The sequence below is a fragment of the Leucopleurus acutus genome (assembly GCF_964270905.1).
Source record: "Leucopleurus acutus genome assembly, chromosome: 3".
NCBI classification, from domain to species: domain Eukaryota; kingdom Metazoa; phylum Chordata; class Mammalia; order Artiodactyla; family Delphinidae; genus Leucopleurus; species Leucopleurus acutus.
The window spans coordinates 259,804-328,508 of record NC_139145.1 but is presented as its reverse complement, the minus strand read 5'-3'; the positions used below and the strand labels follow the sequence as shown (position 1 = coordinate 328,508).

At 60.1% G+C, this 68,705-nt stretch overlaps 4 protein-coding genes across 8 annotated transcripts in view; 3 read left to right on the top strand and 1 right to left on the bottom strand.

The window, feature by feature from the left end:
- Positions 1–1,296, bottom strand: part of MADCAM1 (mucosal vascular addressin cell adhesion molecule 1) — a gene marked incomplete at both ends in the record, with an annotated part of 4,464 nt that extends 3,168 nt beyond the window's left edge. Inside the window, 3 exons of the mRNA XM_082835149.1 lie at positions 170–490; positions 850–1,122; positions 1,236–1,296. Coding sequence (XP_082691275.1) covers positions 170–490; positions 850–1,122; positions 1,236–1,296 — 655 coding nt within the window. The remainder of the gene's footprint in view (positions 1–169; positions 491–849; positions 1,123–1,235) is intronic.
- An 11,757-nt stretch (positions 1,297–13,053) lies between these two features.
- On the top strand, positions 13,054–18,634 carry CIMAP1D (CIMAP1 family member D; the record flags this gene model as incomplete). 2 transcript variants are annotated; one of them, XM_082836226.1, is made up of 4 exons in its annotated part: positions 13,054–13,180; positions 14,082–14,189; positions 16,757–16,870; positions 18,150–18,634. In XM_082836226.1, 4 exons carry the CDS (start codon positions 13,054–13,056, stop codon positions 18,632–18,634), a joined length of 834 nt encoding a protein of 277 aa, XP_082692352.1. The 2 variants fall into 2 exon arrangements, with proteins under 2 accessions (XP_082692352.1, XP_082692351.1); XM_082836225.1 differs by having other exon boundaries at positions 14,040–14,189.
- Positions 18,635–21,260: 2,626 nt separating this feature from the next.
- On the top strand, positions 21,261–49,123 carry SHC2 (SHC adaptor protein 2; the record flags this gene model as incomplete). Of its 4 annotated transcripts, none has more annotated exons than XM_082837297.1 (12): positions 21,261–21,749; positions 35,864–35,934; positions 37,636–37,696; positions 37,811–37,930; positions 38,429–38,482; positions 38,611–38,662; positions 38,750–38,876; positions 40,075–40,231; positions 40,879–40,960; positions 43,830–43,973; positions 45,798–46,108; positions 48,995–49,123. In XM_082837297.1, 12 exons carry the CDS (start codon positions 21,276–21,278, stop codon positions 49,121–49,123), a joined length of 1,782 nt encoding a protein of 593 aa, XP_082693423.1. The 4 variants fall into 4 exon arrangements, with proteins under 4 accessions (XP_082693423.1, XP_082693425.1, XP_082693424.1 ...); XM_082837299.1 differs by having other exon boundaries at positions 21,276–21,749; positions 40,879–40,936; XM_082837298.1 differs by having other exon boundaries at positions 21,276–21,749; positions 40,075–40,258; positions 40,879–40,936.
- Positions 49,124–57,326: 8,203 nt separating this feature from the next.
- C2CD4C (C2 calcium dependent domain containing 4C) lies at positions 57,327–58,598 on the top strand (the record flags this gene model as incomplete). The annotated part of the gene is made up of 1 exon (XM_082835362.1): positions 57,327–58,598. Exon 1 carries the CDS (start codon positions 57,336–57,338, stop codon positions 58,596–58,598), a length of 1,263 nt encoding a protein of 420 aa, XP_082691488.1. The 5' UTR covers positions 57,327–57,335.
- Between the last annotated feature and the right edge of the window lie 10,107 nt (positions 58,599–68,705).

Sequence of the window (68,705 nt, the reverse complement as noted above, 5' to 3'; positions counted from 1 at the left end):
GCAATTTTTCCTCGTCTGTGGTACTGTGACCTGCCCAGGTGGCGACACAGCAGGGGAGGGGCTTAACCAGGATTCCATAAGAGCCGCTGGGCACCGCTCATCAAGGCTCACAGGCGCTGGGTGGTGTGACCTCACCCACTTCCTGGGGGACACTGAGGCACAGGCTCACCTGGAATGGGCCGGCGGCGGCTCAGCTCCAAGCCGGGCAGCCTCATGGTCGCCTGGCAGTGGAGGGAGGGTGGGGCGGGTGTCCCCAAGGTGGGCAGCAGCCAGCGCTGTGTCACTTGGAACAGCGGGTCCTCGCCCTCCTGGGGCTCCTCCATCACATCCCGGAGGGCCTCCACCCCCTCCAGTTCCTGATCTCCCAGGAGCAGGGACATGGAGAGGGTGTCAGGGCCAGCAGGCGTGACGCTGTGGGCTGTGCAGGACACCTCCTTGTCCGGCCCAGCCACCAGGGCCTCTGGGGCCACAGTCAGTTGGTCCGGGAAGGCTGTGAAGGGAGTGGAGGAAGGGGGTGGGCAGAGCTCCGAGGGTCAGGGCTGGGCCCTGAGGAGGGGGCGTGGGGACTGCTGGTGCCTGGGGACAGGGAAGACCCAGTGCCCCACCCGCAGAAAGGGCAAGGGGGTCAGGTACAGGAGGTTTGGGGGTGGATTGGGGGAGAGGGGATGCGGGGAGGAGGGAGCGGACTGCAGATGGACCCAGCAGGACCTGCGAGGCCGGCTTTGAGCTGGGGCGGGCTGGGCAATCCGGGAAGCCTCCCAGGCAGAGGTGGCACAAGGTTGGAGGGAAAGCAGGGCCGCTGGCTGGGCCCCCACGTGTGCCACGACGGCGGGAGGGGCGGGGGCTCACCGAACACCAGGAGCCGCACGATGTGCTGGAAGGCGACGTCCCCGCAGGAGCCCACGCACACGCGGGGCCCCGCAGCCGACAGCGAGGCGTTGAGCACGGAGAGGACGCTGCTACCCGCGCCCGACTGCACGGCGCCCAGGCTGGTGTCCAGGCCCCGCCACCGCACAGAGGCCGCCCTGCCGTCCTCGCAGGCCAGGCGGCAGGTGAACTGTAGCGACTCGCCCACGGCCACCGCCACCTCGGGCTCGGGGGGCTCCACCTCCAGCGGCCCACCTGCGGGCGACGGCGCTCTCAGCCCCGCCCCGCGCCCCCAGCCCCAGCCCCCTCCTCCGAGCCCCTCCTCTCTCCCAACCCCTTCCCGGCTCGGAGACCCCTGCCCCGCTCACCGCGGCCCAGCTGCAGCAGCCCCAGAAAGAGGGGAAGCAGGAGGGCGAGGCCCTGCTCCATGCTCGGTCCCCGGCTCTGTCCCCTGCCCGCGGGGTAGGCGGCTTAAATACTGGAGCCCCGGGCTCCTTCTCCCCCCGCCCCCGGCCCCGCGACCCCGCTTCCCCTCCCCCTCCTCCAGCTGCTCCCCGGGGGTTTCCCGAGGGGGTTTCCCACCCTGACCCCCGACCCTGGAGGCGACAGAGAGGCAGGGACTGGGGGCCAGAGATGGGGGCGGGGGAGGCCGAGGTCAGAACCCGCGGGCGGAGGGTCTGGGCCGATTCCAGGTTTCACTTTTAGAGACTGAAGATCGGAAGATGGAGGCGGGAGAGGGCTGACTGTCGAGGTTAATTGAATGGAAATCGGAGCCAGGCCCAGGGCTGGCGCCAGGCTCGCCCAGTCGCGGGAGTCTCAGCCCTCGCTGCCCGGAGCGGCCGCGCGGGGGCGGTGGGGAGCAGTCTCCCCCGATAGCTTGGGCGGCCGCGCAGCAGGTCTCCTGCGGTGGACCGCCCCGAGCAATCCGCTTGGAAGATGGGTCCCGTCAGGGGTGAGGATGCTGTAGGGTGTGGAGCCGAGGCCCACCCACCCCTGAGCTTGTCTCCTGTCCGCCAAACGGGCAGGCGTGATGGGACCCTGGGACACCGGACATGGGGCCTCAGTGCTCTGTTCCACACAGCGACTTGGGTCTGGGCTCCCCACGAGAAGCCTGGGGGAGGGGACCCACAGCGGGCATCGGCGAGGCCTGAGAACCTCATCTTCCCAACGCTGGAATCCATCCACGCTTTCCTCTGGGCCCCTCAGCCTGGCCCCAGTTTCCTTCACAGCCGTTCACCACCCTGCACCCAGAGTGGACTTAGAAACACCCTCTCAGCACGTGGACACCCCACGGCTTCCCCTGGCAGAGGGAAAAATGCCAACTCCTGGCCGTGGCTGGAGCCTATGAGACCGAGCAGCCTCCGGACCAGGCAGCCTCAGGACCTTAGCATGAGCCTCCCCTGCTCCGTCTCTGCCCAGATGCCGCCTCCTGAGTGGGAAGCTCCCCAGCCAGCTTCCCCCCAACCTGACTTCCTCGCAGTCCTTAACGAGGTCAAGTGGCTGATGTCACATCCCCCTTGTACTGGGAATGGGGGGATCTCGTCCGCTGTGACCCCAGACCCCGTGTGCAGCGGGCATGCAGGAGGAAAAGGATGGAGAGTCCTGGTTGTCCCCCCACCCCCGCCTGACTCTGCCTCAGTTTCCCTGACTTCAGTGTAAGAGAGGAGTCGCCAGGCCATGCTGTTTCTAAGCACCACCAGCCCCGCCCGTCTGTCTTCTCAACATCTTAATTGTCCGAGGTAGAAACTGGGGCCTAAGAGCAGGGGCCGGTGGGCAGGGGAGGGGAGCTGAGTGGGGGCTGGGGTGCCGCTGGGGGCAGGGGAGGGGAGTGGAGACTCAGGGGACCCCAAGTGTGTGAACCCAGCGTCTAACTTCCTTGGTCCCATCCCCCTCCTACCTCGGTGCCGGGAAAGGCCGCACAGGAAGGCAGCTCCAAGGTGCCGCCCCTCCCCAGGCCGGAGGTGTGGGTCCTTCTCGGGAAGCTGGGCCCTTAACCCGGGTGGGGGGCAGCAGGCCTGGTGAATGGGTCTCTTCCCAGGCCCTGACCCGGCTTCCTGGCACCCTGGCAGCCGAGGCCCTTGCAGGGTGTGGACTTGCCCCTCCCCCGCCATCGCTGGCCCCTCCAGCTCCAAGCCTCTGCTTGCGTGAACGAGGAGGGTTAATGACACCCGCGGCTTAAGAGGACAGTGCTAAGGGGAACACGATGACCGCAGCATCAGCAGAGGCCACCCGAGGAAGGGACAGGTGGGCTCAACAGAGGAAGAAGGTTCCGGGCAGAGGTGGAAGAAGAAAAGGGGGGTGGGGAGACAGAGAGAGACAGAGGAAGGGGTGGGGGGAGAAGAGAGGGATGGGGCAGGTGACTGGAGGGGGTCTGGATGGACGCCAGGAGGGGCAGGGCCAGCACCAGCGGGGTAGGGGGGGCGGGGGGGACTGAACTGCACTTCCCAGCTGCCTCAGGGACATCTGCTCTTGTTCCTATGTGACTGAGCCCACGGGAGCCGCCTGGGTGGGGGCTGAGGTCCTGGCTGTATCCCCCCAGCCTGGGCTTCCTGCTCTTGGTCCCCGCTTCCCAGCATCGGTCCCCCACCCCACCGGGAGGAAGTCCTCAGTGGCCTGTGTAGGAAGCCTCCTTCCCATGGAGGTCCCGGCTGCCACCCAAGCCCAACATCCTGGCTTCCTCCCCACCTTCCCAGAATGGCATTGGGGCTCTGCAGGGCACTCGGGGCCAAGGAGGGTGTCCAGAGAGGCCAGCACCCCAGCCTTGGGAGATTCCCATTCCCCCAGGACCCCTGCACCGCGGCTGGCCAGCTCCCCTCGCTAACATCACTGGTCACTTGGGGGCCTCACGGATTTCCTTTGGGGTGAGCTGGAGCCCTGAGGGCAGGGCTGGGTCATTTGGGGCCCCTGTCAGGTGCCCCACCCAGCTCTGGCGTTGAAGCACCCCAGACTTTAGCCTGAGCCCCCTCACTGGGTGGCTCCCTGCCTCGGTGGTCTCAGGGAGGCTGGGGGAGGGGAGAGAGGCTCCTCAGCGAGGGGTCGCCTGTTACACAGCCAGCTCTAGGGCTGGACAGGAGCTGTCCCAGCAGGCCTTCGACGTCCCTGCTGGCCCCTGAAGTCCCCTGGCCGAGCTGGGCTGAGGGGGTGAGGATGGCTGACTGGTGGACGACTTGGGAGCCTCGGGGCGCCCTGCCTGTAGAGGGGGAGGGGTTGGGCTGGGGTCACCGTCAGCGCCCAGAGCAGACCCCTCAGGACAGGCCCAGACTGACTTTAGCAGGTGTGGGCAGACCAGGGTGGAGCTCAGATCAGAGGTCTGCTCGCCCACCACCCACCCACCTGTCCCTCTGGCCACTTGTCGGCCAGCTGTCCACCCACCCATGTATCCATCCACCCCCAGCTGAACACCCTCCCCCCTCTACACCACCCCACGCATCCACTTTGGCAGTCCTGGTGTGGGGACCAGCTCTGTCTGAGGAGGAAGCCGACCCAGTGCTGTGATGGCGGTATGGGTGTTCCCTGAGGAGCGGAAGGGCCACCCCCAGGGCAGAAGTGCTGCAGTGAAGGCAAACAGTTGACGAGGAACTGCCGTGGGTCACTAGGGCCAGCGCTGGGCCAGCTGTGTGAAATTCCAACCTTGCCGTAGGCCAGCTGGCTGCAGCCCAGCTGATCCATTCCAGGGCCCGGCTGGGGAGGTGACAAGGTTGGGGCACAGGACAAACTCAGGCCTGGGCAGAGCTGCCAGCCAGGCACGGCTACTCACCCCCTGAAATGTAATTTTTAATTTAAATACCAACCTAAAAACAGACGTTTGATCCACTTATTGGAAAACTTTTAAGTACATTTGGGACAATTTGGGTTTATGAATCTCCTTTTTCATCTACGATTTTATTATTTTTTATTGTTTTGGGCTGTGCCGCGGGGCTCGCGGGATCTTAGTTCCCTGACCAGGGATCGAACCTGTGCTCCCTGCGGTGTAAGCGCAGAGTCCTAACTACTGGACCGCCAGGGAAGTCCCTCATCTACAGTTTTAGGAAATCTTATATACAGATAAAATACTTCCAATGAAAATTAAGCAGAAAATACAGGTAAGGGTAAAATACACGCTGGACTTAGAGAATTTAGTATGAGTGCAGAATGTAAAAATCTCAGTATTTATTGAGTATTTCATGTTGAAATGATAATATTTTGGATATACCTGGTTAAATAAAGCATTTTTAAAAATAATTTATTTATTTACTTTTTGGCTGTGTTGGCTCTTCATTGCTGCGTGCGAGCTTTCTCTAGTTGCGGCAAGCCGGGTGGGGGGGGGCGGCTACTGTTTGTTGCGGTGCGCGGGCTTCTCATTGCGGTGGCTTCTCTTCGTTGCGGAGCACGAGCTCTGGGCGCACAGGATTCAGGAGTTGTGGTATGTGGGCTCAGTAGCTGTGGCTCATGGGTTCTAGAGCACAGGCTCAGTAGTTGTGGTGCACGGGCTCAGTTGCTCCATGGCATGTGGGATCTTCTTGGACCAGGGCTTGAACCCGTGTCCCCTGCATTGGCAGGCAGATTCTTAACCACTGTGCCACAGGGAAGTCCTTTTTTTTTTTTTTAATTTATTGATTTTTGGCTGCGTTGGGTCTTCGTTGCTGCGCGCGGGCTTTCTCTAGTTGCCGTGAGCGGGGACTACTCTTCGTTGCGGTGCGCACGCTTCTCATTGACGTGGCTTCTCTTGTTGTGCAGCACGGGATCTAGGCTCGTGGGCTTCAGTAGTTGTGGCACGTGGGCTCAGTAGTTGCGGCTCACGGGCTCTAGAGCGCAGGCTCAGTAGCTGTGGAACACGGGCTTAGCTGCTCCGCGGCATATGGGATCTTCCCCAACCAGGGTTCGAACCTGTGTCCCCTGCATTGGCAGGTGGCTTCTTAACCACTGCGCCACCAGGGAAGCCCTAAAGCACCTTTTAAAAACTAATTTTCTGTTTACTGATGGCACCAGTTTCTCTTTCCGTTTTTTCTGTGTGGCCATTGGGACTCTCTCCAGTGTTGGCGGCGGGGGGGGGGGGGGCTTGCATTGGCTTTGTGTCTGTGAGCACAGAATGGAAATCTCGGGGTCCTCCACCGGACCCCAGGCTGAGCCCTGGGACCCCTACTGTGCTGAGGGGTTAGGACAGTGGTTGTCACACTGTGGAGGCTCCCCGCATTGAGAGGCTGGGGCCAGGGAGCCACTCCACCCTCCACAGCGCCCGGAGAACCATTGCACCCCAGTGCCAGCGGTGCTGGGAACCTCAGAGGTTGGGAAAACCTGGGTGGCAGGCTGCTGATGGACGACTTGGGAGCCTCGGGGCGCCCTGCCTGGAGAGGGGGAGTGGTTGGGCTGGGGTCACCGTCGGCGTCCAGAGCAGACCCCTCAGGAAAGTTCTCTGCCCAAGGGGCCTGTTTCAAGCGCAGGGTCTGTACCTGTGACATGAGTGGGACCAGGAAGATCCGAGCCTTGCAGCGAGGTCTGGGTGATGGGGGGGTGCAAGTTCAGAGCCCAGTCAAGGTGGGGTTGGGGGTGGTTCTGCAGGGAGGGTGGGGAACTGGGGTGGCAGGGCTGCGCCCGGGTGTCTGGGGCAGGGCTCTGTGGGTGCTGGGTAGGGAATGGGGCCAAGGTCCAACATCCAAGGCTGAGACCGATCCAGGTAAGCTGGGTGCCCAGCAGGGTGAGGGTCAGGGTGGAGGCTGAGATCAAGGTCCTGCTGGGGCCAGGGGTCAGGGTCCTGCCGGGGCTGAGGGTCAGGGGTCGGGGCTGAGGTTCAGGGATCGGGGCTGAGGGTCAGGATCCTTCCGGGGCTGAGGATCAGAGTCCTGCCGGGGCCGAAGGTTACGGGTCGGGGCTGAAGGTCAGGGTCGGGCCGGGGTTGAGGGTCAGTGTCGGGCCGGACTGGTGCACCCACCGCGCCGCCGTCCTTGATGACGAGCTCCTCGGCCAGCAGGCCGCGGCGGTTCAGCTCGGCTCGGCCCCGGCAGGCGCCGCATCCTGCAGCCACTAAGGCAGGAGCGCCCGGGTCCCGGCTCCCGCCACCCGCGCGTACCGGCGTCTTCTGCGGCCGCCACGCGCTGCCGGACTACAAGTTCGGCCATGCCCCGGGCGCCAGGGTGGCGGTCCGGGGCGCGTTTCCCATAAGGCCGCGCGCAGCGCAGGGGCTCTCTAGCCCCGACTGGCCAACGAGGTGGCGCGGCCCTCGGGCCCGACTTGGCGGCTGGGGAGGGGGTGTCAGTCTGCGCGTAATTTAGGGCGAATGGCAGCGGCGTTGTGCCTCTTAAAGGTCCCGCCCCCAGTGCCCCTGCTGCGCCGGCATCGCCCGGGACCTGGACGGGGAGGTACGGGACGGAAGCCCCTGAGGCGGTTTGGGGTGGGTTCGGGGAAGCGGCGAGGCCGGGGGTCCTGTCCTCCACCCCGAACCGGAAGGCGCCGGCCCCGAGGAACGCACAGAGGAGCGTGGCCGGGCCTGGCGCCGCCCCTGCACCGCCGCGGCTGGGCCGTGGCGTCGGGGCTGCGGGGGCGTCTCAGCGGCCGGGGTGGGGTCGTGACGAGGGTCGTGTGTTGTGATGGAGTCCGTGCCAGGCGGCCAGAGTCCTGTTGCCCGGCCCAGGGTCGCGGTGCTGGGGCCCTGAGTGTGTTCTCTAGCGCTGGGAGGATGGCTGAGGGTGGTTTTGTCTCAGGGGCCCTGATGAGGGTCACTCACTAAGACACAAATAGTTATTGAGCGCCCACCAGTTGCCAAATACTGTTCTCGGTGCCCGGGTGACAGCAGAGAGCAAAGTGGGCCGACCCTGCCCCGAGGGGCTTCCATTCTTATGGATGCGGGGCGGGGGCGGGAGCCAGGAGGCGTAAACATTAAGTATGATAAACAGGCGCAGTGTGCCTATAAATGTTGGACAGCTGGCACTTTAGGGCAAAAAGTCCTGCTCTGTAGCTTTTTTCATGCTGATTCCTGGGTGTAAATACTCCCACCGTGGCTGATGGGAGCTGCCAGCATGACATCAACTTGCTAAGTCAGCTCTCATGAGCTCCAGCCCATCACTGTGCTCGGGACAAATGCTACGCTATGTTAGTGGGTGATAAATGCTGTGGGAAAAAGAAAAAGATGGAAGGGGGATTGGCAGTGTGGACATGAGGCAAGTTGTAGGATGAAGTTGGGTGGGCAGATGCGGAGGTTTGAGCAAAGACTTGGGGGAAGTGAAGAGAATTAGGAAGCATCTGTGTGGGAAGGAGTGTACCAGGTAGAAGGTACAGTGAGTGCAAAGGCCCTGCAGCTGGGAGGCCAGAGGGGCGGCCCTGGAGGGATGGATAAAGCCAGAGAGGGGAGAAAGGACCTGGTCGTGGTCGGGTAGGACTTTGTGGGCTCCAGGAAAGCCTGCTGAGACGCTCTCCAGCCCCCCCCCCCCCGATTCGAGCCCTTCCTTCCTCTGGACCTCGTGTGCTCATCCTCATAATGGGGACTCGGGCGGGCATGCAGCGGGGTACCCAGCAGAACAGGAGAGCTGCTGCCTCCCTGCTTGGCCTGGTCCCACGTGGAGAGCCGCTGCCGGCTCTTTCCCGGATGGAGGCAGGAGGGAAGCTGGCAGGTTCTCTGAGTCCTGATCCCTGGAAGAACAAGTCTTCCTTGTTAGCACCCCCGCCCCCGGAACAAAGGGGCAGGCGGCCACCGAGGCACGTGAGTCTGAGTCAGGCCCGGATAAGGGACAATTGCGGATAAGGGACAATTGCGAGGGCCCTGGGAGGTGGGAAGGGACAGATCTCAGGCCAGGAGGGCAGGGGGAAAGCTGGCACTGCATGAGGTGGTGGCCCCGCAAACACCTGGCCTGTGGCCCCCCCATGCCAGGGACAGAACAGCAGGCCATCCAGTAACCCAGCTTCCTGGGGTGCAAACTCACTTTTAGCTCCCGGATGGTTTTAGAGACGGGTGGGAGACCTCGGCTCAGCGCAGCAGTGTCAACAACCCCTCACCCCTTTCTTTTAAGGGTATTTGTGAGCCTGCTTTAGACTGGTGATGTGCTGGACCCCAGGACAGGACACGCACAGCCTCCGCCTCTTCCTCTGCGCGTGTGTGTCAGGAGGGAGCAGGGCAGAATCGGACAGTAAACAACTAAGGAAAGCAACTGGAGCCCTCTTCTCAGTTGAGGTCAACTTCCTTCAGGAGACTCAGGTCGAAGCCATTCTTGACACCTCCCTTTCTCTTAATCCTGACCACTGCTTCAAACCCTGCGGGGCTCCCACCTCCCTCGGGGTAAAAGGCAAGGTGCCTCTGAACCCACAGGGCCCATAGATAACCAACAACCCACCCTGTCAGCTGGCTGACCAGGTGTCTCTGTGCATGTCCCACGGAGTCCCAAGCCCACAATCCCAAGACTGAACTCATGGTCTTGTAAACCCTGCCCCCCCCCGCCTCTGCGACCTCCCAGGTACCTGCAGCTCCGTTCTCTGAGGTGAGCAGACCAAATCCTGGAGGCTCGTGGCTCCCTCCCTGCCTCCATCAAATCTGCCTGCAAACCCTGTTGGTTCTAGTTTTAAAGTAGACCCAGGGCTTCCCTGGTGGCGCAGCGGTTAAGAATCTGCCTGCCAATGCAGGGGACACGGATTCGAGCCCTGGTCTGGGAAGATCCCACATGCTGTGGAGCAGCTAAGCCCGTGCGCCACAACTATTGAAGCCCGCGCGCCTAGAGCCCGTGCTCTGCAACAAGAGAAGCCACCGCAATGAGAAGCCCGACCACCGCAACAAAGAGTAGCTCCCACTCGCTGCAACGAGGACCCAAGGCGGCCACACACACGCACACAAAAGTAGACCCAGAACTCACCTGCTTCTCGCTCCCTCCTGCTCCATCCCAGCTAAGCTGGCCCCACAGTTCCTCGGCCCGCAATTCCCCACTATCCTCCCTGACAACCCCCGTCCCTCCCCCGCATCTCCCCCACCCCACCCTTCCCAGACCCCCGCAGTCCCCTCCGCCCCGGCTCCCGGTGCCGCCCACGGCCTGTTCCCCCCGAAGCCGCCAGAGGGCGCCTGTGAGCAGCGAGTCCGCGTCCCTGCTCTGCCCGCCGCCCTGGGAGGGGGGGGTCCCGCGTCCCTCCGGGTGAGAGCCGAGCTCTCCGCGCCCCCGGGTCCTGCACCACCCGACCCACCCCGTTCCCTCCTGCCCTCACCTCCTTCCTCTCCCCCTCGCTCATTCCATTCCAACCGCCACGGGCCTCCCCGCGGTCCCTCCCACACGCCGGGCGCAATGCTGTCCCAGGGCCTTTGTTCCGGCGGTGCACCTGCCAGGTGCGCCCTCTCCCCAGGTCTCCCCTGCTCTCTCCTCCAGTGACACCTGCTCAGTGAGGCTTCCCCAGCTGCACTCCCCACACCTCCGGCCCCTCCTTGCTATTTGCCGTTAACACCTGCAGACTTACTTGCCTGCCTCTCTCCATAAAAAGGGGAGGAAAGGAGTTTATGGTTTTTGTTCACCCCTGTTTCCCCAGTACCTGAAAGTGCCTGACGCACAGCTGAATCCTGGTTGAAGCAGTAACTGTGATAAGGGCTGAAACTGGTGGAGCGCCGGCTGTATCCAGGCATCGGCTCGGCTCTGCAGTCTTCCCCAGACACTGCCCGCACCTCGGCCTTGTGGCTGGGCCTGAGCCCTGCTCTCACGCCCAGCTAGGCTTCCTTCTACTAGTTCTGTGATTTGCCCTCTGCTGCCCCTGTGTCAGTTCGGATTAAAACACGGCTCTTTGCATCTGCTTTGAGCTAACTGGCATCTCAGCTCACCTGGTGGAGTGAAGATTTCTGGGCTGGAGTTGCAGAGACAAGTGAGCCAGTAGTGGGGGGGCCGGTGGGCTGGGGTTGCCGAGTTCAGGCGGGGAGGGGGCTGGGCCTGGAGGTCCCCAGAGCACCCTTCCCAGCTCAGGTTGCTGGTCCAGTCTATCCCTCCCACCCCGCACTCCGTGTTAGCCCCTGGTTCTTTCCTAGGGCACAGAGGGGAAATGGAATCTGAATGTAGGGTCTCATCTCTGGGACTGTAACACAGAGAGGAAACAGTGGGGGCCGAATCCTGACTGGAACCAGTGTCTCTAGCTGTCTTCACTCCAGGGCTGGCTGATGGAGCCTGGGCTGGGGGCCCCAGGCATGGGGAGGGCTGGGGTCCTTCCTCTGCCTGCCCTGGGCCCCAGAGGCTGACCTCAGTGGGGTGTCCCCGGGCTCCTGCAAGTCTGGCCAGTGTGGGTCAATGGGAGGCGCTAACAGGCAGAAGGAGAGGGAGGTGGGGTATTTATCCCCCATCTCCCTCCTCAGCGCCCGCTTCTGTCCATGGCTCTGGAGTTTGTGAGCTTCTGGAAAGAAGCGCGTAGCTTGTCCAGTGTTGGGGCCCACAGGTGACTGAGGATGGAGCTGGCTGTGGGCTGATCTGCAGAACGTGCATCCCAGGGGGAGGGTGGGCAGGTAGAGTCCCAGAGGTTCCCACCCAAGGAGCAGGAAGCCGGCTGATGTGGCCACAGGGGTGTGGACCAGGGCTGAGTAGTAGGAGTCCGGGGCAGGTGGAAGTGGGGGTGAGACCGTGCGGGGCCTTGTGTGACAGGGAGGGCTTGGATTTTATCCTTAGGGCGACGGGAATCCAGAGGATTTCAGCACTTCCAGAAAGCTGAGCGGGAATTAGAACCTGGGAGAAGCCCTTGACCCTAAGCTTTGCTCTAAAACCCGAGTCAAGGGTCCGTGCCTGTCGCTCTCCCTGCCGAGCGTCATCTCCCCTCCTGTGACCACAGAGGGGTCAGCATCAGTACCTCTTACGAGATGCTGGGTTAATTAAACACGATGATGCCGGCGCAGAAAGCGCCTCAGGTGCCTCTCAGCAAAGGGCCTTTTTCTGGCTTCACACGGACCGCGTTACCCCTGCCCGTCCTCCGTTCCCAATGTTGGGATTGGTTCACCTCGTTGGTTTCTTGATCAGTCCAGCTGGAGCCTTATCAAATTTGTTGATCCTTTCAAAGAGCCAGCTTTTTTGGTAGGGGGCTTTGTGAATTCTTTCTACAGTTTTCTAGGTCATTGGTTTTAAGATCTTCTTTTCCAATATACGTTTTATGACCTTTGACACAGACTATGACTTTTTGATTAAAAAGTTAAAAAATTACAGAATGCATGAAAAATACGTTGTGGAATGAATGGTACGGTATGTGAATTGTAACTCAATACAGCTGGTAACACATGGCAGTGCTAAAGGGGCTGACAACACAACAACAAACCAGGATGCCAGGAAGAGACAGGAATGTGAATTCTCTTCAGACAGGTTTCCCCGAGCCCCGTCTTGGAGCCTGACACAGTGGTAGCCCTCGGTGCCGCCAAGGAAATAAACTCTGCATTAGGATGGAGTAAATCCCTGTTGGCTTCTGGAAGGCAGGGGCCTGTCCCGGAGGACCACTGCCGCCTCCTTGCCGTCCTAGCTCCTGCCCGGGGCCTCGGCACAGCCCTTCCCTATCCTGAAATGCTGTTCCCTCACCTTCTCACCGCAGTGACCTCTCATCCTGCCCCTGCCCTGCTGTATGTTTGCAGGACATTTAGCCTTCGAACATACGGTGTGCTCATTTATACATTTATCGCTTATTTCCTCTCTCCCCTCGCGAAAACATCAACTCCTCGTCTGCCTGTTTCCATCGTGTCCCACCAACCCAAACAGAAGCTAGTACACAGTAGGCGCCCAATAAGTCCTTCCTGGATGAAGGAAGGAGAGGAGGAAGCAGCTCCCAGAGTGGCGACCTTGGACCGTGCCTCAGTTTCCTTAGCTGTAGAAATGGGGCCAGGCCGCCCATGACCTCACCTGTCCCTCCTGCCACCAGGCTGTGGGTGTCCTGTTTGCAGCTCCGGCTCCCCAGGGCCTGCTCTGGCCTGGGCTGCCCAGCTCAGCTGGCTCCCGGGGGACTGGCTCTGCTGACACCGGATTCTTTCCTGGACCATCCAGCTACCTGGCCGACACTCGATCCTGGCCCCACTTCCAGGCCAGTGACCGCTGGCCAGCCTGCTCGGGCCAGGGCCCCAGACTCCCTGCCGACAGACAAGGGGCCGTCTGTGCCGTCTGGAGGGTGTGGTTGCCCGGGGCTCTGCGAACCCCGCAGAAGCCGCCAGGATCCGGGAAGGTGTCGGCACCTGTAGCCCAGAGCTGCGTGGCCAAGAAGCTGACACCAGGAGCCCCGGACCCGCCCCTGCCCACCATGGGGACCCTCCCCTGCGACCCTGCTCCACGGCTGACTCCGGTGGCCCTGGGCCGGCGGACCACCGACTGCCAAATCCCGGAGACTGGTCTGAGGAGGACCTGCGGGGTAGCCCCCTTGGAGAACGGTAGGTGGGCGAGGGGGCCGTGGTGGTGGGACCCTTCCCTGCTCCAGTGCCCCCCACTGGGGTGTCTGGAATGTGTGGGAGCCTGGCTGGAGCAGGCAGTCTCTAGGCCCCTGTGCTTCCCCGAACCTCAGTTTTCCTTCCCGCAGTATGGGTGTGAATGTGGCATTCCTGAGGGCCCGTGAGTTGAGTGTCTTAAAGGCCAGGCACCTTTCCCGGTGCTGAGGGTACAGTGGTCAAGAGAGCAGCAGAGGCCCCGTGGGGGGACGGACACGAGGAAAAACAAGCAAAAAGCCTTTGCAGTGTATTCACTGGTGATAATTGTCTCAGAGAGAGCAGCAGAACCTGGGAGCCTGTGCAGCGGTCCGTGGGGGAGCTGAGCCTCCCTAACTCTGACACTGACCCTGGGATCTCCGTTCCGCCTCAGCCCTGCCACAGTTTCTCCATCTGTAGCAAAGCCGCTGGAGTCAGATTCCGTGGCCTATGTAGCACGGACATTCTTGCAGAGGCCACCAAACGTTGCAACTGTGACAGTGTATCTCTGTGTCCAGGGGTCAGTTTCCCAGCTGTGACAGTGTATCTCTGTGTCCAGGGGTCAGTTTCCCCACCAGTGACTGCGTATCTCTGCGTCTGGGGCTCAGTTTCCCACCTGTGACTGTGTATCTGTGTGTCTGGGCCTCAGCGGTCCCAGGGTGCCCCAGCCCTGCAGCCCCGCCCTCCTGTAACTCCTGTGACTCACAAAGCCCCTGCCACTCCCCCCACCACCCCGGCAACTGCTACTCCCACACCCCTGCTGTGGAGACTGGCTGGGAGGCCAGGTGGGGGCTCAGGGGCTGGTCCCCTGTCTCCTCCCATCTCTTAGGGTGCATGGCCCCAGGCCGTGATCCTCAGGCTTTGGTCGCAGGCTCCGGGCCAGGCTTGTACGCCCTGCCGTCCACCGTCGGCTACATCAACCACGACTGCACCAGGGTGGCTGGTCCTGCCTACTCGCTCTTCCGGAGGCCCAGCGAGGGTAAGGCCGGTGTGGGAGAGGTGGGCCTCCAATCTCCCACCCAGAGTATTTCCTCACCCCCTTAGATCCAAGCTCTCATTCAGTCAGGCAGGAAGCCGGGACAGTGTGCAACGTAACCCCCGCTGTGTGTCCTCAGGAAACCTGCTGTGCTTCTCTGGTCCCTTGTTTCCTTATGGAAGGGGAGTAGTGTGTGGTTTTGCAGGGCATTTGCAAATTCCTTGCTGCTTGACTTGGGCAAGCTGTGTCTGTTTCCCCCTCTGTAAACAATGACGGTACAGTCCTTACCGAGTTGCGGTCAGGATTAAATACACCTTGGATGTCTGGAGACGTTCATTAAGTGAGGATTGGATGCCTTCAAAGTGGCTACAGCAGTGCCTGGTCTCCAGTCAGAGCTCCACAAAGAAGGGTTGTGGGTGTGAGTGCCGCCTCAGGTCCTCAGTTAGCGGGATGGGGGTTCCTGGGCCGTGATGTCCCACGGGGCGCGGGGAGGGTGGAAGGAGAATCCTTCGTGTTTGGACAGGAAAGGTTGGCGAGACAGCAGGCTGTGTGGCTGGCCTGGTCCATGGGCCACCCCGCCTGTGTGATGTCCACTTTCCTCCTGGCCAGAAGGAGTGCGACAGGGTGTCAGTGAGCATTGGATGCAGTGATGGGGCGGACACAGGGCCCCAGCTATAGCCAGCGGCCCATTGTGTGGATGGCGTCACTGCCATGTACCCACAAGTCTGTGCCTTCATGGCGTTGCCCACCCGCTCCTTCACCCACTTGCTAGAGCGCTCGGGGTCCCGAGTGGGCTGGGCTGGGGGCTGGAAGGGTCCTTGCTCTGTGGGGACTTTGCTTCCTGTGGACAGAGGCTTGTTGGGAGGTGCGGCGCCAGCAGCCTCTTCTCAGCCTTCAGAATCAGCAACAATCCCAAACCAAAGTGAGAGAAAACTCAGGAAGCTGCGAGTGGCCCCAGAAGGCAAAGGAGGGAATCAGCGTGACATCTGTCACTAGGAAGGATCAAGAACCGAGCCTATGGCCCAGAGCAACCTGGGTTGCCAGGTTCTAATCCCAGTTACAGGACCCATCCTGGGACAGAGAGACAGATAGGCTGGGGAGTTGGGGGTAGTGGTGGTTACTGTAGACTTTGCCGAGTGCCCAGGGAAGACTTCTGGGAGGTGGAGGCATGGGATCTGGGCTTTGTAGGATGAGTAGGAGTTTGGTGGAGTCCGCTGGAGAAGAAGGGGACGCCAGGCAGAGCCTGCAGCATAGGCATCGAGGTGGGAAATGCCATGAGTTGGACTGTGCTCATTTGTCATGAACATGCTTCATGTGTGTGTACTGTGTCATGTGTGCACACATACTATGGTACTTAAACCAGTTGATCCTTGTCAGACCTACTGCTCTTAGATGCATGTGCATTTATCCTGGAGTGGGCTTACAGACAGTAACAATGGCAATCATAGTAACTGGTCCCAATTTTTTTTTTTTTTTTGAATGCGTTGGGTGTTCATTGCTGTGCGCGGGCTTTCTCTAGTTGCAGCGAGCGGGGGCTACTCTTCATTGCGGTGCGTGGGCTTCTCATTGCAGTGGCTTCTCTTGTTGCAGAGCACGGGCTCTAGGCACGCAGGCTTCAGTAGTTGTGGCACGAGGGCTCAGTAGTTGTGGCTCGCGGGCTCTAGAGCACAGGCTGAGTAGTTGTGGCACACGGACTTAGTTGCTCCGCGGCATGTGGGATCTTCCCGGATGAGGGATCGAACCCATGTCCCCTGCATTGGCAGGTGGATTCTTAACCACTGCACCACCAGGGAAGTCCCATTTTTTTTTTTTTTAAATCGGTGCATGTTTTCCACTTTCTTTTTTTTAAAAAAAAATCTATTTATTTATTTATTTATTTATTACTTATTTGGCTGTGCCGGGTCTTAGTTGCAGCACTTGGGATCTCTGTTGTGGCATGCAGGATCCTTTAGTTGTGGTGTGCGGGATCTAGTTCCCTGACCAGGGGTGGAACCCGGGCCCCCTGCATTGGGAGTGTGGAGTCTTAGCCACTGGACCACCACGGAAGTCCCGTGCCAATTATTAAGCACCCGGCGCCGGACCACCCCCTTCCGTGGACCATCTCAGTGTCCATCTTCACATCCTGCTAGTGTGAAGAGGAGGCTGACCTGGGCGAAGAGCTTCCCCAGGACCTGGCTCTCAGAGCCCGACACAAGCCCCTCCCTCAGGTTGGCCACCCGCAGGCTAAGCCCAGGCTCTGGAAGGGCTCTCCTTGGACCCTTACTCGGGCCTGGTTCTCTCACTCTACACAGAATTCTAATGGTCCAGGAGCTGGTCCCCTAGCCCCTGGCAGAGGACAGGTCAGGGGTGGGGCACAGCAAACGGGACAGCTTTGATTACAGGCACACAGACGGTCAGCAAGACCCAGGCCCCCCAGGTCAGGGCAACCATACCTCAGTGGACTGAGTCCCTGCCCTCCAAGATGGGGCCAGGGGCCTCGGGGGGTGGGAGTGCCTCAGGGTTAAGCAGGGCACCGAGTAGGCGGTGGGGTCATTGGAGGCGCCCTTAGGACCCTGGGCTCCTCTCCCCAGCATCTCCACAGGAGACCAGCCCCGGGCCGGTCTACTTCCTGGACCCGAAAGTCACCCGTTTTGGCCGCAGCTGCACCCCTGCCTACTCCATGCAGGGCCGGGGCAAGTCTCGGGGTGAGTATCTGACCTGTGCTGCCCTACCAGGACCCTGCCCCTTCAGGCCCTCAGTGAATCTCGTGCCTCCATACTCTTCTCCCCTCCCACCCCCGAGTTCTCAGACCTTCAGTGTCTTTGGAATGACAAAATCCAGTGGACTCAGAAGAGGGGCCAGGGGCTCTGAGAGAACCTGAATGGGTGAAGTGGCCCAGGGTGATGTGATCTTGGGCACATATGGCCAAGGGTGCCACAAGGGCAGCTGGAGCTCACCCTCGGCATCAGGAGACAATAGGGTACAGTGGGGACTGTGGCAAATGCAACCATCCCCTTCGCGGGCTCCAGACAGCTCCCTCTCACCTAGAGCGCATCTCCCATCCACCCACCCTTTCATCTTTGACCTACCACACAGCTACTTGTCCACCACTGATCCATCGATCCATCCATTCATACATTCGCCCATCTATCTACTCACCAACCTACCCACCCATCCACCTATTCATCATCTAATCCACCCACCCACCCACCCACCCATGATCCACCCATCCACGACCCACTCGTCCGTCCACCCACCCATCCACCCATCCACGACCCACTCGTCCGTCCACCCACCCATCCACGATCCACTCATCCAACCACCCATCCACCCTCCCACCCACCCACCCACCCACCCATCCACATCCACTAATTCATCCACCCACCCGCCCACCCATCCACCCATGATCCACTCGTCCATCCACCCATCCATCCACAAGCTATCGATCCAGCTACAACTCCCTGAATCCATCATCTACTCATTCACCCCTCATCCACCCACTCACTACCCACCCTTCTACTCACCCATCCACTCCAACATGTACTAAGCGCATTGCTGAGAGCTGAAGTAGATTTGACACGTCCTCGCTTTTTGTGAGACCCCAGCCTGGTGTGGTTAGATCCAGGTGGGGACCATCTCACCTCAGTGTGGCCATGTCTGGAGAGGCGGAGAGACCCACCCCAGGGGGATCTCAGGAAGGGCTGTGAGGGCTCTGCTTAGGAGGGTGCGGGGAAGGCAGCAGGGAGGAGGGGCCTTTCGCACTGTCTTGGAGGAGGGAAAGCAACTCCTGGGCGGTGGGAATGGGGAATGGGAGGCATTCCCGGCAGAGGGTTGAGCTTGGGCAAAGGCCAGAGGCTTGAAAGAGAACAGAGGGAGGTTGGGCTCTGTGAGCTCCATGACGCATGTGGCGACGGGGAGCCACGCCAGGTCCTTGAGGAGCTGAGGACCCTGTCCATTGCCAACCTTCCTGCCCCATTCTTACAGATCTGGAGGTGACGCCCGGCCCTGGGGCCTACAGCCCAGAGAAGGTGGCCCCCACGCGCCAGCGGACACCCCCAGCTTTCACCCTGGGCTCCCGCATCCGCCCGCGGCCCCTGGACACCTCAGTCCCTGCCCCCAACACCTACACCCTGCCTTCCCTCTGGGGCTCCCAGATCTTCACCAAGCCCAGCAGCCCAAGCTACACGGCAGCAGGCCGCACGCCCCCCGTCCGACCCCCGCAGGACCCCACTGAGATACCGGGTCCAGGCCAGTATGATAGCCCGGACCCCAACGCCTACCGTCAGCGCCGGCCGGCCTTCACCATGCTGGGGCGGCCCCGAGCCCCGCGCCCCCCGGATGAGACGCCTGGCCCCGGCACCCACAGCCCCGAGCAGGTCACCATGACCAAGGCCAGGGCCCCGGCATTCACCATGGGCATCCGCCACTCCAAACGGGCCACCACCATGGCCGTGGACACCGCACCCTGATGCCCTTGGGGGACAGGACGCCTGGCCTGGGCTGAGCCTCAGTTTCCCATGCTGTGAAGTGGGGTGTGGGCAGGTGGTGGGCATGCCTAGAAGCCAGGGTGGGGGGAAGGTGCCTCCTTTCTTCCTGTTCTCTGAACCGTCTGAGGTCCTTCTAGGCCACCTGCTTTCTCCAGTCCCGGGGGGGCTGTGACCCCGTGGTCCCGACAGGGAGAGCCTCCTTCCAGCGTCCCAGTTTCTTCTCTCCGGGTCACACCAGGCCAGGTCAGGCCAGGCCAGGTGGAAAAAGGGACACTCTGGTCCTCTCGAGCTGTTGGCTGGAGGCACGGCTTCCTGTGTCCTAGAACTCAGTGTCTGCCCGCTAGGGCCTGGGTCCCCAGCACAGCTTGGGTTTCTGCCAAACTTGGGCTCATTCCTGCTACTCATGGAAGCACTGAATTCAGCCCCGAATCAGGCTGGAAACAGCCCTGCTGCCCCTTCACACCCTCTAGCTGCTTGCCAATAAATCCCCGTGGCACCAGGAGCTGTCCGCATCACACACACGTTGTCTGTTCATGTCACGGGAAGGAAACCCAAACACTGCTCTCGAGATCCAGACCCCCAACTCTGCAGCCCCTGGGGATCTGGATGGGACCAGAGACAGGATCCAGGGGTACAGGAAGCGAGAGGTGGGGCCATGGCTTTGAGTGGGGGGAGCTAGCCAGGTAGGCTTCTTGGAAGAAGGGACACTGAAGCTGGGCTTTGAAGGATGCATAGGAATTTGATGGAGTCTAACATTTGCCATCAGTAGGTTCCTACCGTGTTCCGGATATCGATAAGATCATCTCACAGTGACTCAGGAGGCAGGTCATGTTTACCAAGGGGAAACAGGGCTTCAGGGAGTTTGGACACTTGTCTGAGGGCACTGAGAGTGTGTGTCCTTCTGATGCCAGGATGTAAATCCTGCCCTTTGGGCTCTGTTCCTGCCGCTCTTTCCCAGGGACGGGAAGGAAACACGTGGATGGAGTCCTATAACCGAACCCTCCATGGGATGACACGTTATAAACCCCAGCCCAGAAAGACCCTAACCCAGGAGCTTGGGAGGGACACAGACTGCATGCACCTCGACTCCCTGGAGGAGAAGACACGGAGCGGGGGGTGGGGTGGGGTGGGGGTGGGCGCAGTAGGCAGGACCTAGAGGGCTCCTGGAGTGGGGGTCAGCTCTCTCCCCACTGCCTGGGGTGCCAAACTTGAACACACACCCTTCACCCAACTAGGTGGACACATACCAGGACCCCCTACACACACACCTGGGCGGGAACCCAGACTCCCTCCTCTCTCTCCCTCTCCCCGCCCCCCACACCTGGACACACACACGGTCACATCCGCACACAATATACATACAACCCAACCCTCACACAGCCCACAAGTTTGTGGTCCACAACAGACACAGAGCGCACAGAGTCCAGGTGGGGGCTCCAGACCCCGCCAAACGTCACCCCCCGACACCGACCCAAGGCCACACTGTCCCCGCCCGCTCCTCGCGGACCGCAGGCGCACAATGGCTCCCTAGGCGAGAGGCTCGGGCCTCGGGCATCGCAGCCCCCGGTCCAGCCCGCCGGCCAATGACGGCCGCGCGCGCCCCTCCCGCCAGCCCCCATCGCCGCCTCCTCCCCAGCCCGCGGGAGGCGGCCGCGCGGTGATCTCACCGCTCTGATTTATCGATCCGACCCCTAGCGGCCGCGCCCCTCCTTCCCTTCCATTGACACCTGCCCCGGCCCCGGCCCCTCCCTTTGTTTCCCGGCAAACGGCCCTGCCTGGGGCGGGGTTGGAGGGGGAGGGGAGGGGATCGGCCAGCCCCGGGCTGGGAGGCTGGGTCCTGGGGTGACCGAGACCGTCCGCTCCCCGGTGCAGAGGCGGCAACCCTTGAGGCCTTGGCGGACGGACAAGCCGGCAGGCCTAGGAGGCTCAGGCCCTGGAGTTCAGTTGAGTTGATGCCGGACGGGGCCCCCCAGAAATGGAGGAGGAGCCCGTGACCCTCCGGCCCGCGCCCCTGGCTTACAGCCGGGGAAAGTGAGGCCCAGGGCAAGGCAGCGTAGGGCCCGAGTCTGCGCTGCGTGTCTTCGGGCGCACACCCCTTCCCCTCTCGGAGCCTCAGTTCCCCTGTCAGGATATAAAGCAGGGCCTGATTTTCAAGTACTTCCGGCAGGAACAGAGGAGCGAAGCTTAGGGGCTGGGGCGCTCTCCTTCCTTGACCGCGCCTCCGCCCCTCTCCAGACCTCAGTTTCCCGACGGCGAGAAGGGAAGACAGGAAGTGATTTATAAGTCTCTCCCGCCTCTGTGCTTCTAGGAACTCGGGCGACGGGTGGGGGGCGAAGTGAGGGGTCGCTGCCCCGGCCCTGGGTTCGAAACTTCGCTCCCTCCCTGGCTGCCGGACCCGAGTCAGCGCTCGTGCCCTCGGCGGGCCTCAGTTTCCCCAGCCTCCCCGCCGGGCACCGGGGCGCCAAGGGCCGGGGGTCCCAGGGGCGCAGCCCCCCGCGGCTGCGCGCTGGGCCGGACGGATGACATCACCGGGCCGGGGGCGGGGAGCGAGCGGGAGGGAGCGGGAGGGCTTCCTCCGCGCCAGGCTCAGCGCCCGGTCGGGCTCGGTCGGGCGGCCGCGGCCATGACGCAGGGTCCGGGCGGGCGCACGGCCCCCCCGCCCCCCGCACCCCCGGAGCCTGAGGCGCCCACCACCTTCTGCGCGCTGCTGCCGCGCATGCCGCAGTGGAAGTTCGCGGCCCCAGCCGGCTTCCTGGGCCGCGGCCCGGCGGCGGCGCGGGCTGCGGGGGGCGCGGGGGCGGCGGGGGGAGCCGAGCCCGAGCCCGAGCCGGCCGGCTCGGCCGGCGTCCCGGCGCTGGCGGCGGCGGTCCTGGGCGCCTGCGAGGCGCGCTGCACCGCGCCCTGTCCCCTGCCTGCGCTCAGCCGCTGCCGGGCTGCCGGGGCGCGGGGGTCGCGGGGCGCGCGGGGGGCAGCCGGGCCCCCGGACTCCGCCGCCGACGAGTGGATCCGCAAAGGCAGCTTCATCCACAAGCCGGCGCACGGCTGGCTACACCCGGACGCCAGGGTCCTGGGGCCCGGGGTCTCCTACATCGTTCGGGTGAGTGGGCCGGCGCGACCCTGAGATCCTATCCTCCCCGGAGCCCCAGCCTGGGCACAGGGGCTCCCATCCCCCACTTCTTTCTCTGGGACACTCTGGACCCGGAGAGCCAGGTCTCTTTCCGTCCCTCCTTCTCTCCCCATCACCCTAGACCCCCATCGCCAGCCCGCGCTCAGCGGGCCGCCCCCACTCGGGAGGCGCTGGGGTCCAGGTTCCCACGGCGTCACGTGGGGAGGGGCGGGGAGAGGGCGGCTGGTGGGAGGGGGGCACGCATGCGCGGGTTAAGCGGAGCCCCCGTTCCGTTGGCCACCGTCTGCGGGGGGGGGGAGGATGCGGGTGGGGGCGTCCTGATACCCAGACCCCCACTGAAACCTCCTTCCCAGACTACAGAACCGGAGACCTTGGCCTGAGGTGGGGCGCAGAAAGGCCGGGCCCCGCTAGGCCCCAGGATTCGAGATGTGAGACTCCCGGGAACTTGGAAGGTGCTGTAAGGGAACAGGTCTTCATTTGTCCTGGTTTTATTATGAATCTTTTGGACGTACGGAGACGTGGGCCGTTGGCCGGCCCGTACTAGCACCCACGCCTGTGAACGTTGCACGCTCCCCGCTCAGCCTGTCTGCCCCTGTGTGTAGTTTTTGATGAACCGTCAGGAGGCAAGCGGCCCAGGGGAAGACGCTCCGTAAAATGCTTCCGTGCGGCCCCCTGGCCCACCGGGGCCCTGCCCGTCCACAGTTCATTGTCACATCCAGGGTCCGGCAGTATTCACAGCACTTCAGTCTGGTTTTTGGGGCCAGGATCCTGGAGGTCTGTGTCTTTGCAGTTGGTTGTTTTGTCTTTGGTTCTTTTACAACCTCTCCCCGCCTCGCCCCCCACCCCCGTACTGCGTTGAATAGTATCCCCCCAGATTCATGACCTTCGGAACCTGTGAATATGGTTTTTATTTGGAAATCGAGTCTTTGTCGACATAATCAAGTTAAGATGAGATCACACTGGATTAGGGCGGCGTATTGGATAAGAAGAGGGAGATTTGGACACAAACGCACCGGGAGGGCCCACGTGACAATAGGGGAGAAATGGAGCGATGCATCCACAAGCCAAGGGACACCGAGGGTGGCCGCTCACCACCACCAGACGCTGGAAGAGGCGGGAAGGGCCCTCCCCTGAGCCCATCACCTCCAGGGAGCAGGGCCCTGTCACACCTTGATTCCCAACTTCCAGCTTCCAGAACAGTAGGGTCAGGGTTAGATTTCTGTTGTTTTAAGCCCCCAGTTTGTGGTGCTTTGTTGTGGCGGCCCCCAGTGGCCTTGACTCTTGTCCATGTGTGGTCCAGGCAGGGTCCACTGCATCCCGGAAGCCTGTTAGACATGCCGGGCCTCAGGCTGCCCCAAACGCTGGGTCTGCCTGTTCTCTCCTGGCGTCTTCTAACTTGGCTGTGGCCCCTTCTTTCGCTGAATCTCAGCTTCACTGGATTCAAGACTGATTTTGTAGTGAGATGTTTTGTGGGTGATGTTTTGTGTTTCTTGGGCTTCAAACCACATCCCCTCAGGGGCGAGCTGTGTCTGCCCACCGGCCACGGCCACGGGGATTAGGAGTGTTCAGAATTCAGATACTCGTGTTGTTGAAGTGCAGGCTGTTGGATTATTCCAATGATCTTGACGGTTTTTTTTTTTTTTTTTTTTTTTTTGCGGTACGCGGGCCTCTCACTGTTGTGGCCTCTCCCATTGCGGAGCACAGGCTCCGGATGCACAGGCTCAGCGGCCATGGCTCACGGGCCCAGCCGCTCCGCGGCATGTGGGATCTTCCCGGACCCGGGCACGAACCCATGTCCCCTGCATCAGCAGGCGGACTCTCAACCACTACGCCACCTGGGAAGCCCAATCTCGACGTTTTCATCGATGCAGCAAATATTTAATGCATGCCTCGCCCTGCCAGGTGCTGATGGTATCGTAGGAAATGGGAAAGATCTGATCCCTGCTCTTACGGGGCTCAGATTTCTAGAGAGAGAGGCTGACAGTAAATAAATAAGAGACAAACAGGGAAATGGCAGACACTGGTAGATGCTGTGCAGAAATTACAATCGAGTGATGTCAGAGCAAGAGACTGGTGGCTGCCTTTAGCCGGGCTGGTGGGCGAGGCGCCTCTCAGGAGATGCCATTTAAGCTGAGACCTGAAGCCACTGCGGCCCCAGACGTGAAACGATTGGGGAGAGAGAGTCCGAGGCAGGGGCTCAGCGGGCACATTCGGGGAGTCGCCGGAGACCCACGTGGTGGGGCTGATGGAGGGAGACAAGAGCAGGAATAAGATTTGGGGGCTGTGGGGAGAAGCTGGGCTTTGGATGGCTCTAGGCAGGGTCGCAGGGCAGCGTTGGAGCTGAAAGGATCTTTCCTGTGGAAATGGGCTGGAGGTGGGGCTGGAAGGGCAGCAGAGAGACCTCGGAGGTGGCTGGGGAGCAGTCGGCTTAGCGGATGCAATGGACCAGGGCAGCGTGGGGCTGGGGAGAGAGGGCCCACAGCATCCGTGTTGGAGACAAGCCAGCGGGAGTCGCTGGCTGATGGGTGTGGTGTCCTGACGCAGGCTCCCTGGAGAGGCGCGGCCCCGCGGGGCCTGAACCAGCCTCCGTGGCCTGCTCCTCCCCTGGGAGCCGCTTGTCTCCCTGCACCTGCATCCACCAGGTGTCCTGGGAGCCACGGAGTCCCCTCCCGGTTCACAGAGAAGTGTGAAGTGAAGGCAGGAGCAGCCGTATCCCAGCTTACGCAGGGACAGGCAGGTCCGACCCTGGGTCCTCAAGAGGGGATGTGTGTCTCCACTTATGTAAGGTGGGGAAACGGAGGCACAGGGAGGCAGGGCAGTTACATGGTGAGAATCCAGGACCAGACCCAGAGCTGAGGCTCCTCTCGGAGCCTGAACTCGTTGCCATGTGGCAACTACCAGGGTGGTTGGCAGACTAACGGCCCCAAAGACGTCCCCGTCCTGGTCCCGGGCCCCGAGGATGTGTCACCTCACAAGGCAGAGAGGACTTTGCAGGAGGGATTAAGTTAAGAACCCCGAGATGGGGAGGACCCTCGATTCCCCGGGCGGCCCAGCGTCATCCCAGGGTCCTTATAAGAGGGAGGCGGGAGGGTCAGAGGCAGAGAGAGACGGGAGATGCTGTGCTGCTGGCTGTGAGGATGCAGTAGGGGCCACGAGCCAGGGGTGCGGTCCCTCTAGAAGCTGGAGAAGGCGGGAACCGGTGCTGCCCTGGAGCCTCCGGAAGGACCAGCTCTGCCCACGCCTGGATTTAGCCCCGTGAGGCCCCAGTCGGACTTCTGACTTCTAGACCTGTAAGGGAATACATTTATGTTAAATTTGTGGTAATTCGTTACAGCAGCAAGAGGAAACTAATACAGCAGCTGACTCACCTACCTGATGTCACAGAACCCTCACAAAACCCTGGAATGGTCCCTGTTTTGAGACAAGAAAAGGGAGACTCAGCGAGCAGTGATGCATGCAATCAGGGCACCTGGGTTTCTAGACGCTAGTGTGGCGCCTCCAACCCTGAGATTTCCTACCCAGTTTCTAGGGGAGGAAACGGAGGCACAGCCGCGTCAAGGAGTCCGGCGAGGGTGGTAGCAGATGTGGTGCCCTTAGCGGCATCGCGGCAGTCCTCACCCAGAGCAGTTTAGACCCACGACGACATCGATCATCTCACGGGAGAAGCAGCCCCGGGCGGGTGGCGGCTGTGGGGTTGGTTAATTTCACAGCTTGGGGACCCTGTCATGGATTCACGTTCTTTTCATCTGTGTTGGGGGTGAATAGTGTCCCCAACCTGATTTGGAAATAGGGTCTTTGCAGATGTCATTGGGTAAGAAGAGGTCCTCCTGCATTAGGGTGGCCCTGGACCGAGTGACTGGCGGCCTTGAGAGAGAGCCATGTGAGGACACGCGTGCAGACGCTGGCCACGCAGCTCGAGGCCAGGGAGGCAGGAGGGCAGCTACAGCGGAGGCCGGAAGGGGCGGGCGGGAGGGAGCCTCCCCTGTAGCCTCCGGGAGGACCCGGCCCTGTGACACCTGGGTGAGGGGTGTCTGGCCTCCAGGACTGGGAGACAGGAAACGTCTGCTGTTTTGAGCCGTCCGGCCTGTGGGGCTTTGGCACAGCCATCCCCAGAAACGTATGCAGCACCCTTGCCTGCTCTTCCTTTCTCAGATCAGTTCCTCTGTCCCCTCAGCCTCCAGAAAAGAGCCCTCTCCTGCCAGGTCCTTCTGTGAATAAGGATGCCTTTCCGGAAAGCCCCAGACAGTGTCCTGTGACGTTCCCTAAACTGCCCGTGGGACTAGCCGAGACCAGTGCCGCCCAGAGGCGGACGTGGAATGTTCCAGGTCCGTGCCGTCCCATTGGTAGCCACGTGTGGCCACGAGCACTCGAATGGGGCTGGGGCAGCTGAAGAACCCAACTTTCAGTTTGCTTCATTTTAAGCTAAGTTCAAGTGGTCGCCTGGCACTCCGCGCCCCTGTTGGACGGCTCTGGTCCAGATGGATACTTGCCCCGTCTGTGGATCCATCCCGTTTCCTTCCATCGGGGCTGTTTCCACGCCGGGCACTTCTCCTTTTGTTCCCGAGTCCAAGCTTGTACTGGTCTATGCAGGACAGGCCAGTAAATCGAGAGCCGAGTCGTTGGGGCAAGGAATAGCGACTTGATCTGGAGAAGACAGTGGACGTGCGTCCCAAAGAGCCATCTTCCCTGAGAGAGCGTGCACGCTTCTTCCATACTGAAAGGGGCGGGACTAAAGCCAAGCACTTCCTGGTTCCCGTCAGCCTCCGGAGGGCAGGTGTTAATTTCTTCCTCCTGCAGGAGGCAGGATTCCCGGAGATGGGCCACTGTGTTTAATTTAAGCTTTTAGGCAACATCCCCATAGCGATTAGTTTGTAATAGAATACAAGGTTTCTTCCCTATTACACTTTTACGAAAATTCTACTAACAAGCCCTTTCTGCTTTTCGAGGTGCCCTCACCGTGCGCTCTCTCGAGTTTCTCACGAGGAAGGCTTTGAATGGGGCACAGAGAGACTGAGAGCTGCCCCAGGGGCCCAGGCCTGGCTGTCTCCACCGCCCAGTCTTTCCTGAAGGCTGGTCTCGTAGGTGGTGGTGTGTGGGGAACCTTGGGAGGTTAGCTGTGCTCAGGTGTTTTTAGCTGCAAATGCAGCTGATTCCTTGAAGGCAAGGGGTAGGATGGCTCCAGGGTGGATTACTTCAATGACTTGAGCATATCCCTGAAGCCCCAGGTCTGCCGTCTAGAGCATGCTGGCTTAGCCGTCCTCATGGTCACAAAAGAGCAGCCACAGCACCAGGTATCGCATGCAGATCCAACCATGTCCACTGGAAGAAAAGGCCATCCCTTTCGTTCTTCTCGCCACACCTCGCTGGCCGGAGGTGTCAAGCTCCATTCGTGGCAGGGGAGGTGGGCCACCAAATTGGCTTGAACCAATGGTGAGCAGAGTGTGGTGCCCAGACCTCGGGGAACTTGTTATAAATGCACATTCTTGGGCTCCACCCCAGACCTGCTGCGTCAGAAACTCTGGGGTGGGCCTGGTGAACGATGTTTTACCAGCCTGCCGGCTGATTCCAACACCCACTCGTGTTTGAGAACCACCAGCCTTAGCCAGCTGCTTGCAATACTGTTGAATTAACCACTGCTCATTTATAACTAGTGTTTGGTAACCTCCACCCTGAAATGAACATCACATATATAACGCCTACCTGCACATTTATCCCCCCCCCCAAAATCAAAAACAAAACAGCAATAAAAAGGAGAAACACAGAGGCAGCAATTCACAGTAACATAGAATATGTTTCAGTGTGTAAACGCGTAAGCTTCTCTAGGCGCACAGCGACAGAGACAGGAGCCACCGTTCACACGACAGCTACAAACAGCTCTAGGGTTACTCTGGCAGCTCCAGTACCACCATTAGAGTTGCTGCAGGCCGTGTGATTCTCAAAATAGCGGACAACTCTTGGTAAAGCCTGAACGACACACAATGAAGCCTTCTGTCAACATACAAGATAGTTTCAAGTTTCATTACATTCGATGCGTATTAAAACCATACCAGAAAGTTAAGCATGGAATTACTATGTGATCCAGAAATTCTACTCCTTGGTATACACCCGAAAGAGCCGGAAGATTATAAGTATATGACTGGCTATATGGGTGAGGTTGAGTGTGTGTGTGTGTGTGTGTGTGTGTGTGTGCATCTAGGGAGGAGATAAGTATTTTTCTCTTATGGGAATTGAGCAGGGACTCAGATATTTGCACACCCATGTTCATAGCAACACTATTGACAACAGCCAAAAGGCAGAAACACCCAGCTGTCCGTTGATGGATGAATGAATAAAACGTGATCCAGCCACACAGTGGAACATCACTCAGCCTTAAAAAGGAAGACGGTTCTGACACCTGCTACACCATGGATGAAACTTGAGGACGTGACGCTCAGTGAGAGAAGCCAGCCACAGCACAGATACTGTGTGATTCCAGGCACAGGGCGTCTCTGCGGGAGTCACATCCACAGAGACAGGAAGTAGACGGTGGGGGCCAGGGGCTGGGGGAGGGGTGGGGAGTCGGCGTTTCACGGGGACAGAGCTTCAGTTTGGGGAGATGGGAAAGTTCTAGAGATGGATGGTGGGGATGGTTGCACGACAATGTGAAGGTGCTTAGTGCCACCGAGCCGTGCACTTACAGACGGTTAAAATGTTAAATTGAACGTTACGTGTATTTTGCCACGGTAGAAAAGAAAGCAAACAAAAAATGCCCTTAGGTGCTTCGAGTTCTGTGTAAAATGGTGTTAGGTGGGAGTCGTGGTGAATGTTGAGGGCTTTTCACAAACGCGAACGCCCAGGAGGACGCTCTGAAGTCCTTGGGGACCCAGGACCAGCGTCAGTGCAGGGCTCCCCAGATTTTGCAGGAGTGCACCCCACGATTTTGCAGGCTGCCCCTGAGTTTGTGTCGGCCCTCAGCTGGGCTCGTGATGCTCGCGGCGGGCTCACCTTGTGCGTTTTTGGCAGGGAGCATGGAGGCCGGCTCTGCCAGCCTCTGTGCGTCTGGTCGGGAGGCAGGGGTGCCCGTGCATCCCGACGCGGCTGCTGGAAACTTTGATCGCTTGGTGTACGGGGGAGAGTGGCGTCCCCCCAGGTTCATGTCCGCCGGGCCTCAGAATGTGACTTCATTTGGAAATAGGGTCCTTGCTGATGCAATGAGGTTAAGGTGAGGTCCTCCTAGAGCAGGATGGACCCTAGATCTAGTGTGACTGATGTTCTTCTCAGAAGAGGGAAATCTGGACACAGACACACAGGGAGAGGCCACGTGACCACAGAGGAAGGGGCCGGAGGGATGTGTCTGCAAGCCCAGGCCTGCTGGCCACCGCCAGTAGCTGGAAGAGGCAGGAAGGGCCTCCCTCGGGCCTCCAGCTGGGGCGCGGCCCTGCTTCACCTGGATGCTGGGCGTCCGAGCCCCAGGACTGGGAGACACGGAGTCTCTGTTGTTCGAGGCCGCCCCCCAGGAGACTAACGCACTCAGTTAAGGCGATGTTTCTCCCTGGTCAAGGCCCCATTTGTTTCCGTTATAATCACATATCTGTGGGGATGCACTTTTTTTTGGTCAGACCTTTAAAAGGGAAGGGTAACATAGGTGTGTCCAAGTGTGCAAAGGCAGTCCGCTGCTGCCCGGGGCCCCCTCGCCGGCCCCACCAAGTCCCCACCATCCGGGCCCCTCCGCCCAGAGCCTTGTGTGTCTGTTCCTCAACTGCATCTGTGGAGGGGGGACTCTGACCCTCTGCAAGCAGCCTGATGCCCAACAAACGTTCACTAACTCGTCTTAGCAAAAATGGACAGTTCTGCCTGGATGGACACTTTTCATTGATAATTACGTGTTTATTTTAATGGTTATTAGGAAACACTGCTAGGCATCAAACCCAAGTTTTATGGTAGCAATATGCAGTTTCCTCTTTTCTTCATGTACATTTTTTCTTTCTTTCTTTCTTTTTTTTTTGGTCGCACCATGCGGCTTGTGGGAATTTTAGTTCCCCGACCTGGGGTTGAACCCGGGCCCTCGGCCATGAGGGCTCAGAGTCCTGAACATGGAATGCCAGGGAATTCCCACTCATGTGCATTTTCTTTTCTTTTCTTTTTTTGCTTTCTCCTTTTTTTGTTTCCCCATGCACATTTTTTTAAAAACTGAGATGTAATTCAGTGTCATAAAACTTACTCATTTAAGCTGTACGATTTAGTGGTTCTTAGTGCCCTTGCAGATTTGTGAAACACTCATTATGATCTAGTTCCAGAACATTCTCATGACCCCAGAGGAAGCCCCGTCCCCATGAAGTCACTCTGCACCCCCTCCCTGTCCCCTGACAACCAGGAACCCACTCCCTGTGTCTGTGGATTGGCCTGTCCTGGACGTTTCCCATCAGTGGAATCACACGCCGTGTGTCCTTCTGTGTCTGGCTTCTCTCACTGAGCGTCGTGTCCTCAGGGTCCATCCACGTGGTAGCGAGTGGCGGGGCTTCTCTCCTTTTCATGGCCAAGTAATGTTCCAGTGTGTGGACGGATGACATTTTGTTTATCCATTCACCAGTTTATGGACTTTGGGGGGGTTTCCTACAGTTGCCTTCAGAAATAAACTCAGTTATGCTTATAAATGGAGTTTATTTAAAACGAAAACGCTAAGTAGTAACGGTACAGGACCTATTGCACCGTGAGGGGTGGCGCGTCCTGCGGGGAGTGTGGTGAGCTGGGTGCTTGTCCTGTGTCCGCCCTGGTGTGCTGTGTGAACTCGGCTGGGTCCCTTTCCTGCTCTGAGCCTCATTTTTCCCACTTGTAACTCAGTTTTCCCCTTACATCCTAGGGCCAGCTCTGGGTGGCCTCTGTTTCTGCGTTGGCGAAGGGGAAGGTGGGCTGCAAATCCGCCGTTTGGGGTCCCCTCCCGGCCTTCTCTGTCGGTCTCCCGGGCGCAGCTGTAACAAATGACCACACACTGGGCGGTTAAAGCTACAGAAATGTATTCTCTCCCGGTTCTGGAGGCCAGACGTCCGAAATCAAGGTGTCGGCAGGCTGGTTCCTTCTGAGGCTCTGAAGGAGAGTCTGTCTCCAAGCTTCTGGGGCCGCAGCCCTGCCTCCAGCTCCACATGCTTCTCCCTGCATGTCTGTCCCTCAGCCCCCCTCTGCCTTTCTCCGGTGAGGACGTGTGGCATCGGATTTAGGGCCGATCCTAAATCCAGGACCGTCTGACCCTGACATCCTTAACCTGGTTGTATCAGCAGAGGTTCCCTTCCACTAAGGTCCCTCTCACAGGCTGTGAGGCTGGGCATGTGGACAGAGCCTTGGGGCTGTCACCCACACACCACGGCTGGCCTTCCGAGACGTTGGGATCCTTGGTCAGAGGTTGTGCTCCCTGGCAGGCCCGAGGCTGAATTTGACCTCTGCCTTTTTTTTTTCTTCTATTTAAAAATAAAAATGCCTTGTCATTGTTTACAAATTGGGGTGTTGCAGGCAAAGGCCCTGGATTTCAGGTGGTCTGGCAGCACTGGGCCCCTCTGGCCCCTGAGCGTGTTGTTTGCTGCCGTCTTCACCGCCTCCTGCAGGGCCGGGGCACGCTCCAGAGCCCAGGCTGTGGGTTCAGATCCTATTTCTGCCGCCCACGACCTGTGACTGCCAACGGGTTACAGAGCCCTCGGGGCTGTTTCCTGAGGGGTCATGTTGCCGCGCAGTGCGGGCTTTGGGTGGAGCGGGTTGACAGGTCATGTGCGCAGCACACTTGGAACAGGGCCCGGCGTGCGACAAGCGGCTTATCAGTGTCATCGCTGCCGGCACATGCTTCAGCCACCTGCTTACCTTCCCTGCCTTCGTAGTGTGTTCTCCACCCTCCGGGAAGGGGACCCGTGTTGCATCTCCTCTCCCGTGCAGTTGTGTCATGCACCCACTTCACCCGGGGGGGGGCTGGGGGTACTGGGAGGATTTCAGTCACACAACCAGAATGAACTGTACACTAGTTAGGGTGAATTAGACCCCTCAGACCGTGGGGCCCTGATGCCCCATGCAGACGCATGCTCTGTTAGAGGGAGGGTACCTTTTGAGCCGCCAGCACCCAGCAAAGCTGTCCACTAAGTGTGAGAGTCTGCTTTGGGGGCCGGGGCCACAGCTAATTCTCTTCGAGGTTCTACGTGTCTAACGCACGCCTGGCACATAGTCCCTGCGGACCTGTCTATCCGTCCCTCCATCTACCTGTCCATCCATCACCTATCCATCATCCATCATCCTTGCATCATCTGTCATCCATCCATCCATCTACCCATCCATCCATCCATCCATCATCCATCATCCATCCATCATCCATCATTCACCCATCCTCCATCATTCATCCATCATCCATCCATCCATCGTCCATCATCCATCCATCCATCCATCCATCCATCCATCATCCATCCATCATCCATCATTCACCCATCCTCCATCCATCATTCATCCATCGTCCATCCATCCATCGTCCATCATCCATCCATCCATCCATCCATCATCCATCATCCATCCATCCTCCATCATTCACCCATCCTCCATCCATCCTCCATCCATCGTCCATCCATCCATCGTCCATCCTCCATCCATCATCCATCATCCATCTTCAATCCATCCATCCATCGTCCATCATCCATCAATCACCCATCCTCCATCCATTGTCCATCCATCCATCGTCCATCCATCCATCCTCCATCCATCGTTCATCCGTCCATCCTCCAGCCATCCATCATCCACTCATCCTCCATCCATCCATCATCCATCCTCCATCCATCCATCATCCACCCATCCTCCATCCATCCATTCTCCATCCATCCATACATCGTCTATCATCCATGCAATGAAGGTGAGACACATCAGTTCACCTCCCTGCTTAAAGCTGTCCCACGGCCCCCCAAGTTGGTCACGATGAAACCCAGCCCCTCATCACAGCTCCAGGGTCCCACATCCTCTCATCTCTCATCACTCCAGCCACACTGGAGTGAGTCTGGTCTCTCCAAGCTGGTTCCCGCTTCTGGCCTGTACTTGCTGTTCCCTTTGGCCTGGATCTTCACTTGCCTTACTCCCTCTCTTCTCCTGGTCACTGTCTAGGGAGCTTCTGCTGTGTAACGAACCATCGCACAACCTAGTGCATGGAAACAACACACACTTTTTATTTCCTGTGGTGCTGTGGGTCGGCTGGGGCTGAATGGTCTCCTCCTTCACATGGCGATTGGCTCCATGTCAGCTGGGGAGATGGGGGTGGGCCATGTGTCTCGTCATCAGGCAGGGTACCCCGGCAGGGTTGCAGGGTCCCAAGAGCAGCAGGGAAGCAAGCTCCGGTGACGGGTGACCGCGCCTGTCCGTGTGCTGCTTGCATTACGGCCAACCCAGGGCCTGGATGGGGGAGGGGGGGAACTGGTGGCCACTTGTACAGTCAGCCAACGGCATCTGTAGAAGCAGCTACTGTGTCCTGCTAGAGCTTGTCACCGACACATGTGCATGCGCACACACAAACACACAGTGTCCGCACATGCTGTGTGCACGTGTGTCCTCCTCGGCCCCCTTGTCCACACAAAAGGCACTGTGGCTTCTAGTCGGCACCTTGCTCTTTTTACAGCTGCAGACTTCCATTCCCAGCACCGCGATTTACTTCGGTTCAGCAAAGATACAGGCTGCCCGGTTAAATGTAAAGTTCCCATGAACACGAACAATTGTCAGTATAAGTATGTTTTGTGCGTTATTTGGGACATACACTAAGAAGATATTAATCGTTTATGGGAAATGCCAACCTAACTGGCGTCCTGGGTTGGACCTCAAAACCCTAGATGTGTCAAGTTTTGGGGTGTCTGCAATTTCTTGTTTATTCCTCCAGTGCTGCAAGTCCCGCAGGAAGGGAGGGGCAGGCGGCCGGGGGCAGGGCACCCCCGGGGCCAGCATAGGAAGGCATACTCCGCACCGGGCTGTGGTGGCAGTAAATACCCGCGCACCTGCCCCAGCACCAGTCCTGCGGGGGTGGGGGTGGGGTGGGGGCGGAGCCCTGGGGGGAAGGTGGAGTATGGCTCCCAACAGCCACCTGTGCACACATAGGGAGCCTGCAGACTGGTGTGTCTGTGGGATAAAGTCCTCAAAATGGAGTTTCAGGGTCAAAGCATGTGTGCGTGTATCATTTTTTAAAAGCCGAGGGGACTTCCCCGAGGCACAGTGGCTACGACTCCATGCTCCCAGTGCGGGAGGCCAGTTCGATCCCTGGTCAGGGAACTAGATTCCACATGCATGCCGCAACTAAAGACCCCGCATTCCGCAACTAAAGATCCCGCATGCCGCAACTAAAGAAAAATGATCCCACATGCTGCAACTAAAAAATCCTGTGTGCTGCGACTAAGACCCGGCACAGCCAAATAAGTAAGTAAATAAATATTTTTAAAATTTGAGGTAAAATTCACATAACTAAGTTAACCATTCACCATTATTTATTTATTTTCTTTCCTTCTTTCTTTTTTTTTTTTGGACTGTGTCAGGTCTTAGTTGCGGCACACGGGATCTTTCGTTGCGGCGCCCGGGCTTCTCTCTAGTTGTGGCCTGTGGGTTTTTTTTCTCTCTCTAGTTGTGGCTCGCGGGCTCCAGGGCGCATGGGCTCTGTAGTTTGTAGCATGCGGGCTCTCTCGTTGAGGTGCGCAGGCTCAGTAGTTGTGGTGCGTGGGCTTAGTTGCCCCGTGGCCTGTGGGATCTTAGTTCCCCGACCAGGGATCGAACCCGCGTCCCCTGCATTGGAAGGCAGATTCTTTACCACTGGACCACCAGGGAAGTCCCTACCATTAACCTTTTGTTTTTCTTTTTTTTAATTTTATTTTTAAAAGTTATTTATTTTTGGCTGCATTTGGTCTTTGTTGCTGCACGCAGGCCTTACCCAGTTGCGGCGAGCTGGGGTCACTCCCCGCTGCAGTGCGCGGGCTTCTCATTGCGGCGGCTTCTCTTGTTGCAGAGCACGGGCTCTAGGCGCGTGGGCTCAGTAGTTGTGTCTCGCAGGCTCTAGAGCGCAGGCTCAGTAGTCGTGGCGCATGGACTTAGTTGCTCCGCGGCATGTGGGATCTTCCCGGACCAGGGCTCGAACCCATGTCCGCTGCATTGGTAGATGGATTCCCAACCACTGCGCCACCAGGGAAGTCCCCCATTGACCGTTTGAAATCACAGTACAGTGGTATTTAGTACATTCACAAGGTTGTGCAACCACTAAATCTATCTAGTTCCAGAACATTCCATCAACCCAAAAAAAACCCCGTCCCCGTTAGCTGTCACCCCCTACGCCCCTCCCCAGCCCCTGACAACCATGAACCCACTCTCTGTCCCTGTGGATTTTCTTGTCCTGGACGTTTCCCATCAATGGGATCACATGACAGACTCTGCAAATGGCTGTGCCAGGTTCCCTCCCAGCTGTGGAGACAGCACGTTGGGGGGTGCTGGTGGCCGTCGTCTGGCCACCCTGCCCCACCCCTCCTCCGGCTGTTCCTGCCTTCTCTGTCCCTCAGCATCGTCTCTTGGAGATTTTGAATTACCGAATTACCTTCCGTGGAAATGGTAATCTGGGCAGGGGTGGGCACACTCTCCCTGGAAAAGGTCAGACAGTCAAAGCTTTGGGCTTCGCGGGCCAGACGTCCTCTGTCCCGGACCCTGGGGACGCAGAAGTGAACAGGGTTGCCACCGTCCAGTCCTCCTGGGCTGACCTTCTAGTGGAGCAGAAAGAGAATGAACAGCAGATGGTTAAACGAACAGCCAGGACTGAGCCTGGAGGAATCCACCGCTTCCAGGGAACAACTCCCTTACAGTCAGGGAGGGCAGCTCTGAGGAGGTGACCGGGAGCCTGGAGCTGGGGAAGGAAGCAGTCCGCAAATAGATGGGGGAAGGGACGGCTGGGGCTGGCTGGTGCAAAGGGCCTGTGGCAACCAGGCTGGGCCTCATAGGGACAGAGGCGGGGGCTGGAGCCCAGGGTGGCGGGAGGGGAGGGCGGACGGCTCGCTGGAGGGAAGGCCTGGGTTCCACGGTCAGGCCCCAGCTGGGCTCTGCTGGGCTGGCGCTCACCCTGTGCTCTCTCCCCTCAGTACATGGGCTGCATCGAAGTCCTCCGTTCCATGCGCTCCCTGGACTTCAGCACTCGCACCCAGCTCACCAGGTGAGGCCCAGCTGCGGGGGTGGGGTGTCTGGTGTGTAGCTCTGAGCTGGGAGGTGAGGGTGGTGGACTCGGCGACAATTCCCTCCCCCTTCCCGGCTTGGGGAGCAGTGCTCTGCAGGGTCAGAGGGATCTGGGGTGGGGCACAGTCCCAGCTCTGTCCCCGCCTGCCGGTCACCCACGCTCTCCGGACCCCAGATGATCTCCTGGAGACGACAGCGCATCCCTCAGAGAGTGTGTGGGTCCCACGAGGGGTGCTGAGGACGCCCCAGCATGTCCTGGCACCGGGGGGGGGTGGGTGGGCGGTGCTGCTGGCTCCCGGTTGAGACTCAGGGCAGGGCTGCCAGGGGCTGGGAGCCCGTCCAAGGCGACCAGGGCATGTCCACCGTCCTGGTTTTTTTTGGTGCAGAGAAGGCATGGTGGTGTCGTGATGTTCCGAGCTGCCTGGACCTGAGTCACGTAGAGTCAAGGGTACAACCGGGGCTGAGGCAGGAGGGGCCCCCATTGTTTTGCATGTTGAAAACTGACTGAGTGCATTCACCAGAGACATTAAAAGACTCTACTGAGATATAATTCACCCAATCAAAGTGTACAATTCGATGTATTTTGCTGTTTTCCAAGTTAGGCAACCATCACCACGATCTAATTCCAGAACGTTCCATCACCCTGAAAGGAAGCCGCGTCCCCATCAGCAGTCACCCCACCCCCTCCCCAGCCCCTGACAACCACGCAGCCACTCTCTGTGTCTGTGGATCTGCCTGTTCTGGACGGCTCCCATCAGTGGAATCACACACCGTGTGTCCTCCTGTGTCTGGCTTCTCTCACTGAGCATCGTGTTCTCGGGGTCCGTCCACGCTGTAGCAAGTGTCAGGGATTCCCCCCTTTTCAGGGCTGAGTGATGGTCCCGTGTGTGGAGGGACCACATTGTGTTTATCCATCTTCAGCTGGCGGCCGTTCGGGTGCTTTCGACCTTTCGGGCTGTTGTGAGTTGAGCTGCTGTGGCCGCCCACGGGCAGGCTTTGTGTGGACGTGTGTTTTCAGTTCTCCAGGGTGTGCACCTGGGGGTGGGATCGCTTCGCACTTTGAGGAGCTACTGCTCCATTTTGCCTTTCCACCTGCGGGGTGAGGGCTTGGTTCCCCTCACGGCACTGACATTATTGAGAGCCTTCTGTGTGTCCCTCTGACCCTCAGGACCTTGTTAAAGTTCCAGCCCCTCCGGAGGGACGAGCTGTTTCGTGGAGTCTCTCCCATTCTGTTTGGGAGGGTTGGTTCTGCCATTGCGTCTGGGGGCCCAGAGCAGAGGTCATCCTCTTATGCCACAGATGGGAATCTTGGCCAGCCTGTGGCCACACAGAACTTGGGGTTCAGGCTGAAGGGCTGTGTCAGCACCCCCAAATCTGACCCCCAAATCTGTCAAATGGGCTGTGGCTCAGAGGTCCGCTGGTCACTGAGAAAGAAAGAGCTGGAGGGGGAGAGCTGAGGGCAGGGGCACCTGCGGGGCACACGGGGTGGGCGGCTGGGAGCCCGGAGCCCCTGGTCCAGGCTTCCAGGTGCCCCAGCGTTCCTCCCTCCTCTGAGCCCCTCCCCACTCAGGATCCACTGCGCCCCTTCCTCAGCCCATCGCCCTCTGACCCCCCCCTTCTCTGAGCCTCTGCTCCCTCCACTCCAAGCTCTCTAAGCCCCCTCCCTCCTCCGCCCGCACAGGGAAGCCATCAACCGGCTCCATGAGGCCGTGCCTGGCATCCGGGGCTCCTGGAAGAAGAAGGTGGGTGAGGGGCCCATGGCCTCCGGGTGCGAGCGAGTCATGGCCATCCCGGGGCCTGCCCCAGCTGGAGCCCCACCGCGGGCCCACCTTCCCGGTGCCCTGTGCCCCCCGCAGGCCCCCAACAAGGCACTGGCCTCCATCCTGGGCAAGAGCAACCTGCGCTTCGCGGGCATGAGCATCGCCGTCAGCATCTCCATCGACGGCCTCAACCTCTCCGTTCCCGCCACGCACCAGGTGAGCGCCGCCCGCCCCTCCCCCCAGCCTCCGCCAGCCCCGCCCAGGGCGGGGTCTGTGGACTCACCTAGGTGAAGTCTGGAGGCATGCTGGGCGGGAGGGGGGGGGCTTGGGTGAAGTGCAGGTGTTGGTGTGAACTGCGCACCGGGACGCGTGTGGATTTTAGCACGTGTGTCTGTGTCGGGGGTGTGGTGACGCGTCTGAGCCTGGCGCCCACGTGCACACGTGTGAGGATGCCCACCAGCGCGGGGCGGGTTTGTCCTCCCGTGCGGCCGCGTGGCCGTGGGTCTCTGCGTCCTGCCCTGGCTGCGGGGCTGCCCGTCCAGTGGGGCTCTCGGTCATCCTGGCGTACTGTCGAGGGGATGGCTCATCCCCTCACCCCTGTCCTTCCGGCCCCCCCCCCCCCCGTGGCCTTGGTCTCGTGACCGGCCCGAGCCCCTGTCTCCTCCCCTGACCCTGAAGCGGCAACCCCGTGACTGGTGGTCTCTCTTCGGCCAGATCATCGCCAGCCACCACATGCAGTCCATCTCCTTTGCGTCGGGGGGTGACACGGTAAGGCCGGGACTGGGGGTGGACTCCCGGCCCCTCTGTCCCCCCAGCCCCGAGACCCCCTGCCTGTGCCCATCGGTCCCACCCCCCGCGTTGCTGGGACTCCTCCGCCCGCTGCCCTCTCTCCCCAGGACATGGTGGATTATGTGGCCTACGTGGCCAAGGACCCCATCAACCAGAGAGGTGAGGCCCGGTGGGGGCGGGAGGGGCCCTTGGGCTGGAGCGCGTCAGCCAGCCGAGGCCCCGCTGACGCTGCGCCACGACCCCCAGCCTGCCACATCCTGGAGTGCTGCGAGGGCCTCGCCCAGAGCGTCATCAGCACCGTGGGCCAAGCCTTCGAGCTGCGCTTCAAACAGTACCTGCACAGCCCCCCCAGGGTTGTCGTCCCCCCGGGAAGGTACCGGCCTGCCCGCCCCGTCCCCCCGCACCTCTGCCGGCCCTGCCCCTCCTCCCCGGGCTTGGGTCCTTGTCCCCTCCCTGCTCTGCGCCCCTCGTGGCCCACGGCTCGACCACCAGGACCCCATTTCCGCATCTGTAAAGCTGGGATAACAACATCCCCACTCCCGGCTGAGGCGAGGGCTCAGGGAACTGGTTGGCGGGGGGTGGCCTTCATACTGTCGTCATTAGTCCGCACGGGGGTGGCCGGCGCTTCTGCAAAGGGCCGGACTGCACGCCCTGCTGTCTCAGCCATTGTGGCGGAAGGCAGCCAAGGAGGATGTGTGAGCAGTCGGCGGTGGGCTGTGTGCCAGCAGAACTGTATTTATGGACACCCCAAACTCTGAATTCCGTCTGACTTTCACATGTCATCAGATGGTGTTCTTCGGATGTTTTCTTAGCCATTTAACAGTTCTGCGGCGTAAAAGTGTAGAAACCGTCCTCGGCTCCTGGGCCGGCAGAGACAGGCAGGGGCCTGCGGTCGGCTATTTAAATATCTGGACAGACAGGAATTGGCTAGAATAAGTAGTGAAAAAATGAATTTGTTAGAAGTCCGATATGCACCGATGAGGGGCCGGCACACGCAGCTGGACACGCCCCTGTGGCCCTCGCACGGGCTTGCACGCCCCTCGCACACGGACGCTGGGGCGGCCCCAGCCCCTCTCCTCCCCGGGCTGCAGGGCCCTCCTCTGGGGCCCCCACTGCGACCTGCTGTCCCTCCCTGACTGAGCGGCGGTCAGCGGCTTCCCGTTTTTTGCTCTTAGGAACCACACTTGCCTGGATGAGTCTCCATGGCATAAACTTCAAAGGCGCCATCCAGGGCCAGAGGGCGAGGGCGTTTTCAATGCTGGGGGTGTCGCCACCCTAAGCCGTGGCTTCCGGGTTCTGGGTGCAAGCCTGGCGCGGGCAAAGGGGGTGGAGACCAGCTTTTCTGAGGCCCTGCTTGGCTCGGCCAAAGCGCTGAGGCTCGTGCAGGATCCCCTTTGATGGACAGAAAGGGGCACCCAGACCCTCCATCAGCAACGGTTCCTGGTGCCACCGCTCAGCTGATGGGGGGCGGTCAGGGTCCCTGGGCCTGGGGTCCTCGGCACCCTGTTGGGAGCCGGCCCCTTCCCCGTCCCGTGCTGGGGCCTGTGCTCCCGCTGGCTCTGTGTCCGCAGGCTGACCGGGCCGGAGGACTCGGCCTGGGGGGACGAGGACGAGACAGAACACAGCTACTACAACCGCACTCCCGGGAAGGAACCGCCCCTGGGCGGGCTGGTGGACTCCAGGCTCACCCCCGCGCAGCAGCCCTGTGCCCTCGGGGCCCTCGGCCAGGTCAGCCTCTGGGACCTCGTGGGGAGGGTGTCCCAGGGGGCCTGACCCCCAGCCCCTCCTTCTGCTCCTGTCCTCCGGGATCCTAGAGGAGGGTCTCTTGTGCCGCCCCCACCTCCTTCCTCCCTCCCCAAGCTGCCCAGATCTGCTCGGCCCTATTCTTGACACTTCAGACGGGATTCCCATCGCAGACATGGAGGAAATGGGTACAGCAGTGATTGAATCAGGGCTTCCAAGGAGGATAACGAGAACGTACCCCAGGGAGACTGACCAGCCCTGGTCAGGAGGATGTCCCTGAGGGCAGGGTTTGGGCTGGGCCCTGACGGGTCAATAGGCGTCGCCCAGGAGAGCAGTGCAGGGAAGGGCATCAAGGTGCAAGAGACAGCATGTGCCGGGGCAGGCGTTCCAAGTGGGGACGGCCCATGAGGCTGCAGCAGAGGTGTGTGGTGGGCGCACAGGCAGACGGAGGCCAGGGAGCGGGGGATGGGTTCAGAGCCGAGCTTCAAATCTGGCTTATAGGAGGCTTGGTGTGGGAGACTGGGGTGCTGTGCTGGGAAGAGGGGGTGCTACAGGCCAATCAGGAGGGTTGCCGTGGGAGACTGGGATCTGGGCTTGCACACTGCCGGAGGACCCCTTGCTCTCTTTTTCAGGGAGCATCTCCTGCTCGAAGAGACGCCCGAGGCCCGCAGTGGGACGTGGGCCCCTCAGGTACGGTCGGCTGCTCTCTGGGCTGTGGGAGGGGCCCAGCCCTCCCCCTGGGTCCCCACCGCCCCTCACACTGCTTCCACTCTTTGGGTCACTCCACTTTCACCGGCGAGATTGTATTCCCTCCCCACGCTCTTAGAGATTTGACAGCGTCTGCTTTTTTTTTTTTTCTGTGCAGACCAGTTTCCTTGTATTTTGGGCATAGGTACTGCATCTCGTGGTTCAAAGCACCAGAGTATAAAAAGGCATCCGGTGAAAAGTCAGTCTCCCTGCCCCATTTGTTTTATCCACCTCCCTAATCAGGTAACCGCTGTTAGTAGTTTCCATGTTTTTTCCAGAATTTTGCATGCACGTTCATGCCAACTCAGACGTACGTGGCTTTCCCCGGTTTTTAGACGGCGGCGTGCTATCTACCCCTCCACCTTGCTTTCCCCTCATAACAACCCAGCTTGGAATCCTCCCCACGTCGGGGCACGGCAGTCGCCCCCCTTCTTTTTCACCACGGCATACTCCCTGCCACGTGAAGGGCCGTCCTCGCTCAGACATTTGGGCACTTTTCGCAGGTATTCGCCACAACAGCGTCCACCACTCAGCTCTGTTCAAGGGCCTCCGTAGGATCCGTACCCGGGACAGTGGCCGCTGTTCCATGTGATACAGGTCACACAGCTGCCCTTTCGTTTTACATTCCCACCAGGTATCATGAGCTTTTAACAAAATGGTAGAGTTTTCAGCCATTTAAATGTTAACGTTATACAACATTTACAGTGACAGAGAAGGCTAAAATCCCCTTTGCCCCAGCTCCGAGGTCGTGACCTCACCCCCCTGGCACTTTTGTGTCTCCTTTCAGCCTTTATTACCAACAGGCCCCCAAAGAAGTCAGGACCCCGAGACAGGCTGCGGACACCTTCGGTCTCTCTGGGGCTCTGGCTGTGTCCGTGTGCTCTTCTGAACGGCTGCGTGCTAGTCCCCTGTCCTTGGAGTTGCTTATTGATGTGGCCCCCTCTTGATGGGTGGCAGACCCCTTGGGCCCCCCCGTGTGTCCCTCCCACGGATGCTGAGCTGTGGATGGAGTGCACACGTCAGCCACGGTAGGGAAGCTGCCGAGTGGCTCCCCCATGTGGCCGGGAAGTGTTTTTTCCCGCCAGCCCTGCTGCGGCTGCCTGTTCCCTCACAGCCGTGCTGACATGTGTTGGGCTTTTTTTTTTAGATCTTCCCAAACAATCTGGGCATTTCACTGCCGAGCATCAGAACCCTACTGGCTCCCGGAGCTTGTGGTTAAAGAACACGTGTGGCATTGGGTGCCCAGCAGGTGTCCAGCTGTCATCTGGCCCTGGTCAGCTATTTCTCTGGGACATGGGCTGCTCAGGCCTGACTCCCAGGGCTCACTAGCATTTCCTACCCCTGAGCCTTTGCACATGATGTTATCACTTCTTATCATGCCTTTCCCAAGTCTCTGGCCAAGAACTCCTACCAATATGTCAATGCCCCAGCTCCAATGCCCAGAAATTTTCTCTCTTTGGACTCCTGCAACCCAGGTTTCTTCCTTCTCACTTCACCTTGATTATAAGAGGCCGGGAGAATCTGTGCCTCCTCTGTGAAGCCTGGGAAGCCTGGGCTGAGGCCCCTTGGCCCCCATCAACCACCCAGGGCGGTTTCCTCTTCACCCCTACTTGTGAGGAAGCTACTCCCATTCTCTCCATTTTGCAGAGGAGGAGACTGAGGCACTGAGAGGTGACCTTACTTGCTCATGCCCACAGAGGGTGGAGCCGATGTATGAGCCCAGGTGTCTGCGAGGGTTAAGGATGTAATTGGCATAAAGCAGAGATCGTGGCTGCGGGCCCTTGGGCTGCATTTGGCCACGGTGTATTCAAAGGCCATTTGGCCATTTCCCTGCCAACGATTAAAAATGGAGACGTTTAGAAATGGATTGACACTTCTGGGGAAAAAAAATACACACGTGTCCTTTGAACGTAGGAAAAGATGCTGAACCTTGCTCAGAATAAGAGAAATGGAAATTAAGTTCCCCCAGGATGCCATTCTCACGTACCGCGTCAGCGAAAATCCAACAGTCTGATAATACACGGTGGTGAGGCCTTGGGAACAGGGCAGAGGCAAACTGGTGAGGATCCAGCAGATCTGGACCGAGGTGCTGAGGGACCCGGGGAGAAACTCCACCGAGGATACCTTTTCATGGTGTTGTGGCTTTTGAACCATGTGAATGCTTTATACATTCAAAAACAAAACTGAGGAAAGAAAAGAAAGGAAAGCCTAAAATAGAACGGAAGCAAACAAATGACCTGACCATGTATCATGTTGATAACATAATTACAGGGAGAGCAGAATTTTATTGTTATTATTTTTTGCGGTACGCGGGCCTCTCACTGTTGTGGCCTCTCCCGTTGCGGAGCACAGGCTCCGGACGCGCAGGCTCAGCGGCCATGGCTCACGGGCCCAGCCACTCCGCGGCATGTGGGATCTTCCCGGACCGGGGCACGAGCCCGCGTCCCCTGCATCGGCAGGCGGACTCTCAACCACTGCGCCACCAGGGAAGCCCTGTTATTATGTTTTAAACGTGGAGATTTAACATAAACATTGGGATTCCTGCCTTCCCTTGAAACTGGGAAGCTCTGGCCCCCTGGCCGCTTTCCTGCCTGGCAGACGGGCGTAGGTGTGGGGCGGGGGGGCGCTGGGGGCGCGGCTCCCCGTGACCTCCGCGTCTGCACAGTCCCCCGCGCCGGGCTGGGCTTTTATGCGGTTTTTCACTCCTAACCCTGCTGTGCAAAAGGGCGGGGCTTCCCTCCTGGAGGGAGACAGGTGTGGGCAGGGCTGCCCTCCAGGGCCCTTGTCCTTGGGGTCCCCCGGCTGACCCCACCCCACTCCGGCTCCCCAACCCCAGCCCCGCCCGGGGATGGCTACGTGCAGGCAGACCCGCGGGGCCCGCGAGACTACGAGGACCACTTGTATGTCAACACGCAAGGTCTGGACGGCCCGGAGACCCTGCAGCCTGAGGACAGCCCCAAGAAGGACCTGTTCGACATGAGTAAGTGGGGGCGAGCCAGCCTGCTGGAGGAGGCCGGGCCCGAGCAGCCCGTGGCCTGATGGGAGATGCCCTGCATCCTCCCCTTGGGACTTCTCCCCAGGTTATAGGGTTGGGGTGGGGAAGTGTGCATCCTATGGTACTTCCTCCTCGGTGGGACCCTCCAGTCTCTTGAGGGTAACCCAGCTCCCTCTCTATGGGGGAAGAGTGTGATGGGGGGCGTTCAGGCGTCTCTTCTCTGTGGGACGCCTCAGTCTGCAGGAGGCCTAGCTCCCCATCTCTGGGTCTCCCCAGTCTGATGAGGGAGTTTAAGCTCCCTCTTCATGTGACTCCATGGTCTGAGGGAGGAGGCCCAAGCCCCTTAAATGGAAATCCCAGCCTAATGGGGAACCCCCAGTCTGAGGAGGTAGGCCTAATCCACACCTTGATAAAGTGACTAGCTGATGGTGGAGGCCAGTCCTTCTTCCCTCTGGGATGCCCCAGCCTGAGGGAGGGCTCAGCCTGATGGAGGAGGTTTGGGTCCAAACTACACTCCTTTCCCACAACATCAATATTATTTATTCATTTGTTTGTTTGTTTGTTTATTTTTGTCTGAGTTGGGTCTTCGTTGCTGCACGCGGGCTTTCTCTAGTTGCGGTGAGCGGGGGCTACTCTTCGTTGGGCGCGCAGGCTTTTCATTGCGGTGGCTTCTCTTGTTACGCAGCACGGGCTCTAGGTGCGGCGGCTTCAGTAGTTGTGGTTTGCGGGCTCTAGAGCGCAGGCTCAGTAGTTGTGGCGCACGGGCTTAGTTGCTCCGTGGCATGTGGGATCTTCCCGGACCAGGGCTCAAACCCATGTTCCCTGCATTGGCAGGCGGATTCTTAATCACCACGCCACCAGAGAAGCCCTGGAAATGTCTTCCTTCACAGTTTGCAAAGCCTCCTTCCCTCCACCGACAACTCGATTTCTTGTCATTACAGTAGTGACATGACACCTGCACCTGCTGTGGCCCTGCTGGCCCCCACAGCAATCTCAGATGGGAAAGGAGGTCCTCCGGGTGTGAACTCCTTCTGAGGCAGGCTGTCCCCTTGGGTGACCAGCCAGATGGCCCAGCAACCCCAGTGGAGAAAGTGATGCTTGTTGCCAGGCGCCCATTAGAAATCCTGGGGTTGCCTCTGATTTGCCCTCCTTGGGTCATGTGCTCATCCCCCAGCCAATCACTAGGCCAGGGGTGCGAGATCAATATGCTGATTGGCCAGGACTGGTCACGTGTCCTGGGAGCGGGAGGCTGGGTCAGCTTCCCCTAGGTCACTGGAGGAGTCAGGGAGGAGTGATCCGGAGGGACCAGAAGCGGAAGGAGGGTGGAGGCAGAGCACAGACACGCCAGGGCAGGGGTCAGGGCTGCGACTGCACTCCAGGGTGTTTGAGCTATGCGGCCACATCTCAGAGAGGGTGACTGGCTTGCACAGTGTCACAATGGTGCCAGCTGGGAGCCTTAGGAAGACCATCCGGAGCTTTTCCATTAAGAGTTTGGAAAAGAAAGGGATGCCTGCTGCCTACCACCGAGGTGGAGCCTGTAGTGGAGGCCCTGGCCAGTGCGGTCAGACGAGCTGCTGAAACAAGAGGCATAAACACTGGGAAGGAAGCCAGTGTAACAGGACAAGAAAAAGAAGTAGGTGTGCACCTTGGAAAGAAAGACATGCTCGTTCTTTGCACATGCTTAGAAAATCCAAGAGAATATATTGCGTTACTAATAGAACCAATAAAAGGTGAAGGAGCAGGTCCCCCCGGCCCAGGCCCCCCCCTCCCCCCCCCCCCCCCCGCCTCCCGCACGGTCTTCGCCCACAGGACCCTTCGAGGATGCCCTGAGGCTGCACGAGTGCTCCGTGGCCGCGGGTCCGGCGGCAGCCCCCCTTCCCGTGGAGGACCAGTGGCCCAGCCCGCCGACCCGCCGGGCCCCCATCGCCCCCACGGAAGAGCAGCTGCGGCAGGAGCCCTGGTACCACGGCCAGATGAGCCGTCGGGCGGCGGAGAAACTGCTTCGAGTGGACGGGGACTTCCTTGTGCGGGACAGCGTCACCAACCCGGGGCAGTATGTCCTCACCGGCATGCACGCAGGGCAGCCCAAGCACCTGCTGCTCGTGGACCCCGAAGGCGTGGTAAGGTGGGCGTGGGGGCGGGGCAGGGGTGGGGAGGGGGCCGGAGGCTGCGTGGGGTGGGGTTGGGGTGGGGGGCCTGGGGCAGGTGTGGAGCCGGGCTGGGCAGGGAAGGGACCTGGCCTCTCCCCTCAGCCCGAGGCCCAGGGCGCCCGCCTTTTAAGCGCCCTTTAGGTTTAATGAAGTACGTTTCAGATGACAGAGCCCTTTACTCTGTTTCCCTTTACCAGGTATTTTAGAATTACAAAGTATTTTGCAGTTTTAGAAGACTTTTAGGTTTTACGAAGGACTTCCCAGTCTATAAAGCATTTAGAGGGGTTACAAAACCTTTTCCAATCTCAAGGCCTTTTAGGACTTACAAAGTACCATATTCCATCATTTGCGAGATGCACTTTTTCCCCCACATTGTATCATTGCTAACGCATCTTGCAAACAGTGATGTCTCTGAGCGATAAATTTGGTCGTTTCCATTTCTAACGTATCTGAGGGTTCACAAAGCACGTCTCCATTTACAAGGAGTTTCAGGGCCTGCAAGTTACGGAATTGCTTCAACCCTCTGGTACACACTTTCCTCTCATTTTGACATCTCTAAAGTCTTGATTTTTTTTAAACCATCAACTGCATCGCTTTTTTTTTTTCGCGGTACGCGGGCCTCTCGCTGCTGTGGCCTCTCCCGTTGCGGAGCACAGGCTCCGGACGCGCAGGCTCAGCGGCCGTGGCTCACGGGCCCAGCCGCTCCGCGGCACGTGGGATCTTCCCGGACCGGGGCACGAACCCGCGTCCCCTGCATCGGCAGGCGGACTCTCAACCACTGCGCCCCCAGGGAAGCCCAAATGCATCACTTTTATCGACTGAACTTGGAGGTTTTCTCCTCTCCTTGTGGCACATAAATTGTGAGGCATCTTGCGGCTGCCTTGAGTCAGTGAGGTCTGGCATATTCTATAGCTCCTAAGGCATCTTAGGGTTTACACGGCATTTTCCAATCTACAAGGCGTGCTAGGGTTTTGAAGGGTTTTCCGTTGTCCGAGGGCCTTGGGCTCTGTGCTGTGCTTCCCTGGTGAGGAGGAGCGTGGGGTGTTAAGGGACTTCTCGGAGTCACCTCCAGCTGAATCCTCGGCGCTGCCCTGGGGGGCCGCGTGTGCTCCGTGCCCTATACGGGGCACACGGGGGTGGCGACTGTGTGGCCTGGCCCAGGTGGGGCCACAGCTCCAGGCCCCTGTTCTGGCAGTTCCCCGAGCCACCTCCTCACTCGTGTCTGATCGCAGAGTTCACAGCTGTGACCTCAGCCTGGCGTGCTGTCAGCCCTCCCCCAGGCCTAATTCCCTCTCGGGTAAACAGATCTCCAGGAGGAGAGACGCTATAGAAGCTTCAGAACCTCCTTACGTACTTGGTTAACATGCAGGTTCCCAGGTCCTGTCCCCAGTGCCTGGGAAATAGGTGGTTTGCCGTGGGCCCAGGCATGTGCATTGCCAGCCTGCTCCCCTGGTGATTTGTGCCCAGCGAGTCTGGCATCGCCCATGAATGTCTGGCAGCTGGCGGCCAGCGGGTGTGCGTTGCGTCCAGGTCTATACGTAGGATGCTAAGATTTTCTCATTCTAAGATGCAGGTGGCTTTTAGATTTGGTGGTTCTGATTTTCAGATCCATGTCTACAAGATTCCTGGCGTGTATTCATTTCCTAGTACTGCCCTCCCAAATGATCACCGACCGGGCAGCTTGAAACCACAGAGATGTATTCTCTCCCAGCTCTGGAGGCCAGACGTCTGACACCAAGGCGTTGGCCGGGCTGGTTCCTTCTGAGGCTCTGAGGGAGGATTGGGTTCAGGCCTCCCCCTCAGCATCTCATGGTTGCCGGAAATTCTCGTTCTCTGGCTTGTGGACACATCACCCCAGTCACCGCCTCTGTCTTCTCGTGGCCCCTCCCTGTGTCTCTGTGTCCAACCTTTTTCTCTTCTTATAAGGACGCCGGTCACTGGATTTGTGGCCTCCTGAGTAATCCAAGATGAACTCATCCTTTTTTTACTCTTTTAAAATTAATTTTTTAATTGAGGTATAGTTGATTTACAATGCTGTATTAATTTCTGCTATACAGCAAAGTGACTCAGTTATACATAAGTATATACATTCTTTCCTATATTCTTTTCCATTATGGTTTTCCCAGAATATTGAATATAGTTCCCTGTGCTCTACAGTAGGATCTTGTTATCCATTCTATGTATAATAGCTTGCATCTGCTAATCCCAAACTCCCAATCCATCCTTCCCCCGCCCCGCTCCCCCTTGGCAACCACAAACCTGTTCTCTATGTCTATGAGTCTGTTTTTGTTTTGTAAATAAGTTCATTTGCATCATATTTTAGATTCCACACAGAAGTGCCATCATATGATATTTGTCTTTCTCTTTCTGAGTTACTCCACTTAGTGTGATAATCTCTAGGTCCATTCACGTTGCCGCAAATGGTGTTATTTCGTTCTATTTTATGGCCGAGTAGCATTCCGTTGTACCTGTGGACCACATCTTCCTTATCCATCAAGGTGAACTCATGTTAATCACATCTGCAAAGAGGCCTTTTCCAAACAACGGCCCATTCACAGGTTTCAGGGGTTAAGATGTAGACATATATTTTGGGGGGGGGGCACCGTTCAACCCGCTACAGGAAGCGTGGCCCCAGAGTGCTGGTGCTTTTGGAGCCTGTGCCCACACGTAGTTCTGGAATTCTGAGGCTGATTCTGTGGTTGAAGTCTCTGACCCAGTGGTTCTCAGCCTTGAGCGCGAGCTATCGGAGGGTTCGTGAAGACGCAGCTCCCCATCAGCAGGTCTGGGGCTGGCCCGAGAGTTTGCCTCTCCGACAAGCTCCTGGTGGTGGTGATGCTGAGGCCTCTGGCCCCACAGGTGCGGACGAAGGACGTGCTCTTCGAGAGCATCAGCCACCTGATCGACTACCACCTGCAGAACGGGCAGCCCATCGTGGCCGCCGAGAGCGAGCTGCACCTGCGTGGTGTCGTCAGGCGGGAACCCTGAGCCAGGTGCGTCCGGCCCCGTGGGCTCCCAGCCCCCATTTGCCAGATTTTTCTCATCTTAAACACTAAGGTGCACACGCCACATAATTCACCCACAACTCAGTGGCTTTCTGAGTTGTGCCACCTTCCCCCATCTAATTCCAGAACATTCCATCACCCCCAAAGGAAACCTGTCCCCATCAGCAGTCACGCTCGGAGTTGTTTAGGGTAACTCTGTGTTTAACTGGGGGTAAAAAGCCCCCAGAGGAGGTGGGTCTGGCGGGGCTGGAGTGTGAGGCGGGGTGGGTGGGTGAGAAGGTCCACCTGTGCCTGTCACTTCTGGAACCTCGGGAAGTCTTGAGTGGGTGAGGGACAGGCAGGTCTTGGTGATTCCAGGGCCTCTCTGGTTGGGGGGGGCTGGTGTGAGGTGGGGGCCTGGCTAGGCAGGGGAGGATGCGGCCGAGCTGGGGCGCAGAGGGGTCTGGGTGGCAGCCACAGTCTTTGGGGAGCAGACAGAGGCAGGACCCGGGGATACAGGGAAGCTGGGAGCCGGGGGCTCAGCTCGCAGAGGGAAGGGGTTGGTGGAATTTCCCCAAAGGCTGAGAGGCGCTTGTGGGCCAGGTTGGGCTGCTCTCCGGTCCCCATGACAACAGTCTCTTTCTGCCTCCTTCCCCACTCAGCGCTGGCCTGCTCCCTGCCCCCAGCCAGGCCTCGGCCACCACCGCAGGCAGAGACAGGATTCCCAATCTGGGGCAGGGCTCCAGGGATGGGGGTGGCCTGTGGAACACCTGAAACGATCTGCGGCACCGTGGGGCCGTGTGTGTGCACGTGCCGGGGTCTGACCTGCTTCCCTTCTACTCCCTGAGTTGTTTGTGACCCGAGAAGCAACACTGATGGCAGTAATCATAGGTGCTAACGCAGCAGCTGTTGCGTCCAGGCCCTGAGCTCATCCCTTCTCCACATCTTCACTGACTCCCATGCACCGCTGACAAAGGCACTGTTAATAGCGTTCTCAGCAGCACAGAGAGGTTAAGGGACTACCCTAGGTCACACAGCAAGACCACAGAGGAGCTGGGACTCGAACCCTGGCCCTCAGCCTGAGGCTTGACGCTGGCTCACTTTGCTGCCTTGTAACTGAGGTCTCTGACACCTGAAGCCGGGTCTCCGGTTGCTGTCTCTGCTGAGCCTTGACCTCTCCTTCTTTCTCCCCCAGGTTGTGGCTCTCAGCCTGTGGCTCCTGTCCCCGCTCCCCCCGGATGGCCCTGTGGTGGCCTTAGGGGCCCTCAGCCTTTCTCTGGACCCTGGTCGGGCCGGAATCGCCGCTGTCTCTCCTTCCTCCGCGTGGGTCTCTGGAATCTTCCTTCTCCAGCTGGCCCTGGGCTGGGCTGGGTCAAGCCCGCCTGGAGACGGAGCCCACGACCCCTTTCTCCCACCGAGCCCTCTGCCTGCCGCCAGCCTTCACCTGGAGTGAGGGCACACATACCAAAGACAGAGCCTTTTCTCGCCTTTAAAGAAAGTATATCAGAAAGCAGCCCTCTATCTCGGAGCCCTGGCCCAGGTTCCTGATGGGGCAAGGAGGCACCGTTTCCTTTCCCGGCTGGACGTCAGCTCGCCTCCCTGGAACCAGCAGGTCCCCAGTTCCCTGGCATGGAGACGGGTTCCTGTCCTGGCCGGGCTCAGATTTTCCACCTGAAAAATTAGTGCACAGTTGTCTTTTGGGGGGAGAATCGAGGTGCTTTGGGCCCTCAGGCCAGGGCAAATGCTGATGTGGAAGTGGGGGGCAGCCTTGGGATGATGGGGGGTATCCAGGCAACCCCAAGACAACTGACCCGGGTGGGGGTGGTTGTGAGGCCCCCGCCCTCCCAGCTGTCAACCTGCACTGGACACTTGGACTCTGTTTGTAATTAAACCTGGGAATGACCACGGGGCGCGTGAGCCGTCCTGCGCCTTACAAGGCCCTCTCGGGGTGGGGGTCTGGGTTCAGTCTCCTGAGGGGGGAAGCCAAGGCAGCACCGGATTTGGCCTCCCCGGGGCTGGAGGAAGAGGGAGCCAGGCCCTGGCTGTGCCCCTGTTTGCGGGGGGTGGGGGTGGCGAATCCCCTGACATTTCCCAGAACCTCAATCTTATCCTGAGACAAAGCACACTCCAGCTCCTCTGTCAAACATACCCCCAGCTTCTCTTTGGAAACACTCTATCTCCCAAATGCCAGAAACAACTTCTGTCCTTCGAGATACCCCCAGATATCTGGCAAAAAGCTCTTGTTTTCTTCTCCAAATAGCTCCTAACTTGTCCTGAAAGATGGCCTGACTTCTCGGTCTCCCAACGTCTCTCATCCTCATTTTCCTGAGAAGACCCCGGTTCTCTCTCAGGCCCCTTTATCGACCTCAAAGCCCCTACTTCTCCCGCGTGCCCAGCTCCCTGCTCTGGCACCCGACTCTCTTCTCCTGACCTTCCCTCACATGATTTCTACTTCCCAGGGAGACCCCCATCTCTCCCCAGGACCCTCCTTCAACTCCTCCCACAAACATGGAGGCATCCCTCCCAAGGAGGCACCCCAAGCCTCACCACATCCCTGCCAGGCTGGGCCACACCCCTACCCAGGGTCTGGCTCTGGGGAGGGGCTGTGCTTTCTCTGCTGTCAGCAGGCTCTGTCCCAGGCTGTGGGGGGACCTGGTAAGGGTGTGGGCAGTGAAAGCCACTCTGGTCTGCCTGTAACTAGGGGGGAAGCCATCAAAAGGCAGAGCCAGAAGGGGACTCTGATGCCATGTCTCTTACTTCAGAGATCTGGAGACAGAGCCACCAATCCATCCATCCATCCATCCACCCATCCATCCATCCACCCATCCATCCACCCATCCCCCCACCCACCCATCCCTCCATCCATCCACCCACCCATCCATCCACCCACCCATCCATCCACCCATCCATCCACCCACCCACCCATCCATCCACCCACCCACCCATTCATCCATCCACCCATCCATCCATGTATCCACTCACCTACCCACCCCCCCATCCATCCACCCACCCACCCATCCACCCACCCACCCATTCATCCACCCACCCATCCACCCACCCACCCACCCATCCATCCATCCACCCACCCACCCATTCATCCACCCACCCACCCATCCTTCCTCCCATCCACCCATCCATCCACCCATCCACCCACCCACCCACCGACCCACCCATCCATCCATCCACCCACCCACCCACCCATCCTTCCACCCATCCATCCACCCATCCATCCACCCACCCACCCATTCATCCATCCACCCATCCATCCATGCATCCACTCACCTACCCACCCACCCATCCACCCACCCATCCATCCACCCATCCATCCATCCATCCATCCACTCACCTACCCACCCACCCATCCATCTACCCATCCATCCACCCATCCATCCATGCATCCACTCACCTACCCACCCACCCATCCACCCACCCATCCATCCACCCATCCATCCATCCATCCATCCACTCACCTACCCACCCACCCATCCATCTACCCATCCATCCACCCATCCATCCATCCATCCACTCACCTACCCACCCACCCATCCACCCACCCATCCACCCACCCATCCACCCACCCATCCATCCACCCATCCATCCATCCACTCACCTACCCACCCACCCATCCATCTACCCATCCATCCATCCACTCACCCACCCATCCATCTGTCCCTCCATCATTCATCAGTCTACCCACCTATCCATCACACATCCATCCATCTAACTAGCCATTCACCATTCATTTGTCCATCCATCCACACCCCCATCCTAATATCCTTTAATCTGCCTTCATGACCTCCTCTTGTCCACCTGCCAGGACCCCTGGTGGGTAATGGGGATGCAACGGGTGACCAAGACAGACCCGCTCTTGTGGAGTTTGTCAAATGACGTTAATTAGCAGGTCACTGCTAAGTGTCTGATGACAACCGTGGGAAGGGAAGTGCCCTGGAGCTTAGGGGCCCCAGGAAATCCAGGAGGATGAGCAGGGAGGCCCCGAGAGAGGAGGAGAGAGATCTGGGCGGAAGGGATGGTGTGTGCAAAGGCCCTGGGTGTGTGGAACACAACTTCTTCAGGAGACAGAAGGATGGCCAGAGCAGCTGGAAGGGAGATCAGAGGGGCGGTGGAGTGGGGGGCACAGCTGGGCAAAGCTTGGTGCCAGAGAGAGCCGCTTGGGGCCTTTTGAGCACAGAGGTGATAAGATTCCCAAGTGGGAATTAAGCTGTGGGGGACAGGACGGGACTGGGAGGTGGCGGGCAGAAAGGACCGGGCGGGGGGGTGGGGGGGACTGTCAGATTCTGGAGGTTTGTAGGCCATTCATTCCTAGCTCTGGGTCCTCCGAGGCCCAGGTTCCCCTTCAAAGACTCTATCTAGCACCCCACCCCAGGCATGTGCTAAGAACTGCACAGACTTGGAATCCTGAACTTCTCCCCACTTTACAGATGAGGAAATAGAGGCTCTGAGGAATGAGGTCACTGCCAAGGCCACACCACTGGGAGGGGGCAGAGCCTGGATTCCAACCCCATCGCCTCCCTATCCTGCTCCCTGAGTCGAGAAAGCCAGGCCCGGGGTGCCCCATGGTGACGGGGGCTGGGAGCCTGGGCCCCGCACAGCTAGCTCCTGCCCCATTCTACCTTCAGTTATTCAGTCAACAAACGCTGCTTGCCCCAGCTTTGCCCTCAGGGAGACCTGGGGAGGGAGGCAGTAGAGACGGGGGTTCAAACTCCACCGTGCCGCCTTGGCCAGTAGCTCCCCTTCTCTGAACTGGGTGCCCTGTGGCTTGGGCCTCCCTTGTGCCCCAGAGTCCTGCTCTGTAAACTGGGGCTGATGGCCCTCCCCCGACGCGGGCTGCCCTGTGCCTTGTTGGGCCGGGACCCCCCTGGGAGCTTGCAGACAGGCCTGCGCCCCCTTTTCCAGGGAAGGAGGCGGAGCTCAGAGGGGAGGCCACTGCTTGGAGTCCAATGGGCACCAGGTGGCCCCTCTGGACTGGAGCTCAGACCTCTTGCAAGCCGCCTCCTGGTGCTTCCTCCCAGCCACCCTTAGGTCTGCCACCTCCCCCTCCCCATTCAGTGGGTCCCCCCACCCAGCATGAGGTGGAGGGGGCCCTCTCTTCAGCTTGAGCCTGCAGCCTGCAGCCTCCCCATTTCTGATTCCAAGAAGGCTGCTGCTGAGGGGGGGAGTCCTGGGGGTGCTGCCGTGCCCATCAGCCGAGGGCTCTGTGGACCCGGAGAGGTTCCTGTTTACAGAAAGGGACATGGAGCTGGGCTCGGAGCTGAGCTGACCAGCTGGAAGGGCCCCTCCCAGGGTGGGGTCCCTGGCCCCACAGGGCAGGCCTTCAGGACCTTCCCCAGGTGCCTTCCCCCACCCCCCTGCCGTGCCTCAGTTTCCCCAAATGTGATGGGGTGGGGATAGGAGTGGGGCTTCCGGCTGAGCTGGACCGTGGTGGAGTCAGGTCCTGGGGCTCCTCCCCCACTGAGTCCCCTTCTTCACCGGTAGCAGCATCCGTGGAACCCACACTTAACTCACACGTTTCTGGTCCCCGTACTAAGCGTTTTGCAAATAGTACCTCACCCTGTGGAATCTTCACTCTGACGCTGCAATTCAGGGGCAGGTGTTATGCCCATGGACTGCTGAGAACACAGAGGCGCAGAGAGATTTGGGCACTTGCCAGAATTCACACAGCAGGAATAGTTGGCACCAGGATTTGAACCCAGATACAAGGCTCCGGACTAACGTCCTGAGCTACTCAGCGCAGAGACCGGCACAGAATAAACTCACTGCCCTCCTCCCCCAACCCAGCTGGGAGGAAGACCCCGCTCCCAGCGAGGCGAGGGTGTGTGGGGAGCGAAGCCCCAGTACCCAGGCCGGCCTGTCATCAGGACGCCTGAGCCGGTCACCTCGCCATCCTGGGCGGTGGCTCGAGGCCCCTGCGGGGAAGAGCATTGTTCTAGGGTCACCCTTCCTACTGTGGCACTCCGGGCCCAGCAGGGGTGACTGACATCAACCGAGTAATTGCTCGAGGGTATTTTTCATGAGAGCTGAAGTTAAGGCTTCGTGGGCTCTGTTGGGCTGTGACGCGGGGCAGGCAGGGCAGGCTTCCTGGAGGTGGCAGTGAAGTGATGCATTCATTGGTATCTGCCTCCTTTGTCAGACTGTGTGGCCACGCCAGTGTTGCCCCCAGAACAAGGGGGGTTCAATGTTTCCTGGGTGAGCAAAGTTGAGACAGGCCTCTTGAGGGAGCCTCACTTTCCCCATCTGGACAATGGGACGCTAAGCCCCACCTCACTCCAAGGTCAAGTGGAAGTGTTGGAGGGGCCTCTGTCCAGCTCCAGCTCAGTCTGCCCCCCCCCACCCCCGTCTCCCCTTCTGCTGTTGAACCGTCACTCCAGACCAGCCCCCATCCCAGCTCCAGCCACGACGATGCTCGGGGACATTTCTGGAAGAGAGGAGGCTCCTGGAATATGATAATTAAATAAGGTCTAGGCTTCCCCTGCTCTGCATCAGTCTTGGCAATACATTATCTTGCTGGACTTGGGACTGGTCACTCGGCCTTGGATTCCAGAAGAGGAAACTGAGGCTGGGAGGGAGGAAGGAGTGAGGACGAGGGGGGTTGGGGCCAGCAGATCACAAGGGTGGAGGGTGGAATCCCAAGACACGCTGTGGTCTCAGAGCTGCCAGGCCTGAGTCTCCTGGTCTTACCCTTGCTGGTTTAGCCATCTGTGAACTGAAGGGGGGGACTCTCTCCTTTCTCCCCGAATCACCTTTGTCATGGGAGCCACCAAACCTACGGTTAGTATATTTACCTGTGTATTTCTGTATTGGCGTCCTTCCGACCAGGACACATCGCAAAGCCGGCAGCTGCATGCCAGCCACAGCCATGTTCCCAGCGTCCAGTAGGTGCTCGATAAACATCTCTCCCATGGAGGAGCAGCGCCCTGGCCGGCTTCTCGGGTGTCTGCACTGAGCCGCGTCTCAGCGGCTAGCTCCTTGTTTCTGGAAAGAAACCTTCACCTTCCTCATGTGCAAACTGGAGACAGCCATAGGACGTACCCGCCGGTTTTTGTGGAATGAGTTGGGGGGAGGGCGCTAAGAGCCTGGAACTGAGAAAGCGCTCAGTAATAAATTCAGCTGCCGTTATTATTATTGCTGTTCTTTTACTCGTCAGCGTAAGTCGGGAAGTGGCCCTCAGAGGAACTGAGGCAGGGGCCTGGGGTTTCTAGGGGCGTCAGCAAACCGCCACCACCTGCCTCCTTCCCCCCACCCCTTCAGTCCCCGAGTCCCCGCGAGGCTCCTCGGTTCTGCCCGCTGGGGGCTGCGCAGACCGCCCGCCCGGTCCCCGGGGCAAGCGAGGCGGGGGAGGAGGGCGGCCGTACTAGGAGGAATACGGCGGCGCGGCGGCCAGCTGGGCGGTTTCCCGCCGCCGCCGCCGCTGGTGAATGAGTCCGACTGCGCTGCCGCTGCCGCCCGACCGAGGCTGCGCCCGCGTCCCCGCGCCCCCAGCCTTTGCGCCGAGACCCCGGCGTGTCCGCGGACCAGCCAGCCTCGGCCACCGTCCCCGGGCAGGTGAGTTCGGGGCCCCGCCACGCTCCGCGGGGGCTGCTAGGACCCCACCCCCACCCCCAGCCGAGTCCCGCGGGGCGGGGTGGGGGAGAGGAGGGGAGGGGTCGGTTCGCCGCGCCGCCAGCCCCCAGACTCACCTCCTCTCCCTTCCCTCGCCCCGGATGCCTGGACCCTCGGCCCGGGAGAAGCCACAGGTGGGTGGGAGCTTGGGGGGGGGGCGGAGCTGGGACACCCCAGGGTCCCCCGTACGCCCTGGGGTGTCTTCCCCCTGGACTGAGCGCGGACCCCTTTAGAAAGCGCTTTGAGATCCTCAGAACGGGGGTGGGGGCGAGAGTGGAGCCGCAGTCCCCTGGGAGCTTCCCGAGAGTCAGCGCCGCCCCCACCTCCCGGGCCGGGCTTCGGCACTTGGAAGTTAAGCGCGATTCCTCTGGGGAGGGGAGGGGAGGGGAGGGGAGGGGAGGGGAGGGGAGGGGCGAGCCCACCCCGCCGCTGTCCTGGGCCTCAGCGCCTTCTGACCCCAATGGCCCCCTGCAGGGCTCCCCCCAACGGGTGCCGGGAGCCCCTCTTCCAGCCCCCGCGTGCAGGGGGGCCTGCAGCTCCCGACCCCCGCTTCTCTTCCCAGGCTCCGCAGATCCCTCCAGGCTCCTGCCTCCGCCCCGATGAAGAAAACCAACATGTGGTTCTTGGAGCGGCTTCGTGGGTCAGGGGAGAATGGAGCTACGGGGGGCGAGGGTGGGGACAGGGCCGCCAAGGGGCCCCTGTACAGCAACGTGCTCACGCCCGACAAGATCCCGGACTTCTTCATCCCCCCGAAGCTGCCCGCCGGCCCCACGGAGCCGGAGGCTCAGGCTGAGCTGGGGCCCTCGACCTCGGAGCAGAACCTGGCCTCTGCCGCGCCCCGCCGCGGCCCCCGGAGCCCCCGGCTGCCTGCCAAGCTGGCCGCCGAGAGCAAGAGCCTGCTGAAGGCGGCCACCAGGCATGTGATCCAGATCGAGAGCGCAGAGGACTGGACCGCCGAGGAGGCCGCCACCAACGCCGACCCCCAGGCCCAGGGGGCCATGTCGCTGCCCTCGGTGCCCAAGGCCCAGACGTCCTATGGCTTCGCCACGCTGGCCGAGAGCCCCCACACGCGGCGCAAGGAGTCTCTGTTCCATAGCGAGCACGGGGCTCTGGCCCAGGTGGGCTCCCCGGGCACCCGGCGCCGTCGGGGGGGTGTCAAGGCCAACGGGGGCGATGGGGCGCCCAGGGAGGCCGGCGGTGCCCTCATGAGCCCCAGCCGCTGCGTCAGTGGCGGGGAGAGCGACACGGGGTCCTCGGCCGAGTCCTCGCCGTTCGGGTCCCCCCTGCTCTCGCGCTCCGTGTCGCTGCTCAAAGGGTTCGCCCAGGACAGCCAGGCCAAGGTGAGCCAGCTGAAGCACTCGGTGGGCCGCCACGGCTCCCCGTCGGCCGACGACAGCACGCCGGACACCAGCCCTGGGGCCCGGCGCCGCCTGGCCCGCAGGGCCACCCCGGAGCCCGGCCCCGAGCCCGGCGCGGCGCCCCGCGCGGAGCACGCTGTGCGCATAGGCCCGCGGGGCAGCGTGCGGCTGCTGGCGGAGTATGAGGCGGCCCAGGCCCGCCTGCGCGTGCGCCTGCTGGCGGCCGAGGGCCTCTACGACCGGCTCTGCGACGCCCGCAGCATCAACTGCTGTGTGGGCCTGTGCTTGGTGCCCGGCAAGCTGCAGAAGCAGCGCAGCACCATCGTCAAGAACAGCCGCCACCCCGTCTTCAACGAGGACTTCTTCTTCGACGGCCTGGGGCCGGCCAGCGTGCGGAAGCTGGCGCTCAGGATCAAGGTGGTGAACAAGGGCAGCAGCCTCAAGCGGGACACCCTGCTCGGGGAGAAGGAGCTGCCCCTGACCTCTCTGCTTCCCTTCTTGTAAAGGCCCCCACGCCCCCTCCCGCCGGCAGAGGAGACCCCGCCCCCACCCGGATCCGGCAGGGGAGGTGGTTTCCACTCAGGCTGCCCGGCCCTGATGCTGCAGCCCATGTTGGGGGTGTCCTGGGTCATGCTGTTTTCCAGAGGAGAAGGGAGGGGGCTGCCGGGGAAAAGAAGGGGTCAGCTTGCAGGGCTGAGGGTCCCCCTGTGCCCCAAGTTCCATGCCCCTGCCTCGCCCCTTCCCGAGTTCTGGAACCTGGGCCAGGAGGCAGCTAAGGCCGATCACAGACCCAGAGGCCGCCGGTCCTGAAGCCCAGTCGTATCTTCTCCTCTGCTGCATGAGTGTCCTCCTGCCGCCGGCCCGCCAGACCCTGCCCCCCGCCCCCCCAGAGATCAGGGCCAGGCCCAAGTTCTGCCCACGGTGCCCCTCGGGGCTGTGGGAGAATCCCCTCCTGGGGTGGGCTGGCTCTGGGCAGTCCTCGGTCCTCCCAGGCTCTGGAGGCGAGAGCCGCGTCTGAGAGCCACTGCCTGGCAGAGACGGGCAAGCCGTGGAGGAAGTCCCAGCAGATGAAAACGGGGGCAATTGCTCCCCTCCAGCCCCTCGAGCGAGACAGCCCTCGTGTCAGCTGTTTTCCTCCATCGCCTTCTCTACTCGGGACGCTGTGGCCCTGCTGGACGTTGGGAACTTCCCTCCCCTGGAGGGGTTGCTCAGAACGTGCCCAGAGAGCAGCGCCAGCCCGGGGGCCCCGTTCCTCCCTGGCCCCTGCCCCCTCCGGTGCATTACCCAGGAAGTGATGCCCAGTGACTGATAGCCTTGACGTTTACTCCACTCGTGTACATAGGTTTTGGTTAGGGTGGGTGGGACAAAGGGGAGGCTGGGGAGACCCTGGTTGTGGCTTTTCGTGCTGCTAAAACAGCTGCATGGGTTTAATTGTGTCAGTTTGTGGGTCCTTGAATGATTTTTGTGGAGGTTTCCTGCTCACCGAAACAGAAACGATACAGTCTGAAGCAGGGGCCAGGCAAGGCCAGCTCTGCCCCTTCACCTCTCCTGGGCTGCCTGCTGGGCGACGATGGACCCGGCCAGTCTGTGGGGATCCTGGGGTGCCCCTCCCAGTCCAAACGTTGTCCCTCCTGGCTCTGGGTCTCCAGATCACCCTGGGGGAGGGATGAAGGAGCATGTTTCCCTCCAGCGCCCCGGGGGTCGGGGGGAGGAGCACGTGTTCCCTTCTGCACATGTGGTGAGACATACCTGTGCACCCTTGAGGCCGAGAACGAAAGCCCTTGGCACTAGGGTCCCTTGCTGTGCCCCCTCCGGCCTCTGTCCTGGGCCTGCTCCCTTAGGCCCTCTGCTCCGGGGGACCACCTGGCCAGGCCTGTGGGCGGAGGGGGCAGACAGCCCTGCATGGAGTGAGATGCTCAGACTTTCAGCCCCCTTCTCTGACCCTGACCGCTCACATCCCCGGCTTTCCTTCTGGGGGCCCCCATTTTATAGGCCCCTGCACTGTTTGACATCTGTGTTTGAAACTGACTGTGGGTACATCTTTAAGACAACCTCCCCCAAGTGTTTGTTTATAACTGCTGTTTTTAGTGCAATAAAGGTGTTCCAGGGATGCGGGGGCGGAGATCTGCTGGCTTTGCTGTTTAATAACAAGAGAGGAGTTTTGTCTTGAATTCCAGGGAGGGTGGCGGGAGCCTTCAGGATGAGTGAAGCCCTCCCCACCCAGCCTTTTAGAGCCTCTGGGCCTCTCCTGCTTGGGGTGGAGGCAAGGAAGCGAGACCGCAGCAGGGCAGGGACCCCCAGGCCCTGTTAGGAGGACATGAGACGTTCATCCCGCAGGTGTGCGTGAGAGCGCTGCTCTCGCCCCGCCAGGGCCGCGAGCATCCCACCTCATAGGTGTGGAGACCCCGCCTTTCAGTCACCCTCCCGAGGCAGCCTGGCCCAGAGCCGGGATGTGAATCCGCACCCTCACTGCAGCCACCGGGGAGAGCCATGCCAGGATCGGCCCCTTCCGCGCTCTGACCTTCAGGGGACAGAGACTGGACGTGCAGGGCCGTCGTCGACGGGGACCCCCTCAGATGCCCCTCGCTCCCTTCTGGTCTGCCCCAGCCCCTGCAGTCAGACAGGAGGGCAGCCCCCACCCTTGTCACACACCCTGGAGACCCCCTGCCAGGGGCAGTGGGTTGGGGGCGTGGGAGCCGGCTCTGGGCCATTCACATCTGTGCCTTCGCACAGCTTGTTCTCTCTGCTTGGAATGCCTCCTGCCCCTCAAGTTCCCTGCTCTCAGGCCCTAGCTGACATGGCACCTCACAGAGGAAGCCTTCCTGGCCCCCTCTGCTGTGTGTTCCCTGTCCCACCTCAGCTCACAGGCTGTCTGGGGTCGTATCTGTCTCCAGCCCCAGGGCCGGCAGGTTTATCTCCGTGAAAGGCCATCTCCAGCCCCAGCACTGCGCTGGGCCCCAGGGAGGCTCCTCAGTGTGTGAATCCATGGAAAGCCGTGGCCTGACCCTGTCTCTGGGTTCCTGCAAGGTTTCTGGGGAACCGGGGAGCTGGCAGTGGAGGGCGAGGGTCCCAGCCCTCCCCCTTTGCTCCCCCTTGAGGAACTGCCCGCTCTTTCTAGCTTGGGTCCGACCCTGCCTTCCCCTGTCCCCTGGGAAGTGGCTTCCTTTCACTCAGGGACCCGGGCTGGGGGGCAGGCCTCCCATCACGGAAGCCTGGGGGTCAGGCAGTGCACAGGGACGGGAGGGCGTCTGTGCAGCCCGGGACTGCGCAGCCTTTGTGAGTGTGGGAGTTGCAGCTGGTGTGGGCTGTGTTTGCTCCATTTGACAGGTGGGGAAACTGAGCCCCAGGGTGTGGAATCAGACCAGCTGTTCCCTCACCAACCTTGTGCGGGTTGGGGTCCTGAGCAGCCCCCACCTGCTGACAGCCCGCCAGATGAGCTGCACTAACCAGGCCTGGTCGGGTTCCAGGATGTGTTGCCAGGGCAACCGGGCGCCTTCTTGCCTCTTCCCCACCAGCCACTCATGGATGGGCAACCGGTGTGTGCGCGCGTGTGTGTGTGTGATGTATGTGTGCATGCACACATCCACGCGCCTCTGTGCACATGTGTAACTGTGCTGTAGGCCGTATGCACGTGTGTGTGAATGTTAGTGTAGCCACGTGAGTGTGAGAGTGCAGCCGTGCTTGCACCTGTGTGACAGTGTGGGCATAAACACGTGCGTGCACGTGTGTGCTCACACACCTGTGTGGACTGTGCACGTTTCTGTGTTTGCACCCTGTGCATGTATGTAACCCTGTGTGCACACATGTTGCTGTGTAATGTGTGGCTGTGCGCGTGTACGTGTGTTTGTGCATGTGTGCTTGCGCTGTGGCTGCCCCGTGCAGCCCCCAAAAGGATGCCCCCAAAGACATAAATGGACTCAGGGAGACCCCCTCCCTCCCCTCTCCATGCTGGTTCCCCTCTGGGAACCCCCTCTCCCACGTTCTCTCCCTCTACCTTGAGGTCTCAAAGCACTGCCTCTTCCCCAGGGCAGCCCCCACCCCAGTGAGGTCAGACACCCCTTTTATATTCCTTGTTAGTGTCATACTCGGCCTTGTAATATTGATGCTATCAGAATAGTCTGTTGTTGCACCTGGAACACCCCAGTGCTCAGCCCAGGGTGCAGATGAAGGTGGTGTCAGCACTCTCTCCTTCCAGCCCGGCTGCCATCCAACATCTTCCTACTCTCAGTGGGGGCTGTGGTCATCCAGGTCCACCACGAGCAGTAGGCACCTGATTTGGTGAAGATCGCAAAACCATGCCCCTTTCTCAGAGTGGGGCCAGCACAGGAGACAGCAGAGCAAAAGATGAGGGGTCAAATGCCTGGCAACATGGTGGGCACCTGGATCCAGCTATGCCTGCAGTCCATTTCACCATTTCAGTTCAGAGGGCCAATAAATTCCCTTCTTTGCTTAAGCCAGTTTGACTTTTTTTTTTTCATTTGCAGCCAAAGATCACTGATACAGCATCTCCAGTCTGAGGAAGGAGGAAGAGCACCGACCTGGGGTGCCCCAGTCTGACACGGGAAAGGGAAGCAGAGAAGGAAGGCAGCACGGGGAAGGCCTGGGATCTGTATATCCCACAGAGCTGGAGAAGGTGGCCCTGGAGTGAGGGGGTGAGCTTCCATCAGGGCATTCAAGAAAGGCTTTGCAGAAGGAGCAGAATCTGAAACAGGGAAGGAGCTCTGGGGCAGCAGAGACATTCCAGGGGCCTTGGGAATCCAGCCCACAGTAGGCCTCCATCCCACCCCACCACAGCCCTGATGCACTGCCCACCCTAGTCTGCCCTCTGCCTTCACCTGCTGCTCTGAAACCTTCCATAGTTCCCAGGGCCCCACACCCTGGCATGGGAGGCCTGCTACGGGCGCCCTGCCCTGCGACCCATGCACTTCCCCCGGCCTGGAGCGACCCCCTCACTGGCACCCCATGTCTGGAGTCTGGGAATCTGAACCCTGACAAGCGAGGGGAGTGTTCCACGGCGGAATTCAAGCCCCCGATTTTTCACTCGCCCTGTGTTCTTGGGCAACTCACATGGCTTGTCTCGGTCTCAGGCTCCCCACGCGGTCGCTGTGATGGGTCCATGCGCGGCCACAGGCGCAGGGCAGCGATGGTATTAATCTAATCACATCAGGATTTTAATTACAGGCCCCGTCAGATCCACTGAGGCCCGGGCTCCCCTGGCCTCCGAGTGCCGAGGGCCTCTCCCCCCCCTCCCCCGCCCCCGTGTGGGATTCAATTAAGCCTTTGTTTTCTTCTCAGCTCCTCCGCGGGTGGGAGGGAGGGGCTGCCCGCAGCCGGCTCTGCTGACGCGAGGAGAAAAATGACTTCAATAAAAAGGAGCCGCGAGTGGGGAGCGGACCCGGGATGCGCACCCCTCCCCCGCGAAGCCGCCTGACCGAGGCCGGAGTCCCGGCTCCACTGCGAACAAGCTGGCCTGGCTCTGGGGCCTCAGTTTACCCGCGCCCCCCACCCCCACCCCCACCCCCCGCCCCGTGCAATGGGGACATTGCGCACTCCCTCCAGGGCACATAAGCTGCGCACATACCGTGCAGGGCCCGTTCACGAAGCCTGTACCGGGTGAGAGGGACGACCCTCTGGATCCTCAGCGAGACGCTGCCACTCCCACTCACACATGGGGAAACCGAGGCCGGGTGAGGCAGAGGGGTCTGCCCAAAGCCACCCAGCTCACAGGGGACAGGACGCAATTCGAAGCAACGCCGGGTGCAGACCCCGAGCCCTCAACCCCGCCCAGGCTGCCTTCCCAGTACTGGAAGGCTCCTTCTCCCCGTGAGAGGCCCCCGGCCCGCCCGGACCACGCCGCCTGGGTTTGAATCCTGACAAGTCACCGTCCTCTCTGTGACCGCGGTTTCCCCTCCAGAACCCTGTCTCCTGCCCCTCGTGGTGGGGGCGGAGACGAGGGCAGACGCAGAACAGACACGGCGCCCAAACCTGGCCCAGGGGCGCGCGGGCCCGGCCCAGGGCTGGGCGGTGAGGCTCTGCCTCATGCCCTCAGGCTGTAGAGGGTTTAGCCGTGCCCAGAGGGGTCTTCGAGGTGATCTGTGTCCCGCCTGACAGGACTGGCCAGGCCAGGAAGACCAACCCTGCGTTTTAGGGTGGCCTTGCGTGACGGCATCAGTGGGCCTGGAGATTGAGGTCGGCTGGTGCGCGATGCAGGCGTCACACCGGCACTGGCCCCCCGTGTGGGGCCCGTGGGGCCGGGAGGGGCATAAGTGGACGGTGGTGATGGCGAGACCCCCTCCCCACGCTCCTCCCTTGGTAACCTGAGCAGCCTCTCAGGTGCTTTCAGTGAGGTCTGCGAATCCCTTCCAGAGAATGATCAAACCCCAGGGTGGTTTGGAGGACCCCCGAACTTGCAGTTGGTGTCAGAAGTGGAGGCTGTGCCCTCTGACCTTCCAGCCTGGCTAACTCCCAACGCCGCCCCAAGCCCCTCCTAGGAGCTCAGGGCCTGGGTTGCTATGGTGACGCAGGAAGCCCCCCTCCTCCAGCCACCTGACTTATGCTCAGCCACCCCTGCTTCTCAGCCAGAGGTGCCCAGCCCCCCACAGCCCACTCTGCCCCCCAACATTTCCTCAGCTCCCACAGCCAAGCCACAGAAACTCCTTCCTTGTTTCTTGAACTCGGGGAAGAGCGTCAGCATCCCCACATGCAAAAGCCGCCGCGAAGCTCAACTCTGGGGGCTGGGCTGACGGCACCTTCGAGTCTTCAAGCGCGTGCCTGGCCTGCCTTCCAGTCTCCAGCCAGCGTCCCCGACCTCTTCCTGACCCTCGGAATCCACAAAATGGTGGTTTCACACGTGTTTTGGGGTCTGAGTCACCAGAACCCCTACCTGCTTCTTGGGGGAGGAGGTGCAGGACACAGAACCCATCCGAGGTCGGGAAGTTCTTAACCCCCCGGGCACATCGAGGAGGCTGGTAGTTGGAGAGATGGACCCTGCAGGGAGGGTGGACTTTGTCTTGAGGACAGTGGGGAGCCTCGGGGAGCGAGGGGCTCTGGTTAATGTTTTAGACCCTGCAGCATCTGTGAGGAAGGGGCACTGTTGGGTGGCACGGAGACCGGGCTGGGGCTGCTGCTGATTCCAGAGGAGGTGGGAGGGCGTTGGGACTGGGCTGGGCAGAGGTGGACAGGACACATTTGACAGAGACCAAGGATGCACAGCGTCCGGGATGTGCTGGCTTGGATGTGAGGGCTGTGTGGTGGGGGATCCGCGAGATCCTCTCTCTCTCGGCCCCATTCAGTCCTGCCTGCTAGCAAACCCAGCTCTGCCTTCTAAATGCCCAGAATCGACCCTGCAGAGAGGGGACCACTGCACGTGACAGCCGGGTGGACCTCAGCACGGAATGTTGCCCCGTGAAGGACACTCTGCGCAATTCCACAGGTAAGAAGTTCAAGAACAGTCAACGTGAGCCTTTGGAGACAGAAGTCAGGCCACCTGGGGGTAGTGGCCAGGAGAGGTGAGGATGGCCTCTGGGGAGCTCTCACTGTCGGCATTTTCATCTGGGTGAGTTTATTTATAAATGTTCGTTAGGCTCGTAAGGGCCAAGTATCCAGAATGCATTTACAAAATTCCTACAACTCAACAACAGAAAGACACATGACTCAATTAAAATATGGGCGGGCTTCCCTGGTGGCGCAGTGGTTGAGAGTCCGCCTGCCGATGCGGGGGACGCGGGTTCGTGCCCCGGTCCGGGAAGATCCCACATGCCGCGGAGCGGCTGGGCCCGTGAGCCGTGGCCGCGGAGCCTGCGCGTCCGGAGCCTGTGCTCCGCAACGGGGAAAAAAAAAAAAAAAGGCAAATGACCCAAACAGACACTTCTCCAAAGAGGATACACAAATGGCTAACACCCCATGAAAAGATGCTCAACATCATTAGTCATCAGGGAAATGAAAATCAAAACCACAGCAATACCACTTCACACCCAAAAGATGGCTGTGATGAGGAAAATGGAAGATAAGCAGGATTGGAGAGGATGTAGAGAAATTAGAACCTTCCAGCTGCCTAGGGAATGTGAGATTGTGCAGCTGCTATGGAAAACAGACTGGCATGTCCTCAAAAAGATACACAGAAAATTACCATACGACCCGGAATTCCATGCCTAGGTATACTCAGAAGAATTGAAAACTGTTCCTCAAACCAAAACTTGTGCATTACTGTTCATAACAGCATTATTCACAGCAGCCAAAAGGTAGAAACAGCCCATATGTCCATCAACAAATGATGGACAGACACAATGTGTCCCTCTACACACGGGAACATCACTCAGCCAGGAAAAGGACAGAAGCCCTGACACTCGCTACAGCGTGGATGGACCTTGAGAACACGACGCTCAGTGAGAGAAGCCAGACACAGAAGGACATACAGGGTGTGATTCCATTGATGGGAAACGTCCAGAACGGGCCGATCCACAGACACAGAGAGTGGATTCGTGGTTGTCAGGGGCTGGGGAGGGGGATGGGGAGTGATTGCTAATGAGGACGGGGCTTCTTTTCAGGGAGATGGAATGTTCTGGAGTTAGAGGTGATGGTTGCACGTTGTGTCTGTACCAAATGACACCGAATTGTTCACGTTTGAATGATTTTATGTGACTTCAATTTTTAAAAAAGTTCACTGAACTTGATGTGCTTACATTTACCGCATATAAGCTATACTTCATTAGAAAGGACATGAAAAAAGCATTTCACAGAAACTGCCCATTTCTTGCCCCCTCTTCGGCCCCTGCACAGGTCAGGTCCCACTATCCACGCCCACCATGGCACCGTCATAACCCCCATACCTCCCCACCCTAACCCCAACCGTTGCTCCCACATCCACCCCATCAGCCCTTTCCATTATCCTCCCCCACCCCCCCCCATTCTCCCACCGTCCCCTCCCATCCTCCTTCTCCACCATCCCTCCCCAGCCCCCGCCAGCCCTCGCCACCCCTCCCGGACCTCCGCCGTCCCCTCCGCCCAGTCTCCCGGCGCCACCCACGGCCTGTTCTCCCCGAAGCCGCCAGAGGGCGCCTGTGAACAGCGAGCCCGCGTCCCTGCTCTGCCCGCCGCCCTGGGGCGTCCCGCGTCCCTCCGGGTGAGAGCCGAGCTCTCCGCGCCCCCGGGTCCTGCACCACCCGACCCACCCCGTCCCCTCCTGCCCTCACCTCCTCCCTCTCCCCGTCGCTCATTCCGTTCCAACCGCCACGGGCGTCCCCGCTGTCCCTCCCACCTGCCGGGCACAGGGCTGTCCCAGGGCCCCCTCCCAACCCCCCGCAACCCCCCGGCCAGGTGCGCCCTCGCCCCGGGTCTCCACAGGGCCCTCACCGCAGAAAGGCCTTCCATGGCCATCCATCGAAGATGTACGCCCCCATCTTCCGCCCCTCTTTATTTTCTCCCTACACCCCCAGGAGGGCCAGGCTGTCCCCCTGACATCTGTCCCCCTGACATCTGTCCAGGCCTGTTGGGCACAGGTGCCCAACAATTATCTGCTGAATCACGACCCGGCGAGTGACCACCCAGATGCCACGATGTTGCACTTTTTGGAGAAGTCAGCGAGCAGGGGGCGGGGCCAGGCCTCCTCCCACCTTCGGAGACCGCAGCAGACCCCGCCCCCCACCTGTGTGGCTGACTGGGATGCGCTATTTTTTACTGCCTGATCTGCTGCCTCGAGTGCTTTAATTGCACAATAATAAGGCCGGGCCATGGGCGAGGAAACCTAAAATTACACCGGCACGCGCAGCCCATCTGTGGGGGCCGCCCGGCCCTCGTGGTCCTTCACGCGTCCGCCCTTGACGCCGACGCCGCCGCCGCAGCCGCCGCCGCCGGGGAAGCCTTCCCAGACCCTTGATCCAGGAGCCTGTCGCTGGGCGGGCTCCCTGTGGGCGGGGGCAGGCGCTGTTCCAGGCGGGGACAAACCGCAGAGTGGCAGCCTGGCCCTCCGGGGGCGCTAGGGAGAAAATAAAGAAGTAGGGGGAGAAGAGGGACCTGTTAGATGGATGGCCAGGGAAAGCTTTTCTGCGGTGAGGGCCCTGTGGAGACACGGGGCGAAGGCGCACCTGGCGGGGGGGTTGGGGGCGGCCCTGGGACAGCCCTGTGCCCGGCACAGCGGGGAGGGACCGCGGAGAGGCCTGGGCTGCTTGGAGCGGAGGGAGCTGGGGTGGGGGGGGGCTGGAGGTGAGGGCAGAAGGGTGGGTCAGGCCGTGCAGGGGGCCGGCGGCCCTGTGGAGCCAACAGCCCCAGGGCAGGGGTTCTCCTCCGGCCTCCCGCTGCCCCCTCACTCCACTCCGATGGCCTCCGCACGCCAGCATCCCCGCCCTTCGCTGGGCCTTTACCTGGCTGTGCCCCGGCCAGGCACCGCCCCTCCCCACCACAAAACCGCCCCCTCAGCTCCGTCAGACTTTGTTCAAGCATCCCTTCCTGGTGGGGCCTCCTGATACCGCCTTACTGAACCAGACCCCCATGCCACCTCACACCCCTGCTGGCTTTCTCCCCTCCTAGCACTTTGTACATACAGGTATGCACAGAGTAGGTGCCCAATGTATGCTGAAGGTGTATATGGATGAATATCTGACATCCAGGCCCGTG